This window comes from Citrus clementina, unplaced genomic scaffold (assembly GCF_000493195.1).
Source record: "Citrus clementina cultivar Clemenules unplaced genomic scaffold, Citrus_clementina_v1.0 scaffold_1, whole genome shotgun sequence".
Classification (NCBI taxonomy): domain Eukaryota; kingdom Viridiplantae; phylum Streptophyta; class Magnoliopsida; order Sapindales; family Rutaceae; genus Citrus; species Citrus x clementina.
In genome coordinates this window covers 6,603,082-6,664,029 of record NW_006263303.1, presented here as the reverse complement: position 1 = coordinate 6,664,029, position 60,948 = coordinate 6,603,082, and the positions used below count along the sequence as shown (strand labels likewise).

At 33.2% G+C, this 60,948-nt stretch overlaps 7 protein-coding genes across 14 annotated transcripts in view; 5 read left to right on the top strand and 2 right to left on the bottom strand.

Moving 5' to 3' along the window:
* Positions 1-6,551: 6,551 nt before the first annotated feature.
* On the top strand, positions 6,552-8,143 carry LOC18055968 (peroxiredoxin-2). The gene is made up of 3 exons (XM_006451138.2): positions 6,552-6,794; positions 6,942-7,021; positions 7,709-8,143. The coding sequence occupies exons 1-3, from the start codon at positions 6,640-6,642 to the stop codon at positions 7,960-7,962; spliced, it is 489 nt and encodes a 162-aa protein (XP_006451201.1). The 5' UTR covers positions 6,552-6,639; the 3' UTR covers positions 7,963-8,143.
* A 6,514-nt stretch (positions 8,144-14,657) lies between these two features.
* On the top strand, positions 14,658-17,088 carry LOC18055967 (rac-like GTP-binding protein ARAC7). Its single transcript, XM_006451136.2, has 8 exons — positions 14,658-15,033; positions 15,251-15,338; positions 15,477-15,586; positions 15,871-15,934; positions 16,050-16,114; positions 16,217-16,282; positions 16,426-16,535; positions 16,736-17,088. The coding sequence occupies exons 1-8, from the start codon at positions 14,935-14,937 to the stop codon at positions 16,767-16,769; spliced, it is 636 nt and encodes a 211-aa protein (XP_006451199.1). The 5' UTR covers positions 14,658-14,934; the 3' UTR covers positions 16,770-17,088.
* Positions 17,089-17,935: 847 nt separating this feature from the next.
* LOC18055966 (cyclin-dependent kinase F-1) lies at positions 17,936-20,082 on the top strand. Its single transcript, XM_006451135.2, has 2 exons — positions 17,936-18,602; positions 19,043-20,082. The coding sequence occupies exons 1-2, from the start codon at positions 18,102-18,104 to the stop codon at positions 19,973-19,975; spliced, it is 1,434 nt and encodes a 477-aa protein (XP_006451198.1). The 5' UTR covers positions 17,936-18,101; the 3' UTR covers positions 19,976-20,082.
* Positions 20,083-30,070: 9,988 nt separating this feature from the next.
* On the bottom strand, positions 30,071-36,074 carry LOC18055965 (probable plastidic glucose transporter 2). Of its 5 annotated transcripts, XM_024177523.1 has the most exons (15): positions 35,916-36,074; positions 35,726-35,820; positions 34,832-35,011; positions 34,227-34,338; positions 34,041-34,108; positions 33,724-33,856; positions 33,204-33,303; positions 32,958-33,070; positions 32,770-32,863; positions 32,540-32,693; positions 32,236-32,379; positions 32,082-32,155; positions 31,491-31,579; positions 30,924-31,038; positions 30,071-30,768 (listed from the first exon to the last, which is right to left on the bottom strand). In XM_024177523.1, the coding sequence occupies exons 3-15, from the start codon at positions 34,941-34,943 to the stop codon at positions 30,586-30,588; spliced, it is 1,491 nt and encodes a 496-aa protein (XP_024033291.1). In that variant the 5' UTR covers positions 34,944-35,011; positions 35,726-35,820; positions 35,916-36,074; the 3' UTR covers positions 30,071-30,585. The 5 variants fall into 5 exon arrangements, with proteins under 5 accessions (XP_024033291.1, XP_024033290.1, XP_024033292.1 ...); XM_024177522.1 differs by having other exon boundaries at positions 35,726-36,074; XM_024177524.1 differs by having other exon boundaries at positions 34,832-34,972; positions 35,726-36,074.
* A 5,614-nt stretch (positions 36,075-41,688) lies between these two features.
* Positions 41,689-46,346, top strand: LOC18055964 (transcription initiation factor TFIID subunit 15). Of its 4 annotated transcripts, none has more exons than XM_024177447.1 (5): positions 41,776-41,913; positions 41,949-42,150; positions 44,774-45,068; positions 45,376-45,426; positions 45,526-46,346. In XM_024177447.1, the coding sequence occupies exons 2-5, from the start codon at positions 41,958-41,960 to the stop codon at positions 46,121-46,123; spliced, it is 1,137 nt and encodes a 378-aa protein (XP_024033215.1). In that variant the 5' UTR covers positions 41,776-41,913; positions 41,949-41,957; the 3' UTR covers positions 46,124-46,346. The 4 variants fall into 4 exon arrangements, 3 of the variants coding, with proteins under 3 accessions (XP_006451191.1, XP_024033215.1, XP_024033216.1); XM_024177448.1 differs by lacking the exon at positions 41,776-41,913 and adding an exon at positions 42,932-44,438 and having other exon boundaries at positions 42,067-42,150; XM_006451128.2 differs by lacking the exon at positions 45,376-45,426 and having other exon boundaries at positions 41,689-42,150.
* A 1,232-nt stretch (positions 46,347-47,578) lies between these two features.
* On the top strand, positions 47,579-54,146 carry LOC18055963 (protein tesmin/TSO1-like CXC 5). Its single transcript, XM_006451127.2, has 8 exons — positions 47,579-48,264; positions 49,315-49,422; positions 50,298-50,475; positions 50,917-51,276; positions 51,439-51,539; positions 51,629-51,723; positions 52,335-52,754; positions 53,259-54,146. Exons 1-8 carry the CDS (start codon positions 47,999-48,001, stop codon positions 53,534-53,536), a joined length of 1,806 nt encoding a protein of 601 aa, XP_006451190.1. The 5' UTR covers positions 47,579-47,998; the 3' UTR covers positions 53,537-54,146.
* A 1,057-nt stretch (positions 54,147-55,203) lies between these two features.
* Positions 55,204-60,948, bottom strand: part of LOC18055962 (peroxisomal fatty acid beta-oxidation multifunctional protein AIM1) — an 8,263-nt gene continuing 2,518 nt past the window's right edge. The window contains exons 8-18 of the mRNA XM_006451125.2: positions 60,775-60,948; positions 60,376-60,462; positions 59,390-59,564; positions 58,895-59,016; positions 58,453-58,616; positions 57,431-57,685; positions 57,133-57,254; positions 56,716-56,837; positions 56,396-56,544; positions 55,840-55,978; positions 55,204-55,564 (exon numbers count right to left, since the gene is read on the bottom strand). The exon at positions 60,775-60,948 is cut by the window's right edge and continues 129 nt beyond it. Coding sequence (XP_006451188.1) covers positions 55,520-55,564; positions 55,840-55,978; positions 56,396-56,544; positions 56,716-56,837; positions 57,133-57,254; positions 57,431-57,685; positions 58,453-58,616; positions 58,895-59,016; positions 59,390-59,564; positions 60,376-60,462; positions 60,775-60,948 — 1,554 coding nt within the window. The 3' untranslated portion in view covers positions 55,204-55,519. The remainder of the gene's footprint in view (positions 55,565-55,839; positions 55,979-56,395; positions 56,545-56,715; positions 56,838-57,132; positions 57,255-57,430; positions 57,686-58,452; positions 58,617-58,894; positions 59,017-59,389; positions 59,565-60,375; positions 60,463-60,774) is intronic.

Below are 60,948 nucleotides of genomic sequence, written 5' to 3'. Positions count from 1 at the left end.
TCGCCCAAACTTTATGAAATTATAGAATGGCCCAAAAACATTTAAATAGTGTCAAATAGGTCCAAATCCGAAATTTAAAATACTATCAAAGATTTTAAAAATACTTTCATTTTAGTCCAAAATGCTTTAATTCCATAACATCATTTTCTTATAATAAAAGCACAATTCATAAATCTTGACTCAATAAATACATGTGGTTTGTTATCATCAAAATAAATATTTATAGCCATATAGGCTAACACTCATAAGAGTTTCACTCATGAGTTTTGATTTTAAAAAAAAAACTCTCAAAATTCTTTCCTTTGTTCACTTTCTTGGATTGCTAATTTTTTAGAATGATTTCCAATGCTATAAACAAGCCTATTTATGGGCTAAGAGAACAATTCATAGTCACACTGTTTATAATAAAAGCACAATTCATAAATCTTGACTCAATAAATACATGTGGTTTGTTATCATCAAAATAAATATTTATAGCCATATAGGCTAACACTCATAAGAGTTTCACTCATGAGTTTTGATTTTAAAAAAAAAACTCTCAAAATTCTTTCCTTTGTTCACTTTCTTGGATTGCTAATTTTTTATAATGATTTCCAATGCTATAAACAAGCCTATTTATGGGCTAAGAGAACAATTCATAGTCACACTGTTTCCTTCACTTGTCGAGCACCATACTCAAGACAATAGCCTAATCTCTCCACCCAAAAGGATATTAAATTCTTTGTCGTGGATTCCTCATCATTTCCCAATAAGTGACCTAACTTCTAGCCTAATTTTCCCACCCGAAATCAATATTAAACTCTTTGTTGGATGTCAAGTCATTCCCGACAATAGATAATGAATTGCTTAATCAACACTAGATGCTCATATTATAGCATGAACACATTCAACTTGATAATTATTCAGTTTATCATCACTCCCAATAGTGTGGATAATTGCATGGTACTATATTTTAGAAAAGAAAAATGCCATTTGACCTAATCCATACACAAAGTTGATAGAAATAGAGGTAAACAATATGTTCTACCTTCATTTCTATCAACTTTATGTTATTATTAGGGTTGGTATTCCTTGAGTCTCGATTGAGATTCAGAATCCCGACCAGTTCGAGACAGGATTTGGGATAAAATTTTATATTGATTTACTATTTAAGTTGGGATTCAAGATATTTAAAAATGTTAATGGATTCTAAATGTTCTGAAATCTCGATTTTAAAAAATGTATGACAAGTCTAGGGATGGCAAAAACCGGGTCCGGGTTCGGGTCCGGGTTTGGCCTTCCCGACTCTAGACCCGGACACTAAAATGTTGTACCGAACCCGAATTTAAACCCGGTTTTTATGACACTGGGTCCGGTACGGGTTAAACCCGGAATAATCCGGGTTTCCAGATTGCGGGTTTTCAACCCGGATCACATACAAATAAAAAAAAAATCAAATTCACTTCACAAATTTACAAATCCAGATTCTACCCAAATCAAATACAAAGCAATAAACCATTTTAAATTTACATATTTTAAATTTCAAAGTAATAAACCATAGATCTATGATATAACATTCACAAAATACAAATCCATATCTCCAATTCATGTCACAGCCACGATTCAGGGATTTAGTTCACAAACTTCAACAATCGCCGTCTGGTAAAGCAACGAACAGCGGCTGTTGATGATATGATGATGATGAACATGTCACAGCTGCGAACGTTATTCGCAAAAGGCGGATGAACGACAGCCAAAATCAAGATCGTGATGGACAAATGGCTGCCAAACAGAGGCTGATGATGATGATGAACGGGAACACAGCGTTGCGAAGTGATGACAAGTAATGATGATGATTTGATGAAGAGAAGAACTGAAGAGAGACGAAAAGGATGATTTCATTAAGAGAAGATAAAAGATGAAGAGATAGGAGAAGAATGAATTGGGCGGCTGAGAAGTGAAAGTGTGAACTAGGGCATTGACTTTATCTCCCCTTTTTATATTTAAAAAATAATTTAAATATAATGCTAAAATAAGGACATCCGGGTCCGGGTTCCGCATATGCGGGTTTATGCGAACCCAGAACCGGACCCAAAGACGTCCGGGTTGGCAAAATCGCATCTGGATCTGGATTTATTTTTAATCCGGTACGGGTTCAACCCGTACCGGATTATCCGGGTTCGTCTGAGTCCGGGTTAAATTGCCATCTCTAGACAAGTCGATTCAATAAGTTACATGCATCTAACAAGTCGATCACATATGTATAACAAGTCGTTTTAATAAATAATATATATAATATGTCGGTCATAATTGTATGACATATCAGTTATAGATGTATAATAAAACTTTTTCTACCGAATTTGTAGTATATGTCAGAAAACTCATGTCATTCAAAACAATTCGAGATTCCAATCAAAATTCACAATCTCAATTGGGACATGATTAAGAAATATTTTTGTTCCGATTAATTATTAGATAGAATGAAAAATCTCGATCCGTCTCATTTTGTTGCCTACCGAGTTAGTATTTAGACCTAAGTATTGTTAAGGTAGTACATTTTGCAGAGCATGAGAAAGTAGAACTCAAGTGTTGCTTTCTCAAGTCAACACAAGTCAAACTATCATAAGCTATTAAGCAATGTAATAGCTCAGCTACCAGCTCAACATAGTTGGTTAAAGAAGTCTGTTATAGCACATGTAGTATGTACATAACAAATGATTAGCTAGATTTACAATTAGTTAGTTACAAGTTGTTATTGATTAATGAGTATAAATACAAGTGATGTAATTGATTCAATTGTGAATGAAAGTTCTAGAAATAAGAAAAATATTTTCTCTGAGATTTCTCTCAAGCCAAACATTCCTTTTCTTATTTTCTTTGGGTATCAGTGCTCTCTCGTGATTAAACAGTGTAGCTAAGTGGGCCCAAGTCAAACCTATTAGCCATTTAGCATATCGTATTCGCCAAATTGAAAAAACTCTTTGACCAAAAAAAATTGGGGCAGATGCAATGATTGTACCTGCGAGGATGTAATTTTTAGACACCCAGGTTGGGGGTTTTTAATCCGGGTTTTTACACCTGAATTTTGAACTTTTTTAAATATTATATATGTATATATATAATATTTAAATTTAATACTTTTTTAAATATCATAATTTTTAAATTTATTTCAATGAAATTGGACATGAAAATATAAAGTTTAAATGTTTAAAACTTTACATATATGTAATAGATGAGTCAAATAAATATAAATATTTAAAATAATATATATATTATATTTTTTTTAATAAAATCCGATTTGCATGTTTATTAAGCGATACTCAGGACCGACCTGGCTTCATACCCGACCCACATTACTCGGGTCTGGTCTGGGTTCAAATCAGGTGGGTAATTTTGCTACCTCTAATTGCATGGTACTATATTTTCAAAAAGGAAAATACCATTTGACCCAACTGATGACATAAGGTGATAGACATAGAGGTAAATAATTTTTTTTAATAAAAAATGGAGAAAACGATGTGTTTTACCTTCGTTTCAATTAACCTTATATTGTGATTAGGGTTGGTAGAATTCCTCAAGTCTCGATCAAGACTTAGGGTCTGTTTGGTATTGTTTTTTAATCTATATTTTCTGAGAATAAAAACAAAAATGAAAATGGTGTTTTGCAATTACTGTATTTCGAATTTAAATATGCGTTTGGTATCATTTTCTGTATCCTATATTTTAAAACTGAAAACAGTAATATGCGTTTGGTAGACACAGTTGAAAATGATAAAAACAGAGAATATGCGTTTGGTAATGTTTTTTTCAAAAACAATTTTTACTAATCATTTACATTATATTTATAGTCATAAAATAATTATTTAGCTAATACACACAAATGCAACAAAATAATTTAACCAAATTTAATATAAAAAAATTACATGATAATAAAGTTTAAGAATTAACATTAATTAAAAAGAAGTTTGACATTGTCATTGTTTTTACACTATATAATTAAGATATATATTACAACACATGATTTAAATAAAATAATTATAAAAAAACTACATGATACAAATTATGCATTACATATGTAATCATGCCACATAAAAGCTGCAATTCCATCTCTGCATTTCGTGAAATAGATTAATTGCTTTGTGAGCTTTGCCATGATTTGCAAGCCCTCCAATCATGGTACTCCATGAAACAACATCTCTTTTTACCATCTGATCAAACAGCTGACTTGCTTGATTGATGCAACCACATTTTATGTACATTTCGATGAGAGCATTGCAAATAACAGTCCTCCGCAACAAGTGATTTTTATCACAATACATATGAATCCATTCCCCTAGCTCAAGAGATCCTAGTTGTGCACAAGCTGGCAAAACAGATACGATACTTATCTCATCAGGTTCAATACCCCACCATTTGCATTTGCCGAAATACATCCAGTGCTTCAGCATAGCTCCCTATATGTGTATACCCCGAAATCATTTCAGTCCATGGGACAATAGTCGTATAAGGCATCTTATCAAATAGCATTCTTGCTTTCTTCATTTGACCCAATCTAGCATACCCAGAAATAAGATTATTCCAAGCAACTATATCTCTATCAGTCATTTCCTCGAACACTTTGTGTGCCTCAATTAGCTCATCACATTTTCCATACAAATCTAGAAGTGCATTCTCTGTTATGGAATGCGACTTCAGCCCAAATTTACACACATGGGCATGAATTTGCTTTCCCACAGAAGGACACAACAGCCCCGCACATGATTTAATCGCAAACGGTAATGTAAATTTATCAGGCAAAATTAGGCTTCCAGCTCGTGGGTTATATAATTAAGATATATAAAACAAACAAGAAAACACCCATTTTAATCCAATAAAGATTCCTCTCATACTCTTATGTCTATTTTCTTCATAAAAAAATAGCGGAAATATCAAAGATCTCTAGCATAAAGGGTAGATTTTCCAGGACAATTTAAGACCCACAAATTCATCAAGTGATTTATACAAAATTATTACTTTTGGAATTAATATATCAATATAAATTTATTCATTATAAAAATTTCGTATGAGAGAAAGCTTCTTGATTATGATTTGGCATTATGAAAAGAGATTTTGGGAGTTTATGCAAAAATGAATTTAATTCTACTCTGCAATCAAATTGCCAGTTACAATTTGATTATTTTCTCGTACATTTCTTTTTCTTCCTTTTCGCACAAATCTGTGAAGGATTTTTTTTTTAATTTAGGTTGCATTATCAAACTTGGAAATAGAATTATTATTTTTTGAACACAAATTGAGATTTCACAATCTCTAAAATAAATGAGTAAAAATTTCAGCTCATAAATAAACAATTTGTCACTACATATGAACAACCTCAGAAATTTCCAGAATTAAAAATCACTCAAATCATCTCTCAAAAATTTCAGCTTATAAACAAAATAAATATCGGCAAGTGACAACGAAGTAGCAGTAGACGAAGATCCGAGAGAGCAAAGATCCGAGAGAGCAAGTGCATATCCGAGAGAGCAAAGACGAAGTAGCAGCAGCTGGACGGAGTCGGAGTAGCAGCAGCTGGACGGAGTCGGAGCAGCAACGGTTACGGCGGAGAAAGAGCAACGGCAGTGGCTAGCACACCAAGAGCGACCAAGAGAGAGATTTGCTGCAACTGGATTGAGAAAATTGAGGGGAAAAAGGGAGCTGCAGTGAACTGGATTGAGAGTGAGGGCTGCAGTGAAGAGAAAAGTGAGGGCTGCAGGGTCACGATTTCTTTGTTGTTTTTTAATTCATTTTTAGGTTTAGTTTGTAAAATTTGGAGAACATGTTTAACTTGTTTTCAGTTGTATAATTATAATAATGAATCCAAATTTTGTATTTTGTAATTTGTTTTGTGAAAAAAATCCACCAAACATGTTTTATGTGTGTATTATAAAAATAAAAACGAAAACATGACTTATAAAACAGTACCAAACAGGCCCTTAGAATCTTGGCCAATTCGAAATAGGATTTGGGGTAAAATTTTATTTTGATTCATTATTTGTGTTGGGATTCGTGATATTTTAAAATGTTGATTAAGATTTCGAATATTTTGAAATTTCAAATTTTAAAAATGTATGACAAGTAGTTTAACAAATTATATATATCTAATAAATTAATTATATATGTATGACATATCGGTTATAATGGTATGATAAGTTGTCCTTTTACCAAATCTATATCATATGTCAAAAAACTCATGTTATTTAGAACAATTTAGGATCCCGATCAAAATTCTGAATCCCAATCGAAACAGGATGAAAAAATGTTTTTGTTCTGATTAATTATTAGATAAGATGTCGATCCATCTCATTCTGTTGCCAGCGTAAGTATTTAGACGAAGTATCAGTGCTCTCCCGTGATTAAACGGTGTAGCCAAGTGGGCCCATGTCAAACCTATTGGCCATTTGGCATATTTGTATTCGCTGAATTGACAAAACTCTTTGACCCAAAAAGACTGGGGCGGACGCCAAGCTTGTCTTAAATCCATTTAATAAGAATATCGCATCCACTAAATGCTATAAATATCCTCCTTCGCAGGCCAATGCTTTGCCTCAAATGCAAAAAGCTCTCGCCCTACGGTGGTAATCGTGTATTTAATCACAGGCGCGGATCAGATTCTATCTCTAAATGGCTCCTATCGCAGTCGGTGACCCCTTGCCGGACGGTACTCTCGCTTACTTCGACGAACAAGATCAGTTGCAGCAAGTGTCCGTACACTCGCTCGCTGCCGGTAAAAAGGTCATCCTCTTTGGCGTCCCCGGTGCTTTCACTCCTACTTGCAGGTAATATTATTTCACTCTCTTATGCTCTTCGATCACCGGCTATTCCTATTCCCGGTGGTCGCTCTCGTTCTTTTTGTAGGTTCAGTTTTTTTAAATTTTTTTTTCGGTTTTGTCGATTGTCTTAACCCGGAAATGCCCCTCCTGTAGCTTGAAGCATGTGCCTGGATTCATCGAGAAGGCTGATGAGTTGAATTCAAAAGGCGTCGATGAAATTCTCTGCATAAGCGGTACATTGCTTACTTTTATTATTCTAATAAATTATGTTGCGTTTTCTTTGACATATCTTCTGTCGTGGATCTTTAATAACTCGTGTTAAAGATGATCTTAAATCAAAAAGAAGAAAAATTGAGAATTGACATGTTTAATCAACTTAAATGGCTCCTTCTTGAAATTTTATGCTCAAGACTTGGAATTGTGGTCTTTAATTCAGAGACTTATTTTGGGTTTTTTTAATCAAATTAGATTTATAAATTGAGGATCTATCAATATTGAAAATGAGAATTTGAAGATTGTGTTTCATTGATGAACTTATTGAGTGTATAGGTTTATTTCATTCAAGTCAGCTCTGTTGTGGCACAAAATTATAGCACGAAATAGAGGTGGTGGCTTGTAATTTCAGTCATCAACTGCAGTTCGGATGACCATTGAATCTCATGACTTTGTTTAAATGCCTGTGAAACTGATTTTGCATAATTACTGCCTACATTTCTTTCATTCTGATGCAAGCTCTAATTTTTTTTCCCCCTCCCAATCGCTTTGCAGTTAATGACCCCACTTGTGTTGAACATGACTTGTCTAAACTCCCGCAAAAACTAACTTTGCATATTTTGTGGATCAATTTCTTACAGTCTAACCTAAGCATTCCTTCTTTTTTCTTTTTTTTGCCCCCGGGGGCTCTTGTAATCAATTTGCAGTTAATGACCCATTTGTGATGAAGGCATGGGCCAAAACATTTCCTGAGAACAAGAGCATGAAGTTCCTGGCTGATGGCTCAGCAAAATACACCCATGCTTTGGGGCTTGAGCTTGACCTCAGTGAGAAAGGACTTGGCACCCGGTCAAGGAGGTTTGCTCTCTTGGTTGATGACCTCAAGGTGAAGGCCGCAAATGTTGAATCTGGTGGAGATTTCACAGTCTCCAGTGCTGATGACATCCTCAAGGCTCTTTAAATTTGCAGTTCCATCCCAGCTGCTTAGTGTTGGTTGAGTTATTACTTCCTTTTGCTGTGCTATGCTTAGGATGAATATAAACCAGTGGATCTCGAATATTGTTATGTATGACGCGAGAAGTCTTTTGTTTAAACTGTTGTTCATCTTTATCGGAATAAAGGGTGTGTTTTTGTGTATTTTATTCTATTTTGCGGAAAGGCGAGCTGCCATCGGTGGTGTTTGAAGGCAATTGCAATATTGCATCACAGGCTCACAGCCATCGGTGGTGTTTGAAGGCAATTGCAATATTGCATCACAGGCTGTTACGTAGGACTGTGAGGTTTTATTGGCAAATGATTATTATACTAATATGATATACGCATGGCTTGTAGTTTGAAATAAATCCCCTGGGCACTGGGTTTGCTATAATTTTCACCCAAAGTGAGAAAACATTCCTTTCCCTTTGGACACAGCTATTAGTACGGCAAAGTCACCGTTATTATTGGTATGAGACTTTTTACTGCTCTGGAATTTTCATGCGTGCATAATTCTTTTGTCTTTTTATTTTTTTGGTAATTTTTATGTTTTTGCAAAAGCATGGTCAATGTCCTGTAAATTTATAGGCTAATTTTAGAAATTAATAATTTAAAATATGTATTTTTTTTCAGATATGAGAATTAAAAAAATCTATTAGGTGTCGTGTCGATGCGAGTTTGGTTAAACTCTTATGGTGTGTTTACTTTAGAGTTTAAGAAATATGAATAAAGTAATAAGAATAAAATTCATGTTTACTTAATAAAATATAATTTAGAAATGGGAATAAAATGTGTAGGTTTCACACAATTTAAAAATAAGGAATAAGAATCTCATTCCCAGGGGGGGTTGGAAATGGAGATTCTCATTCTCTCAACTAATTTTTGTATCCTTCTAATTTTTTTATATTTTTTAAATTACCCTCATTCAAATCACAATTAATTTTATTATTTTAAATATCGTTATTATTATTATTAATTTTTTTTAATTAATATTATTTTTATAATAATATTTATACATATATCTAGTTAATAAAACTTATATTATTTAATACTATGGGTATTTTGATAATTGATTCTCATTCTCATTTCTTATTTCCATTTATTTTGCTAAGTAAACACATCAATGACATTTCAACACATTCTCATTTCTATTTATTTTTACTAAGTAAATATTAGAATCTCATTCTCATTTCATGAAATAAACGCACCATTAATAGACGAATTTCCTTTAAAAAAAACCACAGTTTGAATAGTGCCAATTTGATAATTTAATTTTTTTTTTTTTTGGGTGTGGGGGTAGTAGCGGCAAACCCATACCCGACCATCGACCCTATCCATTGCCATCCTAATCACAACTGAGACAAGTGATTGAGATTGTGATTTGCAATCCTTCTATCAAATAAAGTGGTAATTATAAAATAATCGTTTTATCATTTGGTCTTGAATTTGGATTTAAGTTACATGGGTTGGAGAAATAAAGCCTAATAAAAGAAAAAAAAAAGTTGATTATCTCTAATCTCCTCATAAAACCATTTTCTTCAGTTAGTTTTTTTTTAATATAAAAAAAGTCTTTTTTTAAATGCACTCTTTTTTAATTTAATTTTTTATTGTTAAAATTCAAAATAATAATCTATTATTTTTTTTCTTTTACAATCTTGTTGTTACTTTACACATAAATTAAAAAATTTTACAGATGATCAAATATTTTAATGTCAATCATTATGATAAATTACACATATATTAAATTATAATTTGAAAGCAATCTCAGTATAAGAATTCTTGATTGGTAAGAAATAGGAAATGAATAATAAATTATTCTAAAGTTTTGTAATTTATTTTGAAGAGCTAAAAGTGACATGTAGAAAATAAAAAGAAAAGAAAATGGATTGATTATAAATGAAATAATTTGTTGAAAATGTGATGTTCTCGAGAAAATATGCGAAAACATCTTGTCATCTTGGGACCCTAATGCATGCCTACTGCATTGATGTTGTGTTTACTTCTCAAATTGAGGAATTGGAATCTAGAATCGAAATCATTGACAACGTTTACTTATATTCAATATCTCTATGGGGTAAAGAAGAACCAAAACCGATTAAAAACAAATTTCATTTAGTTGTTTTATTAACAATGAATAATAATAAAAGGGCTTCTTTTTTTGCGAAGAAGACTCATCGAATTGCTAGTACTGTAACAAATATGCCCTTTATTACTATTTTTCCTTTTGGCGCTGCCAAGACTTTTTGTTATCCTCACGAATCAGACAATACTATATTATTTGTTATACCATAATTTGGGAATGAAGAATGGGAGACTCATTCCAAGGGGAAGGTGGGAATGAGTCTCCCATTTCCGGGATTGACTATTTTGCCCTCCCCAAAAATTAAAAATACCCATATTGTCATTATTTATGATTAATTAATATATTATTATAATTAATTAATTAATATATTATAATTAATTAATGAATTAATATACTACTATAATAATTATATTAATAATTATTATAATTAGTTCATATATTATTATTAAGTAATTAATTAATATAATTGTTACTATTAATTAATATATTAATATATTATTAACAATAATTATTAATAATTATAATTTTTGATAAATAATCAAAATAATTAGTATACTTTTATTATAATTAATTAATATAACTATTACTATTAATTAATATATTAGTATATTATTAAAAATAATATATTAATAATTATAGTTTTTGAATAAATAATCACAATAATTAATATATTTTATTATAATAACTAATATAATTAATTAGTATATTATTATAATTAATTAATTAAAAATTTACAATTAATTAATATATTAATATGTTATTGACAATAATTAATAATAATAATTTTTGAATAAATAATCACTATAATTAAAATATAAAATAATAATTATGGCAATAATTGATTATGTACTTTTTAGTAATTTGTTACAACCTAACCAATTCCGATTCCGATTCCAAAATAAAATAAACACATTAATGAGATTATATCTCATTTTAATTCCAATTCCTGTAGGTTAAATAAATAACTTATTATGATTCTCATTCCCCATTCCCATTCTAGTTAATTCCAATTTCAATCCATTCCGATTACTGACAAATAAACACAACATGAGTGTTTTGTTGCTGACTTTGTAGAGCAACAATTTATATTCCGAATAAAAACTCCGGCTAAACCCCACCAAGACACAACCAATAATAATAATTTAATTATTATTATTATTATGATGATGATGATGATGATGATGATGATAAAAGTAAAAGAAAAAAATTACACTTGGCTAGAGTTTATTAGTGATTTAATTTCAGGGCGAACATCATTTTTCGGTTGCAAGCCCTCGCAAAGCTCAGCAGTTTTTGCGTAGGGCTAATAAATTAAAGACATGCGTCAATCATATTTTATCTTTTTAATTTTTAATTTTTTAATATATTAATGTATTGCAATCATAATTTTTACTAGTATTTACAATAAAAAATCTATGGGGACCATCATTAATAATTTTATTATGATACAAATTAAATTTTTACTCACAATTAACACTAAAGGGATATCTATTCTATCCTATTAATGAGAAGACATTTTACTCCTACTAATTTAATTAGAGGGAAATCGAATCCCAACAATAACTAAGACATGAGTACATAGGCCAAAGTCCATTGGTTAATTTCTATTATTTAATCATACATCTATTAAGACTTGACCTGTATTAATAAAGCTATCACAGCACAAATGAGATTTTATATCTATTTGAAAAACGTGACTTGGAATGCACGACTATTTTAGATTTTTTTTTAAAAAAAATCCCATTTGCATCAATCATAATTATTATCCAAACATCTCCAGTGTGGTTTTCATGCACTTCTTTTTTTTAGTTGATCATCAAAATTTAAAATTAGAAAAAAAAATAGGGAGCTAAAAGATTAAGACTCTTCCTTCTCTTTTAAAAAAATAAAAATCATAAAAATCCAAAAAAAATTATAGATAAGAAATCTGAATTTCGAGGGCAAGGACTATTGTTCCAATTAATTTTCATTTTATTTTCGTTAAAAAATGAAAGTAAAATGAGAAAAAGTGCAAGCTGATCATTGTGGACGATTTTCGATAGTGCAATACATTAATTTCCTTCCTCATTTATATGAAATATTGAAACTTATTGTTAAATTTAGGTGTCCATAATAAGCTGACTATATGTAATATGAGAAATAAATTTAATATTGTATAACTTATCAAGGATTCATATGAGATAGTTTAGTGTTTTATTTGAATTGATGACATAAGGTCTAGGTAATTCAAATAACTTCAAAAAGGTTATTTTAATTAAAACACAACAATTTTATCATAGATATACTACATGAGTGAATAGAAATAAGTACAGTAGAAATCATAATAACCTGGTGACGATCCGTTCGTGAAGAGTCCTAACATTTTGTGTTTAAAGATTGAAAGAAATTGGATGGGATCTGTCCTTAAAGAATATGTTGTGATATGTTTTTAAAGATTCGCGTGACCCGATTGCTTGATTCGTGTTAGATTTATTTCTACATCAACCAATAAGAGTACGGTTTTAGTTGATAAAATAAAGTTGCATTATTGATTTAGAAAATCACCACTTGTATATAATTATATATTAACCCTTAATAACAACACATTTCAAACTGAACATGGCTACCGTGCTTCGAACAAATGATAAATTATTATGCTGCTGTTAGTCCACCGACAGTACTAGTTTTATTATTTATTTATTTTTAATTTACCATAGCTTGCAAGTTCATCTTTGGACTTTGGACAAGAGTGATCACATCTTGTTACTACTTACTAGACAATGCTGAAATAGATCCAATTGTCTCTTGCTTGCCCGTCCATGCAACTGGTTAATATTTTTTAATTGTCAATCATAATTTCTTTTTCTATCATTAATAGTGTAAGTTTAATTAGCTTTGATCACGGGGTCTCCGAGGCATGCTCTTGGTGGAGGGTCGGATCTTAGATGATTCCTAGCCTGTATGACACAATTTTCAACTCCTTTAAGCTAATTAATCGCATTTGTGTTTTCACCTAATTTATAATAAAATTATTCTCAGCACCAATAAAGTGATGGCTCCATTGATAATGGAGTCTCCCTTAAATGATTTGATTGGGTTTGCTCTCCAGTTCGAGTCGCATGGAAGTCGCATTTGTTGGGAGAACTTGTGCCTTCCGGTTCGAGCAGGGAGTGGGAACTTCTAATCTGAGTTGTGATACAAGTTTAAAGGTGTCTTCTACAATTGAAACCCTCCCCAAAATATCTCGTGGTTAAGAAAAAAAAAATTATTCTCAGGCCAACTTACAAACTATATATACTGAACGAAATTATTTCCAAATTCCAATGTATGTGAGGGTTTAAGAGTTTTCCATGTGTTAATGGAAAACTACTCTATTAAGTATTATATTGTTCTTATCGTAAGCTTCATAACTTATTAACCAACGAGGGGGGAAAAAAAAGGGAGAGGATTCTTATTCATATATCAATTATTAGCAACAACGACTTATAATTTGATATTTATCCTGCTACCGCCAATTGTTGGTGTTTAAACTGTTAAGCATTAACAACTTCTCTAAACAATTATATATGCACAATACAACATAGGAGATAAAACAGCTGAAAATTTTGAGATTTGTGCCAAACTAAATGAAGTGAGAAAGGAGAAGCATTGGTCGGCAATTCAGAGAAAAGGACAAAGGAGTCAATGACCCATTTTCATAGGGCGTAGCACGTGTATGAATAGAAGCATTGATTTTGATAGAGGTATGATATATTTAATGCTCGAGTAAATATGCAACGGTCGCATTTAATCTGGTTCAAAATAAAATAAAATAAAATAAAAATCCATTCCCATTTCGTTTTGTTACACGACTAGCAAGACTTTGTTAAACAACTGCTGCCTATTTGGTCTCTAGCTGTTGTTTTGATTTGAGATGGTATTACCGAGAAAATTTATCACAATGAGCCACGGCGAGCATGAGTTATCTGTTCTTCCTTCAATATCAACGTGTTATTATTTTTAATTACATTACGAGTATTTTTTAGATTGAGATTATACAATTGTAATTTAAAAAATATAATATTAAAATATTTGATAATATTAATTGTTGTAGTTCGAAAGATGTGTTGATTTGATTTTTTATTTATATAATAAAAAAATTATTAGTCTTTAATAATTTTATTAAAATTATTATTTATAATTATTAATTTTTATTTTTTAATTATAATTTTTTTACAATAACTATAATTTAAAAATTACAATATCCTAATTTTAAACAGAACACATTACTTATTGATATTTATAATCTTAGAACAAACTGAATCTATTCGGGAAAAAAAAAAAGTTAACAAAATAATGAAAATAAGTGAAGGAATAAAATTTATTGCAAAGAGTAGTAGTTGAAAGCTTCTAATGGTAGGCAGATAGTAGCCACTGCAAGCAATAAATAATGTCAATTACAGAGCTGGAAACCAGCAATAAAGAGGGCCAAACCAAACGGCCAAATCAATACGTGCCGTTTGAGACTAGAGGGGCCCAATGCTTGCAATTCAAAAAATAGAATTTTTCCGTTATATTTTTGAAATTTATCGAGAGGGACGAAAAAAGTGCAGTGACTGTGAGAGAGGGAGACCCTTTTGACTGTAGACAACTAAATAACTGTCAATATTTTAATGTTACTTTGTATTCTTGAAACTGCAAGCGCAGGACAAGAGGCCACATTTTTTCCACTTTTATATCATCCCAAGACTCAAAAGCTTTGAGCAATTGCAGGCACAGTTCTCTTTCCTTCTTTCCTTCTTTCCTTCTTTCCTTCTTTCTTCTTCTTTGAGGGCGGGTCTTTAACTTTTTTCTGTTTGAAGCATCTTTGGTTTCTTTCTTTAGCTGGCCTTTTTAATTGCTGTAGCTAAAGGGAGGATGAGTGCATCAAAGTTCATTAAATGTGTTACAGTTGGAGATGGAGCTGTTGGGAAGACATGTATGCTCATTTGTTACACAAGTAACAAGTTCCCCACTGTAAGTCTTTAAATACCCATCTATAAAAAAAAAAAAAAAAATTCCCTTTTCTTGGCCATAAAATTTTTCTCGTGTTCCGATTTTTGAATTTTTTATGTTATTTATCTATATGGGGTTTTATAATATTGTAGATGCTGACAGGGGTTTAGATGAAGCCCTGAACTTGGGATCTCTCTGACTCATATTGTTGTTGTTTTTTTTTTTTTTTGTTTCCCAGGATTACATACCCACAGTGTTTGATAATTTCAGTGCCAATGTTGCTGTTGATGGTAGTATTGTGAACCTGGGCTTATGGGATACTGCAGGTATCCGTCTTATTCTTGTTACAAGATAATGTTAGTTTTAGGTTTTATTGCTGAGAGTTTCCTAAGTAGGTGTAATTGTTTTTTTTTTTTTGGTCTAACTAACTGTTAATCTGGTAATATGCTTGCTTTGATTTAAAGGGCAGGAAGATTATAGCAGGTTGAGGCCACTGAGTTACAGAGGTGCAGACATTTTTGTACTGGCTTTCTCATTAATTAGTAGGGCAAGTTATGAAAACGTTCTTAAGAAGGTAATGATTTTCAATTAATATTAATGTCTTTTCCCCTGCTCAGCCCTTTATCTCTTTTTCTACTTTTATTATGTCTCTTTGGTTGTGGCTACTTTTAAATCATGTTTCACGAAAGTTGGTCTTTTTAAATTAATTAAAGCCTGTGTGTGTGTTGCTTTACACTTTAGTCCCATGAATTTACGTTTCTTTGGATAGCTTTTTCGTCAGAAGTAATATTTATGTATTATGAATTCCATTTATCATTTACTAATTTCTTCCTTTTTTTTCCCTTAATTTCTTCTCAGTGGATGCCTGAACTTCGACGATTCGCACCCAATGTACCGATTGTTCTTGTTGGAACAAAGCTAGGTAGGCAAGATTTTTGAGAAATTTGCAATATGATGATGCAAATAGAATTCCCCTGTAGAGACAAGTAAATGTTATGATTAAATCTCAAGCGCATTAACCCTTTTATCTATATCAGATCTTCGTGAAGACAGAGGGTATCTAGCTGATCATGTGGGATCTAATGTCATAACAACTGCCCAGGTATGTGAATCACTCTTATTTGCTCTCTCTTTACATTTTGTTTTCTTGGAAAGCATTTAGTTTGTTGTGAGAAAGTAGCTCAATCAGCATATAATAAAACAGGGAGAGGAGCTGAGAAAACAAATTGGTGCGGCTGCATACATTGAATGCAGCTCTAAGACTCAGCAGGTAAAGTACTTGGTGAACTGCAAGTTTGATCATTTGATGTTGATTTCATCTCATTGAACTTGGTAAGCTGGAACCCATTTCATTTTCATTTACGTGTTGAAAAGTACCGCTTATGTGCTTTATTTTATTTTTTAAATAATCAGAATGTCAAAGCTGTTTTTGACACTGCAATCAAAGTTGTTCTTCAACCTCCAAGGAGGAAGGAGATGATGGCAAGGAAGAAAAGGCACAGACGATCCAGTTGCTCAATTGCGTAAGTACTTCACCTTCGCCCAGTCTAATCGGGACAACAATCATTCACCTTTCATGTTCTCAGATAATAATAAAATTTGAACTGTTTCGCTTGAGTATAACCATGTGCATTACATGGCTTTGTGTTAGTTTTGTTGAATATTTTTCAGGTGCATCGACCTTACCTGACTTTTTCTGCTTATTTTCATGTTTTGCCGACAGAAGGAGTATCGTGTGTGGAGGTTGTGCAGCTTAATAATGGTGAAAGCTGGACAGACGGACAGTAATGAAGCACTTTTCCCAAACCTTGCTGTTTTGTGAATGTTTTCTGAAAGCCCTTTTGTGTGCAGTGTAGCTGCAGCTATATAGTTTGAACTAAAGCGAAAATAGTTACATGTTTGTATCCTACAGACTGACTTGGACAAGAATGGAGGGAATTGTTCATTCTCTCCAGCGCTTTTTGGAAGTAAATTATGTTGTAATTTGGGGTTTCTTCTGATGTTACAATTATTTTGATGTTAATATTTTGTGATGTGGATGGAGATTCATAAAGTTAAAGGTTCTTTCTACCATTAGATTGGGGGTGTCAATTTTTTAATCTCCTTGAACAACTACTTTTTATAATAGTATGGTTCTACAAAAATTCCTAAGTTCAATTATTTTTTTTTTAAAAAAAAACAATTTTAAATTTTTATTTTGCAAAGAGTTAAATTCAAACAATTGAAATTGTAAGGAAAAAAAAATCTTTAGTGTTATGAACTTTGAGTTTTTTCAGTTGATTAATTGTTTATTTATATCTTCATTGCACCCTAAATAATTCAAAAAAACAAATATTACATCATGCATTTAGCGAAATGGTTAATTTAATATATTTTCCCAAATTGGGATCAGAGAATTTGATTATTTAATTATAATTATTAATTTATTTAATATTTATTATCAACATTTTACTATATTGTAAGTTGTACCGTAGAGACAGAAGAATTATACTCGAATGGTACCCTTTTTCTTTTCGTGAGGAATTTGAAAAGTAAAGGCAGCTGATCCTGGATCTACCATTAGATTATTATTATTTTTTTTGGCATCCAAAAGTGCATTCATAAGTATCATCTAAAATCTGGGCCGCGGCCAATCGGTCCAATTGTTATCAAGCCATCAAATGGACAGTCTTGTATTCTTGCTTGCTAATATGTTTGTTAACGGTCAAGTTAAGTATATGATGTTAAACAATTTGGTCCAAAATAAGAATTGTTCAAGTGTTTCTTTCTAGTTCTGCATACTCTAATTTTCTTTCTTATTGAAATAAAAGGGTTTTATTTTTGAGTTTCAATAATTAATAATAAAATTCTCTCTAATAGTATATTAAAAAAAATTAAATAAACCAACCTACTCAGCTACTCTCATTTTTTTAGGACAATAAAAACGTACAACAATTAATTCGAGAACGAGGGCGTTATGGTAATTTCACTTTCCTCCTCTTCTTCCTCAGATAACTGATCCCTGCAGTTAAATAACTGAAAGAACGATAAAAAAAAAACCAAACACAACACAATACAAATCGACAAAACAAAACAAAAACAACATATAAATGGAGCAACCGTTGCCCAAGAGCTGGAGCATCCATACCCGACCCGAGATCATTGCCAAATACGAAATCCTCGAGTGCGTGGGCTCCGGCGCGTACTCCGACGTGTACAAGGGCCGGCGATTATCGGACAACCTGATCGTCGCGCTGAAGGAGGTCCACGACTACCAATCGGCGTTCCGAGAAATCGAGGCGCTGCAGATCCTACAGAACTCGCCGAACGTGGTGGTTTTGCACGAGTACTTTTGGCGGGAGGACGAGGACGCCGTGCTGGTGCTGGAGTTTCTCAAGACCGATTTGGCGACGGTGATTGCGGAGTCCAAGAAGAAGAGAGAGGGCGGGGGCGATCGTGGAATCAGCGTCGGTGAGATTAAGAGATGGATGGTCCAGATTTTGTGTGGAGTGGACGCCTGTCACAGGAATACGATCGTTCATCGGGATTTGAAGCCTGGGAATTTGTTGATCGGCGATGATGGGGTTCTCAAGTTGGCCGATTTTGGCCAGGTAATTTGCTTCAAAATTCTTTTTTTTTTTAATTTAATGCCTCAATTATTTTATGCCATTGAGAAAACGACATGCATTATGATAGACACCAATGTTTGTGAATTTATAGTTTATAATATGTATGCTTATGACAATTGTGGAACCTTGATTTAGTTGAAACCAATCATCTGACAGATACAGGTCTGATTTTTATTAAGGATTAATCATTCCTCTCTAAATTTGAAGAATCTGAGTCCTTTCGCTGCAAGTTTGTGGTTTAATTACTACTCATCTTGTGGCGGCCAATTGTTTTGGAGTGAATCTCAGAAACGATGACGTATATAACACACAATCATGTGTCATTTTCTCCGTATCATTTGTGCTTTCTATAAGCATTTAGAGTAGTTTATGCTGTTTTCTGAATGAATGTGAATTGTTCTTCTGTTTGATTTTGTTTACAGGCAAGGATACTCCTGGGTAATGAATTCAATGCTCCTGATGGTAATTCTCAGCCTTGTGAATCCAATGCTCCATATCAAGATAACATGTCTGAAGCTCCACAAGTTGATCTTGAGGTAGAAGATGCATCCCCAGAAGGAGATGTTAATCAAGAGCAGGGTATAATGAGTAGAGAAGATTATTTTAGGGCATTAGACGAACTAAAGGCTAAGAACTCCATAGATGAGACTGATAAGGATACGAATGTTCATGATGGAGATACGTCATGTTTTGCAACATGCACAACCAGCGATGTAGAAGATGATCTTTTCAAGGGTACCTATTCTTATGACGCAGAGGACGGTGGAGATGGTAGACAAGGTGCCCTCACTTCCTGTGTTGGAACTCGCTGGTTCAGGGCCCCTGAACTACTTTATGGATCCACATCCTATGGACTTGAGGTTGATCTGTGGTCATTAGGCTGCATATTTGCAGAACTTCTAACCCTGCAACCCCTTTTTCCTGGGAGTTCTGATATTGACCAGCTTGCTAGAATTATTAGTGTTCTGGGCAATTTAAACGAAGAGGTCTGGCCGGGCTGTGCTGAACTTCCTGATTACAGAACGATTTCATTTAACAAGGTAGAGAACCCAGCTGGTCTGGAGTCCTGCCTGCCTAGCCGGTCCATTGATGAAATCTCTCTCGTCAAGAAACTTATTTGTTATGATCCAGCTGCCAGAGCCACTGCCATGGAACTGCTCCAGGACAAGTATTTCAATGAAGAGCCCCTTCCAGTCCCAGCATCTGAGCTGCATGTTCCATTGACAAAGAGTAATCATGATGAGGATTCTCACGGAGGATGGTACGATGACATGGGTTCAGATTCTGATTTTGATGAATTTGGCCCCTTAAAAGCCACAAAAACCAATGCTGGTTTTTCTGTAAGGTTCTTTTGATCTTGGCAAGTGTTGAGGTACTGTGAAAGTGCGAAGAAATTTTCCTTTCTATTTGTTTGAGTAATTATTGAAGATTATAATCGGCTTTAAGCTAATTGTATCTTAGATTTATAATGTATTGCACCTCGTGTTTTGCTTATTGAATACAACAGTTTTTATGCAAAACATCCTTACTCATTGTAAACTGAAGGATAATAATAATATATTGTATCACATGTTTGTATGCCAGCAGCCGTGCTGACATGCTAATTTAGTTGTTGTCAAATCATTTTTCATGGTGATCAGCTAATGCTTGTTGAGCCTGTAAGATGAAATAAAATGTGAATTAAACCAGAACAAGGAGGGTTTATCACCGCTGATGTGATTCAGATTCATAAAGGTAAAGAAACCCAAATGTTAGTAGTGCTAACGAACTGTTTGGCACACAGGTGTTGGTGGTATGGACCCCGTCAAGAAGCTATTTCCTATACCCATTTGCCTGGACCCAGAAATTGTTCTGCCGTCAATCTCTCTCCCTTAATCAGTTATCAAGTCATGTTCTGTGTCCAAGTGGTGTAAATCAACTCGTGTGGAAAAACAGTCCAAGCTAAAAACATGTCGACAGTGTCACGTTATTTGTTCAGTTGAACCTCAAGGCCATATTTAACTAATGGGGTAAATTTTGGATTATCCACATTACGAATTGATTGCCCTTAAATCACCTTTTTATTTTGAAAACCTTTAACTTATCTTTATTTTTGTTGAAAAGATAAGGAAACAGATTGGGGATGGGTTGATGAACTTTTTTTTTGGGTCTTCTTAACAAAAATGGGAGTAAATTGAGATTTTCAAAGAGGGAGTGATTTGAAGATAGTCAATTGACGAGAGAGATAATTTGAAATTAACCCTTAATACTGAGATGGGGAGATGTCTGCCGTGGTCAAAGTTTTAGTTTTGTATAGAACTGGCAAAATGGGTTATGACACGATTACATGACACAGATGCAGCATGACTTTTCTGTATTCGTGTTAACAAATATTGATATGATTAATAAATGGGTTGATACGACACGACACGATTATTTACTGTGTCGAACTACCTCAACATGATTACACATTTATGATATAAATATCAAATAATATATGGCAATATTATTTAAAAATAATAATTTATATATATTTAACACAAAATTAATTATCAAATAATATATGGTAAATAATCAATAAAACCAAAACTGATGTCATACTACCTCTGTTTTCTCTTTCCTCTTCTTTGGTATCAGAGTTCTTATTTTAAATATTTTTTATGAGTAGTTATAAACAGACTTCGTTTACTTCATGATATATTTTCCATCATTGCTAAATTTGAACAAAATCTTGAAAACTTTTATAAAAGTATATTTGTTGTTTTAGAAAAAGATTCTGATACTTGGATAGAAAATAACCCTTACGTAGATATTTTAGAAAGTGCTTTAGAAATTGTAGAAACTGAAGTAACAAGAATTAGTGGTGAATAGTTACATTTAGACATGTTATTAGAAGAAATATTAGGAAATATTAAGTTTCCAGTAGATTACACATCTCATTTACCTCCTAAAATAGAAAGAAAAATAAATATTAAACATTACGCTTTTACAATTTTGCCCATATTTAATTTTAGAAGGTATAATTTACAATATTATAATATTAACAAGCAAATGAAATTATTAGACAAATACGAGAATCTAGCATTAAAAATTAGAAATAAATTACAATATTTAGCAAATTAGTTTATGGATTTCCAGAAATTAGAATATTTAGATTTAGAAATTAGCCATCATAGAAAAAAAATTAAATTTAACAGAGAGAATAAAAATTAGTTGTAATATTGAACATTTAGAAAATCAATTTAAACATATTCCACATACTAGCAATAGTCAATAAAATTTCATAGTAGACTTACTAATCAACTTAGGACAACACTTAGGAGTCAATATTGAAAAGCTAGAAGAGCTAATACTAGGACTAGGAAAATTCTTCGAAACTATGAATATTAATACATTAAGAAGAAATTTAGATTATATTAAAGAATTATTAGCATATTTTAATAGTCAGGTTAAAAGATTCCCTAGCAAGAAAGAAATAATAGAATTAATTCAATTATTAGACATAAAAACACATAATCCATTAGAATTAGAAATTAAAAATCTTGTAGAAAGTTTAAAAGTAGAAATAGAAAATATTAAATTTACACAACGAGATTTACAAATACAATTAGATGCAATAAAAATAATAGTTAGTGAATGACTTTAGATAAATTATTAATAGAACATTTAGCAGACCTAAAGCGTGAAATCTCACATCTAAACCCAATATGTTATAACTATAAAGAATTTAGTCAAAAAAGTAATACTATCCAACAAGCCCAAGCCAATAGTATTATTAAATTTTTAGTTAAAATCAGTAATAAGTTAGACGACCTAGACAATAGACTCAACAAATTACAAAATAATTTTCAAACCTTTAGAAAAAATAAAGAATCTGTATCAAACTTAGAACTTAGTAACTCGTTAGACAATTTAGATAGAGAATTAGACATATTGACCAATGGACTAGAAAAGTTAAATTTAAGTGGACCAATTCTAGCATGTAAAACAATAGACATTAAATATATTTTAGGACTTAAAGTAATATTAAAAAGCAATTGACTTAGTAAGAAATAGTAGAATAGATGTAAATATGGCAAAAAGACTTAGAAGGCCACTTTCATTTTTTAGTAAAGGTAAAGAAACTATAGAAAGAACTGAAGATATAATAGATGAACAAGATCCAGATAAATTATTAGAAAGAGGATTTGAACAAATTAAAAAGAAAAGATTATATAAATCTATACATGCATATGATAGACTATAAACAAGGTGGCATTGACAGGTAAATCTTTCTAAAGGAACTGCTATACATAAGGGGATCTTCCTTAGGGCAATTTACATTACTGAGTCTCCTATATGATAGTTAAACCATTAATTTTTACTTTTGATATAGCTAGGTCAATTAAAAATTTTATAATATATATTTGCTTGTCTGCAACTATTTTTGCAGTTTTTTGTCTAATTTTTTGAATTAGATGTGTTGGAAGTGGATATTCTCTCTTTGGAAAAAGAGAAAATTTTCATTTCTCAAGTTCATCTCATTCTTTTCTTATTATTGTTTGTTTATTATATCTACCATGATGTTGAGTGTCTAATGTATGACTTTTATTTTGAAGCGTGAGCTGTCTAATTAATTCTGCATTAGCACTTTCTAATGCAAATATTATCTGTGTACATGCATTTACTTCATTGTCTGAATGATATCTAGTTTCATTAAGCTTTCTAACTGTGCGTGTCATGATCTCACAATGATTACAAAATTGTATTGATGATGATGCATTGTCTAAAGTATTATTTAACTGTCTATTTGATGATGTTGATGCACTGTTTAAAGGATTAATTAAATGGCTAACATGATAATTTGGTCCTATTCTCTATCTAGCAAATTCTATAGCTTTATGAAATTTATAAAAGCCTCTATAGTATGGATTAGGATAATTGATTATTAAATCAACTATATCTCTCCACTGACTATAAATACCCGATTGTATGCCTCTAACTAGTACGAAAAATTCAAAGTGATTATTGTCTACGTGTTTATTAATCTGTATAAAATAATGTATAAGTGCATTGACTACTTTTAATTTATCTTGTGGATTACTAACACACCACAAACTGTCTAAAATGCATTGTTGACTGTCTAATAACTGAAATTTACTTTTAAAGTTTAAATTTATTGATGATGTGAACTGTCTAAGTTTAATTGGACTGAAATTCATATGTCACTTCATTCCTACAAAATAATTATTGATTAATTAGTTTTGAAAGAATATCAACTAAAGTATTATCTTTACCTACTATATGTTCAAATTTCACTTTGTATCCTCTACCAATTATTACTTCTAAAAAGTATGTTCATTTTTTACTAATAAAAGAATTTTTCTTTTCAAAATTTTTCTTTTGTACTTTTTTATAAAATTCTATAATATTATTACAGTCTGCTCTTATTGTAAATGTGTCATTTTGTATATACAAATGAAATGAATTTAAAGATTTTATTATTCCTAAAATTTCTAATTCTGTACTTGATTTTCTACATTCTATCTCTATAAATTTACCACTAGTGTACATTACTATTTCCTCTTTATCTTTCGAACTATTTTTATTGGGGTTTTGGATTAATATTCCTGCCTATTCTAAGCTACTAGCATTTGTTTGTATAATTTTATAGTATATGTCTATTGGTAATGCTAATAGTTTGAGATTTCTAACTATTCCTTTAAGTTTTTGAATTAATTTTATGTCTTCACTATTAAAATGTTTTTGTCCATTTTTACTTAATTTATTATATAAAGGTTGTATTAATGTACTAAGATTTGGTATAAATTTTCTATTGTAATTTAATAATCCTAAGAATTTTTGTAACTCTTTAGTATCTTCTATTTTATCCGGAACTTCTAATATTTTACTAACAATATGCGGATGTAATTCTATTGTTCCTCTGTCTATTGTTAATCCTAGAAAATCTATTTTTTGTTTTAATAATTCAATGCTCTTTTTAGAGATGACTATACTATTATTTTTAAAGCAGTATAAAATCTTATGTAAATGGGTAATATGCATAAATTTATTCTGGCTAAAAACTAAATTATCATCTATATAGACTATACCAAATTTTTAAAAAGGTTTTAATATTCTATCCATTCTAACTTGAAAAACTCGTGGGGCGTTTTTTAGTCCAAGTGACATTACTAACTACTCAAAATGTCATTATGAACAATTAAAAGTTGTCTATTGAACAGATTCTTCGTAGAGTCGTATTTGCCAAAATCGACTTTTACAATCAAATTTAGAAAAATATTTAGCATTCTGTATACAATTTACTAATTCATCTTTATTAGGTATTTTATAACTGTTATCTAAAGTATTATCATTTAATCTTTTATAATTTATTACCATTATACTCTTTCCTTGTTTTTGCTCACTATGAATATTTACAATGAATGCGGGACTTCTATGTCTACTGGAACTATTTCTAGTTACTTTTAATTCTAATAATTCATTTACATGCATTTTAAATTATTTTCTATCTTCTAGACTATAAGGTAAATCTTGTGTTTTTATTGTTATGTCTGAATTAATGATTTATAATTTATATACTTCCTTGTTATCCTTTCTGATTGGATTATTTCCTATTATTTCTAATTTTTCTAATTCTTCTACCTTTTTCCTAATTTCTTCAAGTCATTTTTCACACTCTACGCATTCTACTTGTTTTTCTATATTTACTACATCATCTAAGTACTTGTCTATTTCTTCTTCATCTAACATTTCTACTTCACGTACATCAATTTCTACTTCTAGTCTACTATTGCTGTCTATTTCTTTTGTATTTTCTATTTTTTCTTCTTCTAATAAAGAATCAAAGAATTCTATATCTAAATCTTTTTCTACAACTAAAAGTTTTCTTTTCGTATGGTAAAATGTGTGTTTCATATTTAGATTGAATAAATGTTGATTTTTTAAAGCAATTTACTCCATTTGGAGTTATTAATATACTACCGTTATTTCCTAATATAAAATTTAATCCTAGAATAAATTTATATCCTACTTTTTTATTAGAAATAAACGTTTGTGGTAAAATATGCATTTCACCATTTTTCTTATGGGCATTTTATTTATACATTCTGTAATCTGCATTAGTTCACCATTAAATTATCTAATATTTATTGGATTTCTAAGTTTATTCCTATTCTCCTTAGGCACTAAGCTATTAATCTATCATGTATAATACATTTATTTGCACTTGTGTCTATCATTATTTTAGTATAAACCCTTTTTTTAAATAATAATTCTACATCTTTATTTATTAGTTCACTACTTGCTCTATTTATTTCTATTGTTTCATCGTCTTGTTGTTTATTTTTACAATTATTACAAAAGAATTTTCCTGTGTTTGTGTCTCTGTATCCTAATTCAAAATTTTTATTACATTATGTACAATTTTTATCAAAAAAATGATGTGTAAGTTTCTAGAACATTAAATTCTACATCTTATTGTAATTATGAATTTGATTCTAAACTTGAATTGCTACTAATGTCTGATTCACTACTACCGACTATACATATACTATCACTATAAGATAATTTATCTATATTAACAAATTCTTCCATGTTTAGAATTTGTTCTTCTAAATTATAGCTGTCTACTTCTAATTGATTGACTTTGTTATTCTCAGGGCAATGTGGTTTAATATGTCCTTTTCCACACAAAAAACATTTACAAGTTTTATTTCTTTTATATACTCGTTTTCCCTTTTTAAATGCATTTTTATGAAGTGTTATAACTTTTTTATATCACATTAACTTATTTATGACCTATTTTAAGAATAATATTGACATATTTATTATTTTTAATTAATTTTTTACTTTTTTATATTAAATAGGTTAAATAAGTTAATACAATTAATGCGATTAATAAATACATCGTAAACAAGTTTTGATTTTTCAATACGATTAATAAATAAATCGTATGTATTTACTTAAATTTGATATGACATGAATAAAATACGTGGCAAATACGAAATGATTACACGATTTGATGACCCCGAGTTTTGTTCATGTTGGATCCACATGTGCCCTTGCAACCTCTTTTGCTTTAACTTGTATTTTATAGTTATAATATTCACCCTCTTCAAATTCACTTTTAAGTTAATATAATTTTTTATTTTCCTTATTCTTTGCCGAAACAAGACAGACATGAAATTTGACAATTGACATGTTGTAAAGTAAATAAAATTTTGCTTAATGAACCGCATTTTATTAAAAATACATTAATTTTTTTTTTCCTTTTGAATTTTTAGTTGAAGTTTATAAAATATATCACTTTTTTATTAACACCATTAGAAGATTTAAAAGAATCTCTCACAAAATAATTTTTGTTTTACTCCTAATTTTGGATTGATGAGAACAACTACAACTCTAAGTTCCTCATAATTAGTTTTATGTTGTTATTTTTTGATTGATGGATAAAAAGTTATAATGTTTCAAGTTTCCTATAACTGATATTATGGTTATTTTGAATATATTTTAAATAACTATTTCTTTTAGTTTGTTATTATTATAAAAAATATGTTATTTAAAATGGATTATATAAGCATGAATTCTTGATTTATGTTGTAAATAACCTACTAATTAGTTAAAACACTTATTTTGACAGTTTTATATCTTTAAATTAACAAGTTTAACGAATTTATATAACTAGTTTTGTAACCATTATTGGTCCTAGCAACTCTGACACAACTCAAAAAGTATTATTACTCCCAAGTATAAGAGTGTCTAGTTATAATATAACCCAGTGAGTCCGAGGTTAAACCACGGGAATTTAAAATCTAGTAGTCAATTTATTAAGCAAAGAAAATTAAATGTGGGAAAAGAAATTAATAAGAATCAATATAAAAATATGTTAAGGTTACAAGATTAACTCTCAGTATTCAAACTATAATTTTAATACTCTCTCATTTTTTATATTTTGCATCACTTTTACTAGTTAATTATTATGTCATTTAATTCTTAACTAACTATGTGTGTAGACAAATATGCAATCAAGTACCTAATGTGACACAACTATATTAAAGTGTCGACATTATGTTAAAATACCATATAAATATAAGGAAATCTATATTAACATGACATAAAAATAATCAGAAAAGAATAAAATAAACTTAAAATTCACTTCAGAAAGTAATTAATTTAATAATTTGAAACATTGAGCTTCACCTTTCAGTTCAACTTAGTAAAATTAGCCACTCATATTGAAAGAAAACAAAACACTCTTTTTATTTAACAAACTTTTGAAATATATTACAACAAAATTGATAAACTAGAAAACAAGAAAAGAGAAGAAAGAAAGAAAATTCGTTAGCTACTCCCTCCTTCTCTCCTTAGCTGCTCTCCTTCTTGCTTTTCCTTGCCTTTTATAGATGAGGAACACATCTTCTTCTTTTGATTTATTATTATTTATTTTATTTTATTTTTTATACTATATGCACATAAAGAAGTGTGATGGTCAAGTGGTAAAATAGCCACTTAACCATCACGAGCATTATCAACTAGGGATGGCAATGGGGAGGGGAGGGGACCGATTTCCCCGTACCCATCCCCGATATTTTGCGTATGTCCCCGTCCCCGTCAGAATTACTTGAGAGAATCCACATCCCCTCCCCGAATAATAACAGGGGATCCTCGAGGGTCCCCGATCTCCGAATAACTAATACATTTTTTTTTCGATTTTGAGTTAATCATATTAAAATAAAAAATTTAAATAAAAGTAAAGTTCGAAATATATCTTACATTAATATCTATTACAAAAGTCACATACATTAAATTAGTAAGTAACGCAACGTGCAAGGGATACAAACTTCTTTTACAAACTATCATGAACAAATTAATAGTCTAATACAAAATTATTACAAATAAAATCGAATTTAGATTCAAAATTAATTTTTTCAATGGTGGCGTGGGCACTTTATAAATGTGGACTATTCCCTTTACAACACAATAGTTAAATCAGAGCAAATCAAAAGCAAATATTAGATTAGATTAGATTAGATATTAAAATTGTGATTCATTGTGGGCAATTATAACATCTAAAAATAAATAAATAAATAGATTTAAGTTTAAAATATTTAAAGAATATTAAAATTAAAAAAATGTTTGGCTATTAGAATCTACTCGGTCTTTTTAATGTCCTAAATAAAAATTTAGGACTTTAATTAGTTAATTAGGCCTAAAAGTTTAATAATATAAATATTTTGATATTTTTTATTTTTATCAATATTTATAATTTTATAATTTAAATTTTATTATTTATTTACTAGTAATTTTAAAAAATTAAAATGGGAAAATGGGTAGGGGATGGGGATTCCACCTCATCCCCGTCCCCTCCCCTAATAAGAAATTGGGTATGAAATTATCCTCATTCCCTCCCCGAATGGGGAAAATCCCCGAGGGTACCCGTCCCCGTGGGGATTTTTGCCATCCCTATTATCAACTCATTTTTTAAAAATTTATTTATTGATTATATCTCCTCAATAATACATTTCAAATAACTCTATCAATTCTTTTTTGTTTCTCGCTCCCAGTTCCAACTCCTTTTTATTCTTGAAATATATTTACAAATTAATTTAACATAAAAATATATTTTGAGAGTGTTAAGATAATTTAATAATAATGAGCGCATTAATCGATACTGTAAATGAAAAACTGATAATTTTATTCTTATTAAATGTACACTTTTTAGTGTCAATTAAACTCCAAAATAAAATATATTTCTTTGTTATTTAATTAAGATTAGATAAAAAAATTTTACATTCAAGGATAAAATTATCTTTTTATCAATATTCTGTTAATCCTCTGAAGGTGTCAATGAAAAAAAATAAAAAACTAATACACTCTATAGATAGCTACAACCAACAAAAAAAGATATATTTTTAACAAAGTACAAAATATCAGTTAACCGGTGGATAATTACCCAACTTTAATCAAAATCTTTTGATTTAGAAAATAAAATTAGGCACATAATCACATGCTCTTTTATGTAAATATTTGAAACTCTTCACTGGAACCGTGAACCATGCACAGATGAATTAGCGATTTACTGATCTACAATTCTATATATATTATTACCATTAGCCACCGTATCGTGCCCTCTTCTCAAAACAGTTCTAGATATTCACACGCCATTAATTTCTTTGCCACTCGACATCGTCAACTCACTGGCATTTGTCCTAAAATTCAATTACCACTTACCATCCCCTAAAATTCAATTTCTAGTTACCATCCCCAACGGTTATAAGCTTCTTGTTGGGAACTGTTGTGAAGTAAAGTTTAGTATGTCATTAAATTAATTTCACCCTTTGTGAATTATATATCCTCAAACCACCCATTTATCACCCATTTACTTTTGAGAGTTTTAATTTACTCCCATTTTCATTAAGGAAATAAATAAATAAATAAGAATAACTCAAGATTTCTAAAAATAAGAGAAATGATTTGAAAACAATCCATTCATGAGGGTTAATCCAAAATTTACCCTATGTGATTAACAGATTATTTTAAGCATTGCATTTGAGTTGCCAGCTTTCTCCACCGCAGGTCACCGGCAACTATTTATAAGCCAAAAGTGATTTGAGACCAACACTAGATCTTTAAGCAAGCAACTCAACATCATATAGGAACAATATGCATTTCATACACCAGTTATGAATATTAAGGGCAGTACATATTTAAGACTATATGTAATCACAAATCAAAGCTTCAAAAAGGCCAGGCCTGCCCGTGCTGAAATTTGACCAGTGAAATAAAGGCTAGATCACACTCCACTAGAACTCATATGCAGCATTTACCCGATCATATTTGTAGATATGCAAGGGTTTTCCAATCGACAATTCTAACATTCTGGTATCTCATCTTGCTTCAGCCGCACGAATACCTTTTATCAGATAAGCAACACTTGCTTACATCTGTTATACTGAAGTTTCTTTAAACAGGAAAATAACTTCCATTATTCCTGCGGAAGAAGAGCTATCTCAATTTCTTGGAGTGATTTTCCTTTGGTTTCCACAACATTTCTTTTTACAAAAGCCACTGCCATTAAGCAAAAGGTTCCAAATATAGAATACAAGAGCTGTGGCCCTAGTTGCTCCAACAGTCGCAAAAACAGCAGGCCCACAAAGAAATTTATCACCTGAAGAAGGCCATATATTCAAGAATCAAAATGGAGTCATCCCATTTCATTACATTGTCAAAGCTTTCAGAACTTTCAAATATAGTTTCTAATTTCATCTCCAAAATGAGGTGCAAGCAAACACTACAAAACAAAAGATGTGAAAGAAAAATTACCCAGTGTACTGACATACACACTGCCATTGCTTTTGCTCTAATTCGACTGGGGAAGATTTCAGGAAGGAGAAGACTTGGGACTGGACCAGCTCCTAGAGCAAATGTTAATACAAACCTGCATAAATTTTACAATTAGGGTCCAGTTTCAAGAAACACAAGAAAATTTCTTCATGCTAACAGTCTTAAAAGTCTGTTTCAGTGGGTTAGCTGGAAACATACCAAGACCATTTCATTACCAAACACAAGAAAATTTCTCCATGCTAACAGTGTTAAAAGTCTGTTTCAGTGGGTTAGCAGGAAACATACCAAGACCATTTCATTACTAAACGTAAGATACACAACTACAAAATGCAAGTTACAAATGAATGTGACACAAGCTAACTTTTTTCCTTTTTTCGGTAGCATCTCATAAGTGTCAGCCAAACTCCTCCCCAACCGGATTTGAACCTCAAGCCTCTTGTACCACCTCAAGAGGTGTTACCCAGTTGATTGCAACATCGAGCATTTTTTGTATGGCCGCGGACAGTAAATGCATATTTATGATTTATCAATTATAATGACACTCACATTAGCATACCACCAACAGAGAGGTACAGAGATGCAGAGCCTGGTATATAAGAACTTGATGCAGCAACTTGGATAGCCATTGACACTGCCTGCGTAGATCAAATCCATCGCGTAAGAGTAGCAATTATTAAACCATAGGCTCCATTAACTAATTCAAATATAATCAGGAAAGAAATAATCATACTGCTGTGTGCAGAGGCTTGCTTGAAAAAATAGGGACAGGGGTAGGTTTCATAACAATAATGAATAGAAAAAGATAAATGTGCATGAATGGCCAGCTTGTTTCCAAAACATTATGTTACTTCTGGTTCTGGGTGATTATACTATCCGTTCTCATTTGCCACAAATCACTAATGTGCTCCGCTTCCTGTTTACTCACTAAATAAAAAATCAACAATGCACTGGGAAACCAAACAAGCCCCTATTGCATCAGCTAAGTGAAAAATGTCTAGTCTATGTACCAACACGGTACAACAAACCACCTCCTTTTGATATTCTTTAAATGAAAGGTATACAGCTCTTTTATCATTATCATTATGCCACTAACACAAGAAAGGCTTCCAAGATTAATGAAATGGAAGAACAAATTACCATGCTGAAGAAACTCCACTGGAGGAGTGCCTTCCTTCCTAGTTTATCCATCAATACCATTGCGACAACAGATCCTGGAAACAAACAAAATTAAGCATCATAAAAATGCACTAATGCAGTGTATGCAAAAACATATTAAGGAACATACATATACCTAATAAATTTGCAATTCCAACGAAGACATTTGCAAGGCCCGATGATAGTCCCGCACTTTTAAATACAGATGAAGAGAAATAAAATATAGCATTTATACCAGATAGCTGTTGTAAAGCAAAGAGGGTTGATCCAATAAAAACAACTGCAAAAGGAACATGTGAATAACAAATCCCCAAAAGAAAAATGAAAGAAAGAGAAAGAGCGATGGTTCTGCAGCAGCAGCAGCAGCTGTAGATGCTGAATCAGAAAAGAATAGAATTACTCCAAAAGCTCTAAAATGTATACCAGAGCATGATATCTACCTCTAAAATGGCGGCCATAAAGCAATTCTTCAAACTTCACAATATCTCCGTCGTCCCCTCTGTCTAACTTGGACAACTCTGCCAAGGAAGATTTGACATGTGATCCACCTAAAAGCTTCTCAAATTCAGCTTCAGCTTCAGCAGTTCTTCCTTTCTAATCAAAGCCATGAGATGTGTTAGCAGCTGCGTTCAACACCGGCAATAACTAGAGAGAGAGAGTCAGTACAAACCTTGTACAGCCAATGTGGACTCTCAGCACAAAAGACCATAGCAAGACAAAGTATAGCAGCAGGAACTATAGATACCCAAAAACAAATGCGCCACCTGGTCACATAAGTTAAAAGAAAAACGGAATCTGTAAATATGGAAAACAATTTATGAACCAAGGGTTCTATGAGCTGCAATGCACATATCTTACCAGCCAGCAATTTCTTTGACAGGGATTCCTATCAAAAGAGATCCCATAAGTCCAAGACAAGTTGCAATCTGGATGAAAGCTCCATAGGTACCCCTCACAAAAGGGGGAGAAACCTGCTCAAGTTGACGATGCAAAATCATTTTCTCTATTAAAAATAAAAAATTAAAAAACAAATCTCCTGCATTCATCATACAAAAGAAAATTTGTGCCATAATCATTGTGGCATATGATTTATAATCAATATACCTCAGTAACATAAAGAGCTGCAACAGTGGGACCAAGACCCATTCCAGTCCCAACTACGAACCTCCCCAAAAGCATGCCTATAAGGTTTCTAGTTGTTGCACTGAGAATTCAAACCTTCGCTTTCAGTTTCTTTACAGATATATAAGAATTAAATAACAGAAGAAGGGAATGAGAAGGGATAGGTGTATTAAGTAGTATCAAAAACTATTTCTTATACTCAAAATAAAAATGTATGCAAAGAAACAAAATAATAATGTTATGCACTAAAAACAGCAATATGATAGATGTCCATGTGTAACTACTAAACATTGAATAACTCCTGGTGATTTAAACTTTTAAGTCCTACTTAACTATTTTAGTTAGTGATATAAAACCACAGAAGCAAAATGGTTTGCATGTAATCTGCAAATTCTGCAGTCAAAGGAGTCCACAAGACCATTTAAGCTAAAGCTCTTAACTCGTACAGATTCAGAAAGAAATGAAATGCTGCAAAATTTGCCATATCATGCAAAAACATCACCTTATTGAAGCACCAATGATCATAGGCAAAGCACACAACTGAAAAGCCCTACGACGGCCAACCCCATCAGCTATCCAGCCACTAAGTGTGGATCCAATGAAGGCCCCACCCAGACACATACTTACTACCAAACCTGTGATTGGCATTGCACAAGAAAAAAATATAATATTAGAGGTGTGAATGTCTAGCATCACCATCAGATAGTAGCTGTAAATAGCCTCTCTTTCCTCCGCCCCCACCCCGCCCAACCCCAGCAAACAAACAAAAATTAACAAGAAACAAAATAAGATCCTAGTGAGAAGAATCCAATATCTAACCTTCTGCTAAGGTGTTCCCATTGAACCCAAGATCCAGAGATATGCTTTCAAGTGGTTCATTAACTACTCTGTATAAAATAGCAAAATGAAAATAATAATTTTAATGGCTCCTCAAACTATAACAGAAACACCTGATAAAAAAACAAGACAACAACAAAAGAAATAAGTTTAAGAGAGCACACAAACCCTAGATGGTAGCCAAACAAGAATGAAGATAAGGTTGCCACTAGTACATGTGGGAAAGACAACTTCCATGAAGGATTTGTATTCTCGACTTCCGTGCCGTTCTGTACAAGAGCTAAAAGAAATACAAGCACTAAGCTCAGAGATCTCTCAAATAGCTTGGTAACTGTTCAAAATCCAAAAAATAAATATACTGCCCATTCAAAAAGTTCCTACTTATTCATGATATTTTACCATGACCATCGTATCACTGGACAACCTTCACCTTGACTTAATGTTTTCTATTTCAATCTCCTTTGATCAGATAAAACTATTTCAATGAGTAGACAAGGGTCAAGGAGGACAAAAAAGCTCAGAGACAATGCATCTAATGTAACAGAAACGGAAATATGCATCAAATCCAAAGATTCTGACATAGCCTGTTTTCTTACACAAATGATTAATTAAGAATCTCAATCATTTAGGCAGGGCATTTTTTAAAAAAGGAAAAAAAAAAAAAGCTGAAAGTGACTTTGATAACCACAATGCACATCACTGATGTTAAATCAGTCAATTATAAAGCCAGCCATTGGTCGGCGCCGACACATAAGATTTTAAGGAAAAGTTACCTCTGTCAATAACAGCATTACCTGTGGTTTCTTCTACGTCAAAAGTACTTGAACGATCTCTTGATGACGTTCGCTTATACATCATAGATGCTTCCCGTTGGCGTCCCCACATGCCAACCTGCAGCCACCTTAGCTCTAATCCTAATGACCAAATTCAGAGACTTCACTACTCGGACTCAACTGTCATATCACATACATGCCAATTAATAACCAAGCCACATCAACTTCATATTTCCTTCAGTACAAGACTTCAACTACCATAGTTTTGCCTTATCATTTGCAAAACAAATTACCAAAGTTTTCCTGATAAATAGGTTTTATTGGGAAAAATTAACATAATTCCATATCAACTAATCTAAAAATCACCAAAAGTTAAATTCTGCTTCCGTTCTTTCTACCATTTTATCTTTTCTTTCTCTTATCTTTTTCATAATTCTCAAGACAAAAAATATATTCGTATCTTGTTATGTTCTATTCTTTCAATTTTTGCCAGCTATACAGGAGAAAGCAGCGTTAGATATCACCTTATAATAACAACAATTACATGAACAATAGATTGCACATCAAAATAACCGATAAACTAATGGACTACATATTTATGAATTAATTAAACAGTCGCAGTAGTTTCAGATAACAATATACAACACTCGTTATCAAATAAAAGAAAGAAATCAAACTTTCTGAGGAAAAAAAAAAATCTCCTAACAGAATAATAGCTCAGCATAAACAAACTTGCTTGTCCTAAATCTCTCCACAGCAAAAACATCAAATCTAAACAAATGAAGTAGTAATTATTAAAAAAATAACTAAAATTAAACAACATTGAACAAAGCCTGTATTAGATCAGACATGAAGCCAATTAACAGTAATACAAGCTTAAATAACTTCAATTACCTTGATTTAGCTTCGATTATCGAAAAATTAAGCAACGATCCGAAACACGTAATAGTTGGGCGAATTCAGTGACACTTACGCTGAGAAAAGCGAAACTTCAAGAAAAGATTTTATAGCTTATCAATATATATATATATATATATATATATATTGAAGAGTAAAGAGGGAGGTGAGGCTAGAGAAGCTTTACACTATCGTGCGCGGGGGAGTGTAGGTTAAGAAAAGGAGGTGTAGAAGTCTTCTAAATGCGCAATGGAAACAAACACTGGAACCAATCGCTTTTTCTACACACTGCTAACTTTGGGAGGCAGAAACTAAGAAAGAGACAAGCTGACAGCTATTGGAGTAATTAAATTTCATTAATTATTGAGTTAGTATAGTGACAATAATGCCTCGGTTGTACGAGATTTTGGTGGTTCTGATCTGCTGTTATTGATAGGTCAGGCCTACGTACTGTGCCTTCTGCAGGTGTCACTACAGCGACGGTACAACGAGGGGTGTTTTAGTCATCGCGTGATGCATCAAGGGCAAGTAAGTGGGTGGCTGTGCTTGTGACAAGTGGCGAAACGTAGAAACTTCTGACGCGTTGAAGAGTGCAGAGAGGCCGAAATGTAATTTTAATTCTTTGCGTAGACGGACTTCTCCCCGCGGTCGACACGAAGATTGAAGTTTGAACTTTGACGTGTGTTTTTCCAGTTTCCAGTCAACATGCCTAAAAACTTTTGGATCTTTACTTTTTTCTTTATAAAATGACACTTCGACTTTTATAAAACTATATATTTTAGAAATTTAACTACAAATCAAAATGATGTTTTTAAAAATAATATATTTTATATAAAAATATTTTTGTATATGTTTCGGCAAATTTTTCGTCGACTTGTCCTGTAACTCCTAATTAAGATGGCAGCAGGAGAATGAAAACATTAAGAGAGAATTTAATTATTTTGGAGAAGGTGATGTAGAACCTTGGATCGAATTGGTGTTGCAAAGATTGTGTATTTTAGAGATCTCGGAGAAATTATGGGACAATTTGAAATTGCAGCGGCCAATGAAATAAGTTGTTTTTGGCTTTTTGCTGTACAAATAAAATAAGCAATTGATTAAAAAAAAGTAATGATATTCGACCTTATATCCTACCAGCCCTAATTTTTAAGTTAATCCCATTAAAATTTTTAAAATAATTTTATCTCTCAACATATCTCACCTAATTCTAAATTTACCCTCATTATAATTTTTATATTTTTTTTAAGCATCCACTATATAAAACTTATAAAATCTATTTTAAAAAAAACTCTCATAATCACTATAATCTCTCTTTTTCTTTTTAAAGATTTCATCCATCGATACCATAACTATTAAAGAAGATTTGGCACCTCTTTACCATCCTCTATTTAGCATTATAAATTAATTTCTTACATGATTACGAAATTAGAGTGTACAATATTTGATAAGAGATAATAATTTAAAAAGCCAAAAATAAATTTGAGTTTAAGAAATTAGATATTAATAGAAATTATCATGTGGGTGCACTTAAAAACTATTTATCCTTATGAAATGACAAAATAGATATTACAATAAAAATGATTAGTGGGGGCTGGTGAGATATAATGAGGAGGTTAAATATCACAACTCTTAAAAAAAGTAATTTAGTTTGGTTAAGTGTACTGTTACAGTTGCTGTGAGTTTGAAAAGTTGAATACATGTATTTGATGAATTTTATTAAGAAATGGGGTATTTTATTATATAATAACAAAAATAGACATAAGTTTAAATTGCCTTTTATTTTTTAGAGTATGTTTAATAAATTGTGTAGACATGTTTTTTTTTGTCTACATGAGTGAGACAAAATGTGCTCGGATGCTTACAAATTGTCACTTGTATGCAGAGTCTTTTTGACACTCTTGTGATAGAATCTTTTTGACAGGAGTCTAGGGCCTCTATACTTCCTAAACAAGTGTCTCTCATTCACTATCTACATGAGTGAGACAAAATGTGCTCGGATGCTTACAAATTGTCACTTGTATGCAGAGTCTTTTTGACACTCTTGTGATTCCCACTTTGTACAAAATCTCTTTTTTTTTCTTTGATAAGGAAAATACTTCCATTAATTCACATTAGTGAAAACATTTGATCTTTACTAGTATAGAGTCTAGCCACATAACAAGATTATTGTGTCTTAAAGCTAATTTAGTTAAGGAGTGATAGAGGTATTATATAATTTGGGGATGTGCTGACATTTTAACTATTGAAAATCCTTATTGTAACTTTGAATTTATGAAATTATCCACAAGATCTCTTATTTGCTACCATGTCTACTGTTTACTAAGCTTGCAACATCTTGACAGTCAGTTTCTAAGGTTTCAGATTGAAAATCTACATTTTTAGCCACTTGTAAATCCTATTCGACAGCTTCAACTTCTGCATATTTAACATCTCTACCAAGTTGAGTTTGTTGAATTGCTGCAGCTATGATTTTGCTATCTGAACCTTAATTACAATTCCCAAGCCTGCCATATTCTTATCACAACTAATGGTTGCTTCTATATGAACCTTAACAACAATGTGCAAGGGGAAATTCTCTTTTCATGAATCTTGGATAACTTCTTCTTTGCGAAACTTTGTCCAAATTTCTTAACTCTTTTAAAGGCTTCCATTACTACTCTGCATTTGTAACACTTTTCACATAGTAGAAAACTTTTCTTATCAAAAATCCACATCATAATACACAAAACCAACAAAAAAAATTAACAATTGTAGACTTGTAGATCTGGGTAGAAAAACAACAACATACTACTCGAGATCTGAAGATCTAAGTGAAAAAACAAACCAACACAAATTTGAAAATCTAAGTGGAAGAACAAACCACTGTAAATCTGAGGATTTGAGTGGAGAAATAAGCAAAGAAAATTAAAAAAAAGATTTCATTGGAAAAACAGCTCTAGAAGATGCTTTTAGATGTTTATAAATAAGAAGAGAGAGAATAGGGTTTTGTGCAAAGTCTCCTCTACATCTTCTAGTGGGTGTCTTTCGTACTTATGATTAGCTAATATGAAGGGTTCTTTACCTAAGTTAGACCTAAAAGTCCATCCTTTTTTCAATTTCGCCCTTGACTATTTTGGTGGCAATCTTTGTCCGTCTAGCAAACATCTATTTGGTGATCATCCATATGGTAAGCATATCCATATGACGATCATTCGTTATTGAAGGAGCTCCGTCCTTTAAGTTAAGACTTTTTATTTGAACTGTGATTGCTTCCCATTGGTTCAATCAAAATTCACCTCTAACAACATCCTTTTAGTCTTCTTTAAAGACAAATGAGGTGAAAGAGAGATATGTGAAACCATCCAAAGAATAAGATAATTTTTTATTTTATGCTCGTTAGCCCATATTGTGCTTCTTAATTGGTTAAACTAAATCTATCCACCAACAATATCATTCTATCAAATTAAAAGCAAATACTGAAGTTAATATCATCTTAAAACTAAATATATGAAATAAAATAATATAAACATTATGAGATAAAATTTAATTATTATGTAGATTATACTTTTGTTAACTAGGAAAACTTCTTTGTTATAAAAAAATAAGTCAAATAAATAGAGTAAGAACGTACTTATTAGTCAATTGCTATTTGAGATGCGTTTAAATCTCTTCTTAGAATTATCTGAGGATTGGGTCCAAATATTTTTGTCTTATTAAATTATTTTAAAAATTGACAAATTTTATTATAATGTGTGATTTGTAAATTGGTCATTATAATTTCAACCCAAAATTAATTGTTTTTATATGACTCAATTTATTGTTTATCAAATAATTATAAATTGTGGGAGATTAAAGCTAATTTTGGTGTTTGGTAAATTTTTTTTTAAATCACTTTTGACAAAATCACCTCATCCTGCAGGCTATAGCTGATTTTGAAAAACTGCTTATTCCCAACTTTTCAAAATCAGTTGTAGCCTGTAGGATGAGGTGATTTTTTAAATTACTTTTGACAAAATCACCTCAACCTCATCTTACAGGCTAAAACTGATTTTGAAAAGTAGGGAATAAACAGTTTTTCAGAATCTGATTTTAAAAATCAATTTTATATTTAACACAATCCTGCATATATCCTTATATATTTTACATAAGAGTTATGTTATTTACCCCGGGTCAAATCTCGGGTCAAACCCCGAAACTAATGCAAACGACATCGTTTCATGCTTTTCTTTTTTTGTTTTCATCAGCATCAAAACAACGCCGTGTGCTGAGCTTCTCATCTCTTTATCATTTATTTCACACAAGTCTTGAAAACTGAAATCGATTCAGCATTCACTGAGGATACCGATTCCGTGCAATACATCCTAACACATATCAGATTGATATATTCTACAACTTGAGAGGAAAATCTGCTTTAAGAACATAACTTGGTAGTGCCTTGCCTGGAAGATAACGTCTAGTCAACAACCAAAGATACCAGGACAACCAAATGAAATGGACTGAAATTAACCCAAGAACCATCAACTAATCGGAATCTTGGATTGATTGAATTCACCAAGTACTTTCCGGTCACTTAAGCCAACAAGAAATTGGGCTAAGTCTTCAAGAAATAGAGCCGCTTGAATGAACACTCAAGGCACCAACAATTTCAACAATCACACACTTTCTCAACCTATTAGCATCCACAAACACACTCATCGTATCATCCATCTCCTCTTTTATTGCCTCCACAATAACCCCTTTGAGTCCCTCATCACTCTGTCCCTCAAAAGCCATCCAATCCTCTACTATCCTCACTTTGCACCTTCTTGATTCTACCAATCAACGCCCACACCATCAGCCTCAACCCACCTTCAATTTGCTCAATCTGTGACATAAAATTCTTGGACAAATTACTCCACGTCATGAAAGAGGGATTTCAAGACTATTGCGCCAAGACCGGAAGAGAAGCTCGGGTAGGTTTTTCTGGGTGGCCGCGTTGTCTAATGCGTCGTAATAGGAAAGAAAATGGCTGAGGAGGAGGTCAATGTGAGAGTAGAGAAGGGTTTGCGAAGAAGATGAAGAAAGAGACTTGTGATGAGAGGGAGGGATTAGGGTTTTTTTTTGCAGAGAAGCAAGGATCTTGGCATCTTTGAAGAAGATGATGATTTCAGCTTGATGTGAGCAAGCTCACATGAAAAAGAGACAAGGAAGGGAAACGATGAAGTAAAGGGAAAAGGATGAAGGGAAGGGGAAATATTTGACAAGTAAAACGAACCGTTTTTGATTTTGTTGTGAAACGACGCGTTTTCATTTTAATCAAAACGGTGAGTTTCAATTCGAGACTTGAGTTAGGGCTCGATTCGGGAAAAATAGCCTTTTCCTTTACATAAACTAGTCAATTAAAAAAAAATCTAAGATAATTATTATTTTAATTTATTTTTTCCTTCACACTCTTTACCCTAATCCTTCTTATTCCTATATTTTGAATTCCATCAAAATTTCTTTCTAATATGCAGGTATCTTTGCTATAAAATCACCACTTATGTTGGTATGTGCTTCATTACTTTATTATTTAATTTATAAATATTCAATAAAATTTAATGTGAACTTCATCAATATACATTTTTTTATGGTTTTCAAAGGACCATCTCATTAATTAAACTTTGATTATATAAAATTAGTGTTATTTGATGGAAGAAGTGATTATTATTATTTTATTATTATGAACTGATATGAGATAAAAAATTAATAAAGTAAAAATATTATTTTTAAAGTTATGAACTCTCTCTATATATAATTAAAATATTAAAGATACACATTTATACATTGAAGTAAATTTCACTTGATGTTATGTTTATTTTCGTCATTGATATTCTAATAATTATTTAATAATAATATTTACTAAACACATAATTAATTTTTTTACAATTAATTATTTTTACAATACAACTAACTATTTTAGACATTATAATATTATCAATCTGGCTCTAATTTTGGGTCAGCAAGGAGTGACTCACCAGCTGCCTTGTAAATGATAAATTTATTACATGATTTTTAGACAACTCTCGTAAAAATCAAATAATACCATGTCCTATTCTGTAATTTGACCCGTCAAAATGTACCGGTAAGCTCTAGGGTTTTCGTAATGTGCCCCTCCGTATGCAATTGAAATCTCGGCAATAGACACGCCCTCTTCGAGCTGGTTGGGACAGGAGAGAGAGAGAGAGAGAGAGAGAGAGAGAGAGAGAGAGGAGAGAGAGAATCCGAATACATGGGTTCGAGAGATAAGGACCAAACGGCATCGCATCATCAGCCGCTGCTTAGCAGCCTGGTCGTACGTCCCTCCGTCAGCGACGGAGCTGGTGACGGTGGCCGTGGTGGCGCTGGCAGCGACTACGAACCCGGTGAAGTTCGCCGTGAGCCGCCTTCCTACTATCGGTCGGATCGGTATCCCGACGATCCTGGTTCGTTTTTTCTTTATGTGTCATATAAATTATTATCTTCGTTTCTGCTCACTGTTTAATTTTATCTAACTTACAATCGCGAAGGTTAATTTTCTAATTTTGTATCTCAAAGTTCTGATGATTATCGGAAAGAATGTGATCTAGATTTATAGATCTGATTCGCAGGCGCTGCGTTTTAAGTTTTTTATTTCGGGAATAATTACTGTTTCTGATTTACTATTTCACTTATGATTGGTTAAGATTATGAAAATAGCTACATATATCATTTATGTGCCAAAATTGTCGTTATGAAATTTGCAGCAATTTTTATGATCTTTCAGGTATTAGGAAGCCTTCTCTAAGCCCTTTTTTTTTTACCTTCCTAAATCCAGCCTTCTTGTTATACAAGGTTAGAAGGTTTGTGCTGCAAGCCAAACTTTTTAGGGTTCTTTTTGTAAGTATTTGTCATTCCATTGAGCAGAAGTTCCGCTGCCTTGCTAGTGTAATATAAAATCAACTAGTTGTTACAATCGTAAATGTTATTTGAAATTTGAAACAGTGGCATCCATAACCCAGGTTTTCTCCAATTCAGGCATTTGAATTGTTAATGAACCATTATTATGATTCTTTCTCAGAATGCTAGCAAGTGACTTGTATAGCCAATTAAGTATGATATTATCCTATGAGTTCTGCTAGTTGTTCAACCTGTTTTCTGTTGCTTATGTTGAATAACAAGCATTTGGATCTACTGCCCCTTATGGAGTGTCAAACCGTGAATAAATTTTGCTGTTGTCTGTTACAGCTTTGAATGTTGCCTGCAAGAACTTGGGTCTTGATGAAGGCATGTTGGTGTCAGTGCAGTTTGGGATCAGGGTCTGGATGAAATTGTTTTTTTTATTTGGGTTAATATGTTTGTGGGGGTATTCTGACAACGAATATTGTGCATGCTGTGTGAATCCATGGAATGCGGCATCCTAAACGTGTTCTTCTATCTCACTTTGGTGCAAAGCCGTTGCTTTGTGAATGGGTTATTATAGTGGGAAAAATGAATTTGACTTTCTCTTAAATGAATAAGAGGTTTTTGATGGGAAAGATGTAGATTTCCAGTTTAGGAGGAATTTTCTCTCAAGGATTCTGATACGGATACATGGCATGGTCTATAAAACTGCTGGAATTCGCTCCTTTAGTTAGCACGGTTTTGATCGTCTTTTGGGTAATCCTTGTTATACTGAGGTTTCAGTGCAATATATTGGAAAATTTGGTGTGGTTGAATTCTGACGGGCATGTCTTTACTAAGTTGACAATTCGTCATGAAGGATTATAAATGCTGGTGGACGGTGGCACTATGTCTTTCAGATCGCCGTGGTTCATTGTGTAATGGAACATGATTACATCTCCTGCGGTAACCGATAAAGTTTTAGCTCCCTCCTTGCCAATATGTGGATTGGAATTGCTTTTTACAATATTAAATGGTTTGATTGGGGTGCCCACATTTTTTGTTCTTTTCTCTTTCTTTTTTTCATTTGTAATTGTCAATAAGGTTGACTTTGATTGCTTTAGAGATAGTAATTTGGAATTCTGTGTTTTGGAGTGTGGTCGATTCCAAAACTGAGGGATTTCTGTTAATATGTTGTAAATTGTTTTGTAATCCATGTTTCATGGGTGAAGAGTTGGTACAGAGTGTTGCTGGAGATCTCTTGAGCTCTCGGGTCATTGTTTTATGTGGGTTATTATTCTTCTCTTTATTTGATTGTATCTTAAGCTGTAGAAGATTTTATTGATGGCAAAGCGTGATCAGCACACTCCAACAACCTCTCTCCACGCATTTGTTGAGCAATTATGTGCTTGGTTGGGTCGGAATATGTGATTGCTTTAAGTGATGTTTTATCCGGTGTCTGGTTTGTAACAAAATGCCTCGTGGCTACTCAAAACAAGTGGATGATTTGAATTATTTGGGTAGTGGGTCTACTTTCGGTGCTTCTTTGCAGTTGATCCTCTTTTTCGTGTTTCTCCTTATTTGAAGGTGTGGCTCAGCTGAAGGTTTTGGAATAAATAGTAATGGGGTTTTGGTTTCTATGTTGGTTGTTATTCACTATAAATATGTTCATCTTTTTAGCTGCAGTACTCATATATGGATAAGTTCACTTCCTAATTACTAGCTCCCTGTACTAAATTTGGTTGCTCCAGATCCATGGTTTGGGTTCAGAGGAATTTAGGTTAGATTATATCATTAAACGCAAATGGTTCACAAGATAGATGGATTGGCACTTGAATGTAGGAAATATGGATTCTTGGGTACTGCATGCATGGTAAGTACAAGTAACCACCGTTGACTTGCTCGTCACAAAATTTATGTTCAATGGTAAGGTGGACTAGGGGTCGAGAAGTAATAACGGCAATATGATGTCAACTTTTGGCTATATTCATTGGTCGTCTTTACATTTTGTTGCTATCAATAATGAGAAAATGCTCAGCATGAGGGTAAACTGCACTTTTCAAACTAATTGGATTGGGTTGTCGACAGTTTCTTGGGTTTGCTGATCTTCAATCATCATAAATACATATGCGTCCACTTGTTATTCTTTTTTGGGGTTTGCTTATCCATAAAGTTTCACGGGCTCCTTTTTTTTTTTGCCCCCTCCAGGATATAGAACTCGTGCAGGTTCTGCATCTCCTGTGCGGCGTAGGGATGCAGATCATCGCCATGGATCCAGTTTTGATCATGCTGGTGGTACTTCACGCAGCCGTGAAGTTGGTAGCAGGAGGGACACTGGTAGATATAGAGAGCCTTCTCCCCCTTATGTTCGAGGAAGGGGTGTTGTTGGCAGACCACCTGGTAGAGCTTTTGATGGACCTGGATTTGGTCCGGGGCCTGGGGTGGGTAGAAATAATCCAAATGTTCGACCAAGGGAAGGAGACTGGATCTGCCCAGATCCTTTGTAAGTTCATTAATTAATTATCGTACTTTAATATTTCTTTTTCTTTTCCATTTTTTATTAAATCGTTAAATATTTACGCACTCTTTCAGTTATATAGCTTGTTCATAATCTTGGTTTTCTTTGGTTTTTTTATTTGTGGTTCTTTATAACAAAGAAATGATAATCATTATTGATGGACTTCTGAAGTAGAGAACCACTATGTCGTCACTACATAGGTTTTGAAATTTTGTCGTAAGACTCTGGATTTAATTTTTCTCCCACCAGTTATGGTTAACCCTGTTTTCCGATTACCTTGTTTACCTTGTAGCACGGGAAAGAATTCATTTTGCTGTATATATTTAGCAAAGCTTCAATTTAGGTGATCATCATCATCATCATCTTTGTAAGTTTATGCAACTTCGAAGCATCTAAGCTCGTTCATTCTTTCAGCACTCACGTTATCTTTTTGATTTCCCAGGTGTGCCAACTTGAACTTTGCTAGGCGTGAGTACTGTAACAACTGTAAGAGGTTCCGCTACGCCCCTGGTGGTAGTCCGAGGAGGGGCTACCCTGGTCCTCCACCTCCACCTCCTCCCCCTCGGCGATTCCCTGGGCCTCCTATAGCTATTTCCCCTGGCAGGACTGTGAATGGCTATAGGTCCCCTCCTCGGGGTTGGGCCAGGGATGGACCTAGAGATTTTGGGCCTGGTGTTCTGCCACCTCCTCGACATGAAGGCCGGTTTTCTGATCACATGCGGAGAGATAGGCTGGAATACCCAGAAGATGACTACAGGGGGAGGAACAAGCCAATTCCACCCATGGATTGGGGCCATAGAGACCGTGGAAGAGATAACTTCTTCAATGAAAGGAAAGGGTACGAAAGGCGGCTACCCTCACCTCCGGTTCCACCGCTTCCTCCTCATGGTGGGCGATGGTCACGTGATGTGCGAGAGAGGAGCAGATCTCCTATTAGGGCTGCTCCACCTCCTAAAGACTACCGTCGTGATATGTATGGTGATCGGGGTCGTGACAATCGGAGAGGCATGGGACGAAATCGAATTGGGGACGCATATTAGAAGTTTGTGGAATGTGGAACTCGCTTGTGCAATCTTAGTGTATGAAAAGATTTCTGCGGTTTATGTACGGGGAAAATTTTTACGGAACAGGTTAGGATTTTAGTGCTTGGTTTTTTATTCTAAGCCGCCATGGTAATTTTGTCAGACTATTAACGTCTATAAATATTTTGAAAGTCGTTGTTGACTAGAAGGAAATCAATTATTAGTTATTAGTGGTCTGTTAGTGCTTTTTCTGTTCAGGCAGAGATTAGCTTCAGAAATCAGTTTCCACTGTGGAGGCAGATTCCTAAAGCACCAATTGGAGCATCATTGTGCATGCCAAGTTGACCAAAGGTCAATTTTTATTAATTTTCTATTCGAGATATCAAATTCAAACAAAGATAAAAATAAAAAATAAAAAATAAAAATAAAACCCTCATATATTAATTCGGTTTTCAACTAAATCATCAACTTTTACGTAAGATTAAAATGGTAAACAAAAACGAAAGTAAACAAAAGTTTCCTCTCTTTTTTGTGTTTTGGTAAAGTATTTAATTCAAGTGATTTTATTTTTAATGACATTATTGATGAATTACTAAAGAACAACTTCAATTATTTATACATTAATTTGATAAACGAAGAAGAGAAGTTTTATTGAAATACTTAGAACATTATTAAAACAATATGAATAAAACATGTCCTTAATTATTTAGCAATTATTATGTGCATAAATTATTAGAGTTTATTGTAATAAAATCTTGAGGTATCTATTTTCAAAAATATTATTTTAACCCTTTTATCTAATTATTTTCCAAACAGTGTGGTAATAAATAATATTTGATAATAAACAACAAAAAAGACGAGAATATCCCAGGAAATGGGCAAAATATCACAAGAGTTCACATAGCTACTGCAGGTTTATTTTCGGTGTTTAACCAGATTCTAATTAAAATTCATCGTGAAATCTGAACTGTCCATTCCTCCTCGTACTAGCAACGAACTCCCCTATCAAATCCATCGTCACATCGGAAAAACAGAACTTTAACCTAGTTGTATTGCATTGCACCTCAAAGTCAACAACTTCACACTCTTTAGCGCCATTTTTTATTTTATTTTTAACTTTTTAACGGAGTAGAAGACTAGATTCTTTTGAAAAAACGCCCTCGTTTTTCTACTCCTCCTCTGAAATACTTCCCCACCAATCAGATTCCTCTAAATTTATACACCCACTATGTATCCGCCACGTGTCCGTTAAATGAAACAACCCTCCTTACTTCCTGTGAATTACACAACACCTGATTATCTCCCAACCTTTGGGTAACATTCATGTGCCCCTTAATCCGACGGCTGCCTACTCACCACAATTCATTCCTATGAATTCTAACCGCGAGATCACTTCTTTCAATATCCACCGTCCGATAAAACAAGGAGGACAATCTCACCCCTCAATAAACACAAAAATTGAAATTTCAAAACATCAACGAAGAGAGGGAGGAGAGACAGAAGAACATAAAACAAACCAAGTCCCTTTTGCTCTTCTTCCTTCCTTTTTTTTTTTTTTTCTTTTAATTTTATTTTTTTTACAGTTCTTTCAATCAACAGCGCCAAAATTATACAGTCTCGTTTCTCGACAGCGTCTTGCTCTCTTTCTATTTGTGAATCGAAGTTGTTTCGAATGTTTTAAGAAATCATCCGTGTGAATCTTGAGCTGAGAAATCACGTTATCTGTTACAATCTGATGTTAAAACGGCGTCGGATTGGTTTCTGGATCTGGAATTTCGTTGATTCGAGTTGATTTTATGAAATTTGTGCGATTATTGAAGAGTAATTGGAGGATAGAGTTTGAAAAGATTTTTTTTTTTATTTTTTAAAAATAATTTGTGTTTTTGAAAATTGATGGGGGAAGGTGAGGGAGGCGAATTCCCTCCAAAGAAGTCGCAATCGGAGAGCGGCGGGGATATTCCGGCGAAGAAGCTGGCGAGGCAGCTCGATTTCACCGGCGGTTTTGTTGGTAGTGTGATTTTGCCGGAGCATCCGCAGTCACAGGCCGTGACGGCTAACAGTCATCCGCCACCGCAGCCGCAGCCGAAGCCAGTTGTGCCACCTGTACCGCCGCCGCCGCCGCTGCCGGGGCAGGCGACTCAACCACCAGTGAGGGTTCCGTAAGTTCTTGTGAATTGAATTTCTTCAATTTTTTTAGAATGGAAATTGGTAATTGGAGTATGAACTTCATTGAATCCTGTCTGCAATATTCATTTAAAGATCGGTGCTTTCGTTTGGCAAGTCTTGATTTTCCATGTGTATAGTGATTTTTTCTGGATTCTGATCAGCTATTCATTTGTTCTTATTTCTCTTGCTCAATTTTGGCTGCTTTGCGTTCGAGTGTTTCTAGTTTAATTGTACTTTCTTATTACACAAATTTTGTTATCTAGCAATTAAAGTATTTTAAAGTTTTTTGGGTGGACTAATATTGAAATTGATAGTGGATTTAAGTTCATCTACTCTTTAATTTTGAAATCTTGTAAATTTTAGCATTTTCAATGTGAGAAGTGATGCAGGCTTACCAATGATCTTTTATGAAGCTAATAATATTAATAGCTTCTTTGAGAATTTTGATCTCACTAAAATTCATTTCTCTCTTAATGAAGTCGAGTTCTCTCTCTCTCTCTCTCTTTCTCTCTCTAACTCTTTCTTTTCTTGTGAGGGAAACAGAAAGTTTACTAGTGAGTGCAAGTACCAATTTTGCTTGTCATAGATGTTTCCAGAAAAGGCACTTCAGGTTTTTGATTCCGCAGCTTGTTAGTTTGATCATAGTTACACTTTATTTTTTATTTTAAAAATATGTATGTTCTCGTGAAACATTCACTATTCACTAAGGGATTTAGCTACAGTGTAATCCTGTCCTTGATCCCTCAACCCCAGAAAGTGGGTATTATTACCATTCTACTTGGAGTGGGTTTAGCTTCTCTTCTGCTTTCAATTGGTGCTGATTAATTTTCCTGTACATGGTACCCTATGGTTATGAGTGCTTTGATTTTGTCAATTGTTTGATGCACTTAGTAAAGGTACTGCATCATGGATTTGAAATTTATTGAAGCAGATATTGCATATAATCCACATTTACGGTGTAAATATAGTATTGTTGGCAAACTTCAACCAAATGTTGATACTTTTTACCTTGATATATTTTTTACTATAATTTTTTTCTTCAGAAAACCAGAATCCCCAAAATCAAGATCAAGGTCCAATGTTGAAGTAAAAGAAAATACTCCGAAGAAGCAAAAGCAGTGTAACTGTAAACACTCACGTTGTTTGAAACTGTGAGTATATCATCTCTATATTCACTCTTTAATAGTTGAGCATCATTGATGGGTTGATATATATGTATTTTGAAGTCAGAATAAGATTCTATTCATACTGTTTAATTGGAGCTGTGCTCCCATACTCCCACTCTGTTAATATTTTGAAATAGTGGGTTGCCGTTACTATTTCATCATGAACTTGAACAACCAACAAAAGAATGTTCTGTTATTCACCCTTTCTTCCTTCTATCTTTGAATTAAATGTTCATATGAAGCTCTGGATGTGTAATTGAAGGGATAACTTATATTTGATAGAAGGAGGGGATAAGCTAACTTATTAGCTAATAGTCTACTGCCATATAAAAACTGTGGTTGCTTGCAAAGTTTGGAAAAAGGTAATAAATTGAAGCACTATTTTCTCCAGCCCTATCCTACTTTTCCATCTTTGCGGACTTGTGTGCATGCATTATTGAACTTGTTCATTTGTAGTGCCCCTTAGGATAGGGCTTTTGTAATACTTTAATAGATAATACTGTAATATAAGCTGGTTGGCTTAGCATGAAATGCTCAGGTTTGAGAGGAATGACTGTATTCTTTGGAATTTGTTTTCTGTTATTCCTAAAATAATACACCATAACAATATTTCAATCAACACTACCTCATTGTTTGGTAACATAGGTTGTGGTTTGGGTTTCAGTTGTCTATATTGCAATTGTGGTCATCTTTTGGGAAATACTACCCTTAAACTTTTATTTTTGCCACCATATACAGGGATCCATCTTTAACAATGTCAGTTGTCTCAGAATAGCTCATGTATGGATGACAGTGCAATTTATTTGCTGCTATTCAATATTTACTGATATTTGAGTTAATCTTTTGCTATGTCTTATCAGGTATTGTGAGTGTTTTGCATCAGGAATTTATTGTGATGGTTGCAATTGTGTAAACTGTCACAACAATGTTGAAAATGAAGCGGCCAGGCGAGAGGCTGTTGAAGCAACTTTAGAGCGTAATCCAAATGCATTCAGGCCAAAGATTGCTAGCAGCCCACATGGAACACGTGATAATAAGGTATGCAGATCATTTTTTTTTTTAAACTTCTATTAAGCAAAATGTTGCTTATAACTCAGATGTAGCTTTCCTGAGATCCCGTGTAGTTTGTCCATAATGATTGAGCAAACTATATAATTTGTTGTCTTAGCTAATGGGATCAAGTGGAGAAGTCATATTTCTCAAGGGCTTTGTTGAATATGTATGGCCATATTGTGGTGCAGTTTAGGCTGGGAACTCTTTTTGATGACATACTTTTGTTCAAACAAAAGAATATCTGTTGTATTTTTAAGCACAAAATTCATATTCTTTATTTGAGAAATATTTAATCAGAACATTTTTCATTAAATGTTGAGATGAATGTATTGTTTGGATTGCGTTCAGCTTTTTGCATTATATGCTGTCACCGTGCTCTTATCTGGCTACTGTTGACAATTTAATTGACTTTTCAAATGATTGTAGGAGGAGACAGGGGAAGTTTTGATGTTGGGGAAGCACAACAAAGGATGCCACTGCAAGAAATCAGGGTGCCTTAAAAAGTACTGTGAATGCTTCCAAGCAAATATTCTATGCTCTGAAAACTGCAGATGCATGGACTGCAAGAACTTTGAAGGAAGTGAAGAGAGACAGGCTCTCTTTCATGGAGATCATGCCAATAACATGGCATACATTCAGCAGGCAGCAAATGCTGCAATAACTGGGGCTATTGGTTCTTCTGGCTATGCGTCTCCACCTGTATCTAAGAAGAGAAAAGGTCAGGAGCTCTTCTTCGGGTCAACAGCCAAGGATCCATCAATTCACAGGCTTGGACATTTTCAACAGGTAAGCTTGATGTCATTGTACTTTATTTCAATCTTTTTTGGTGAATGTTCCTATTGCAAGTACACTCTGTATAGGAAGTTTTTTTTTTACTGCAACTTCCAATTGGTTTAAGTGGTAATGTTCTCTCATCATTATAAGTGCATGTTTTCCTTGTTTTATCAGGGAAACCATATCAGAACTTCTCCATCCTCCACCTTATCTTCAATTCCTGTTGCTCGTGCTAGTAGCACTGCAGCAGTGGGTTCTTCAAAATTCACATATAGGTATATATGGTCATCCTTTTGCATAATATTAGCAATGTTGTTGTTTAGAGTACTTGTTTAGAGTACTAACTTGTATATTATGGTTGAAGGTCTCTCCTAGCAGACATTATCCAACCGCAAGATTTAAAGGAGCTTTGCTCAGTTTTAGTGGTACTATCATCAGAAGCTGCAAAATCGGTTGCAGGTAAATATTTCTACAAGTTTTTGAAGTCACCATCTATGGACCAAAAGTCATTATATGTTTAATGCTACAGAATTACAGAAAGTTTAGTTGTATTTACTTGTTTTAGAATCTCTCTCTCTCTCTCTGAATTTAAGATTCTATACCTGTTGAAGTATTTTGGCGTTGGTTGTCCGCTTACAGACCACTTCGTTACGTTAATTTGTTTACTGAGATTCATTATTGATCAACTAGATGATTATTGCTACTGATATTTGTTTGCATTTCGTTTGGCCATCTATACTATTCCCAGTTATGCTGACGATTTAAATTGCTGCATGAAAATCAATTTGGCTCCATTTTCGTCAAATTCAGCCATCTCGATCAGTTTCATAATGGAATTAATGTCATTTCATATCTTTTTTACATCAAAACCATTACCATTCTATTGTTTTCCTGAGTGATAGATGTAATGGATATCATAGGTAGTTTGATAATGCTAGTTACGGAAATCTAGCTCGTATGTGCATTTTGCTTCTGGTGGAAAGATTTTTAAGTGAGCCTGCCACTAGTAGGAAAATTTTAACTGCTCATTATTTGACCTAATGCACCTTTTTTGAAATATTTTCTTCTAGTTCAAAGAAATACAACAGAAAAGCAGGCTGAAGATCGTGCTGGAACTTCTGTTGCTTCATCAGCTCAAGGCAGGTTACAGAGCCACAAAGAGCCAGATGTTGATAGAACTGTGACTGATGATTGTTCAAGTGCAAACCAGGCTGATAAAGTTGGTCCTGATGATTCTGGTTCAGATGGTTCTGATGGGCAAAAAGCAAGGCCGATGTCTCCTGGAACTCTGGCATTAATGTGTGATGAACAAGATACAATCTTCATGGCAGCTTCTTCGCCTAACAGGTTAACTGGCCATGGCTGTAACACATCTTCACAATTGCCATATGGTCAAGGCATGACAGAGGTCTATGCAGAGCAAGAAAGGATTGTTTTGACAAAGTTTCGAGATTGTCTTAATAGGCTCATCACCTTTGGGGAAATAAAGGGCAAGTTTCTCACTTTCTTTTTTCATTATTTTAATAAAGGATTTCTCTACCTTGTGATTTCAAAAAATCCATTTCAAGAGTTTTCAAACCTGAGTAAACATCTTGAGAGACAATAAAAGAATTCAATGTACTATTTTAATAATTTCACGACAATCATTTATTGGCACTTCATGATCTTCTAGTTGGATTAAGTATTGACAACTGATAAGGGAGGTGCTTTTCTCATGTTATGTTAATACATGTCTTGACAACTGAAAAGTTTGTATCGGCAGTTTCAGCCTGCTTTTATTTGCACATTCTACTTGGTAATTTGGTCACATGATTTTCTGCACCTGCTCAATTGTATGATTCCAAGCTTTCTGATTGTGAAGATGCTGCAGTTGATTCATTATGAAGTGGAGTAGAGTTCAAATGTTTTACTCTCTTGTCCTTAGTTATTCTTTGTATGCTTTATCACGTTTCAGTTGTTGGGATCTAATAATGCTTTTTTATTCCCAATTACAGAAACGAAGTATTCATCATTAGCCAGAACTGAGGTAGGGAGTCAAAAGGATGCACTCAGCAATGGCACTGCAAGCAGCAGAACAGGAACAGGGAATCAACCGGCAACTGTCAGCAACGGTGTTTCAAAAGCTTATGGTCCATCTGCACTTGCTGCACCTGCAGCCAAGATGTCTCAGATGGTTACTGCAACAGTTCCCATCTCTAATAATGATCTTAGACACAATCCAGCCCTGCCAGGAGAGGGGGATGTTAAATTAAAAACTGAAAACAAGATGTAAAAAGGTAATAACACAGCTGATTGCCCTGAGGTATGCCACTCTTTTTCTGTAATGCTACACCATTGATCATTCCTGCTCATCTTCGATACAATCTCCGGATAGCATCAGGCCTCATTGTTGGAACTGACCTTGATCTGATTTATCCCTTACATTATTACTATATTGTAATTCCAATTTTCACTTCAACCACCATTCAAGCCCATTTGTTGTAAATTGTTGAGCCTTAGAATATCACGAGGTATATTATTACACTACTAGGTGCCAGTTATCACCATAGATATTGCTAGAGACAGCAGTTTCCTGATCTGTTAAAACATTTTTTTTCTTTTGGTTTGGAAATAAAAAAGAGGAGCCACTGCTTAATTTCTCAGGGAACATGTAACTTATTCCCATTGACGTGTAATTGCATAGTTTTAGTTTACATTATAATCCAGATTTCATATATGAGGATGAAATGTCTTTGTATCGAGATGCAACTAGCAGGTAATGCATTTTTTAGCAGGGTTGACTCGTGTTGTGTCGTGTCAATATACTTGTGGTTGATATTTATGTTGTCAATCAAATTGAATGCTTTTGTTTCTTCTGGTATTTCATGGTTATGACTTGATGATATTTTATCTTCTTTATTTCTGGAATTCATGTACGGAAAGAGGGATGATGATTTACGTAACTCCATTGCGAAGAAAAAAGGCAAATAATGTGTAAATTCTGTAGCCAGCCCACAATCAACTTGGATTGACTTTGGTGAAGATGATGATATCTTTATGCTGCTAGTGCTATAGGATAAGGACTCAAAAGTGTTGGTATTCTTTTGGATATATCATTACAGACATACGAGACGATGACGATGACGATGACGATGACGATGACGATGACGATGATAATGACTCTGGGTGAATTCATTCTCGAACCTCCATTTCTGCTTGCTTTTGGTGAAGACAACTATTCTGGGTTTGTAGTAAAATCAAGATTTGATGTGTCCACACTAGCAGTTTTCATCAAAGAGTAAATTAAAAAGAAAATTTGGTAAATTAAAACTTATTAAGTTTTTTTTGAGAAGTAAAACTTATTAAGTTGGCTCAGCTTACAATCATTTTAACTGAGCAATTTTTTAGATATACTTTATTCTATTAGTTAAAATTTTGTTATCAGCTTTAATCGATGCAATTGTAGAGATTTAAAGTAAAATAACAAAGATAACATTTAAATTAACATTCATCTACCATTGAATTGAATAGATCTAATGAATACGAATTTAAGTCGAAGAAAATCAAAAGTTATTTATTCTAACTTCTTTAACTAGTAAACCGTTATTTTTTAATATGGTAAAATTAAGTACTTGAAAAACGGTAATAACTTTAGATTTCCAAGTCTAAAATCCAAAGGAGAAAAACGAGGAATATCTTTTCTTTCTTGTACGACAAATTTGATAACAGATCTCTTTCTAATCGATAATTTAATTTAGTATCATAGCACCATAGCTTAATTTTCATGTAAATAACTTTTTTGAAAAAGTAATTCATTAATAGCAAAACAACTGATTACAAACAAGAAATTACAACTTATGGGCATTCCTCCATCCGGACCACCAATTCAGCAGTGCAAATAGCTAATTTTTAACTTCCAATGCTGGTGGAGCCCGGCTTGTCAACTACTAGAACATAAACTATTTAGTAACGATAGCCATACAAAATTTATTTGCAAGTGGTGAATTTATAAAGTTATTATTACAATTCAATTCAATGCTGAACTAGACAATACTAAATACTAATCCAGTTCAATCCTAATCTGATTCAATTCAATCTGACACCAAATCGTATCCTAAGCACTCCGGGTGAATAAAAGACATCTGGATTCGATGACAGAAAGAATGCAATGCATTTCACTTATTTTTATTCCTTCCACGACTTTCCCTGGTCTAACTAGGAAGCGTATCTTCATCAACTTTATTGAATCAAAGCATATATAATATATAATTATTGCCTAGAGGCGCGCCCTTGATGTTGAAGAAGATGACACCGGTGCACTCTGCATAACAATAAAAAGAATAGTAATATTGTTATTTCACAAGAGAAAAGAATTTACTCGCATTTGAAACAAATATGACTATCTGCTGAAGCTATATTTCCTCGGACAAAATAAATTGATGCCTTTGGAGACCAACAATTATCAATTGTGTGTTAATGTTAAGAATCTGAATGGAAGTTGCAGATCAACGTAGCGAGCTCAATTCAGGATGAGATTTGAGTAAAAACTTCAACAAATGAAAATATATTGGAAAAACGATGGAATATGATTCTTACCAACGGAATGCCTTTTGTTGCTCTTTCTTCCAAGAACCTAGATGGTTTGAAAAAGTTACCATACAGTTGTGACCATTTCTTTAGACTTGTATACACATAGTTTGCCCCAACTACGTCGGCCCAAAAGACGATGCCACCACTGCAAAGAAGTAATACATGCAGTGAGATTCCAGAAGTAATAACTTATTGTCAAAGAAGAAGATCGCAGGTTGCACGAGAAATCACAGCCTTGATATCACACCACCTCCAAACCAGTTTTGAAAATGTTACTAAGCTGGACAATACAACGATGAACCATCCAGAATTACATCTAGGTCTATAAACAATAAAGAAATTATCTAATCTGTTTCCACATCACAAAGAGGAAGGACAAAGTAAGATAGGTATTGTGCTTGCAAAACACATTTAGGTTATTGTGCATGCAACAAGTAAGAACCACACCTTATATGCAAACTACCAGGTAGTTCTGCAAATTCTAGAGCAATAAAATAAAAATAAGAAGTCCTTGTATTGATCACAGGTTAGAACTAAAGATAATTAGTGATACGGTGCTGACCGGTAAGATGGGAAACTCATTCCAAGAACTGATGCAACGTCAAGGTCTGAGGCTCGAACTACTATTCCTTCTTCCAAAACACGACATGATTCATTCACCACTGGAAAGAGTATCATCTCCACAATTTCTTTTTCAGTGACAGATATAGGCTGCCAGATTAAAACAAACAATAATACATCAGCGGTTCTTCAACTGAAACTACTTGTTATTTCATCAGTATGGAAAGTTTAAGGTGCAGGAGAGGGCTAATAAAATCAAATAGAGCAATCAGCACTATTAGATGCCACTAGCATGTCAATTTTTGTATCAGAGATGACTACCTTTCCCCCAGGCATAATATTGCTTAGTCGTCTACATTCCTCAATAATTGGTAACACAGAAGGATCTGGTTTTGGCTTGCTTCCCTTTTCATATGTATATAATCCTTTTCCATTGGCTTTACCTAAAACAACAAAAATGCAAACAATTTCAGATGACAAATGGACAAGGATGGAGCTAGCGTTGGGCAAGGGCAGCTGCCCCTGCTTGATTAAAAAATCCTCTAAATTGCATGCATTATTGAAGCCCTGCCCCATGAACTTAATTGAAATGTCCCATGAGTTGAAGTTGTGATCACTTATATTCAAATCATTGTTAAGTTGCCCCCAGTGAACTAAATTTCTGGCTATGTCCATGCAAAAGGACACATCATTGGCAGAATAAAGAAAATACAAAGAGAAAGGAAAATCCTTTATTACCATTTCGTCCACTTTTCAACAAAAGATCAACCAAAGGAGACTGGAATGAACGGTCAGGGAATGCCTTGTCAAATTCTTTTGAAGTTGCAGCAGCGACTCCGTAGCCTGCTAAGTCCAGAAGCCTGAAGTATATCCATGGAGAATCACGATTTATCATTGGACCATATAGTTAACTCCAGCACCCACCCTCCCTATTTATTTTGTTTGGCAAAACAATCCCAAAGTGGGAAAAACAAAACTATGGAAGATACACTGTACAAATTTAAAAAATATTGAAATGGTAAGGGAAGAAATTTACTGGAAAGGGCCGATGGGGAGGCCAAAACTTCTGATTGCACTGTCAATTCTGAACACATCCACACCTAAACTAACCAGCAAGCGAGCACTTTGTGAATATGGGAAGAACGCTCGATTGACTGCAAAGCCAGTGCAGTTACCCACCACAACAGGAACTTTCTTTATGATTTTCCCGACTGTCATGAGATCAAGAATTACTTGTGCAGAAGTTCTCTCTGTCCGAACAATCTCCAAAAGTGGCATCACATGAGCAGGACTGTTCATTGAAGAGCCACGTCAAAGAAAGCATACAGAAAAGCCATTCCCATTTTAGACTGATATAAAATATAGTGTACTTGTAATCAACAAATCTAATAATAACAAAGATAGAGCTCGTCACTTACGAGCTTTAAAAAAAAGGATGAGGATCTTTCAACTTAAATGAATAACAAACTACTCTAATCATCATCTGAAACTGTAAGCCATAAATTTAATAATTTATAATAACATCTAATTTGACTATCCCAGCTCAATATCAGCATTTTGACTTTTGAGAGTCTTGCTATATTATTTACTGGTCTCCAAAGAACCAAAAAGGATGGGAAAGAAAGCAAACGATAAAAAAATTAAAAAAAAAATCACGTTCAATATGCATTCTTTGAAAGCAATCACATTGAGGGAAAAGGGATTCTGCATTAATTAGATTCTAATTGATACATACTTGAAAATCCCTCCATCAGATGAGCTCAACATTAAACTACACCAGGAAAATTTTCAATGAAGCATCAACCATAGACTTTTAATCTTTTGGACAGAAGATGAATAGGGAGGGAAGTGTGTTGGGAATCAGTTTTCCAGAAAATGATCTGTCAAGTCCTATGTGATTTTCGGAACACTCCATCTCAAATGAAAATTTCTGGTTCTAGCTCCATGTTTATGGTTTTAATTGACTTAAAAGACATATAAAGACTACAAGAATCCTTAGGACAGTCACAAAGAGAGTATTGGTGCAGAAAGGAGAAAGAGGAAAATGACTTAAATGACCTGAAAAAATGTGCCCCTATAATTCGATCCTGAGAGCTGGTCTTTTCTCCAACTATGTTCAGGTCAATAGTAGAAGTGTTTGTTGCCAAAATGCAGTGAGGAGGGCAAGCTTTCTCTAGTTCGCTGAATATTTTTTGTTTCAGAGGAACACTTTCAATGACTGCCTGTAAAGAGAAAAAAATATGTTAGACTTTTTTAACACGAGGAACTAGGCATATATTTGATGCATATCATTCATTTATAAGATTTTTCAAATTCAGACGAACCTAAATGACTTAAATAGAAGTTAAGAATATATATGGGCATGCACAACAGCCATAAATAATGTCAGAATGAAGATAGACTAATGTATCCCAATTTGCATACAGGAACTGCAACAATCAAGAGTGGGAAACAGAGTTCCAAATTTCACTAAGACGACAAGGATATTAAGACATCACACCTCTATGACCATGTCAACATCTTTAAATTCTGAGTAGTCCAGCACTCCTTTAAGCATTTTGAGGGCATTGTTTGCTTTATCCTGTGTCAATTTTCCTCTTGTTACCAAGCCTCGAACATTTGCTGTCACAAATATAAAAGGAAATGAGTTATCCTAAACCACCCTCAAGTGAGGAAAAAGATGGCTACTGACTCGGCATACAATGATTGTGCTAGTAGAACAATTAACAAACTTACATACTTTACTATTAAGAACAGAGACAAAATTGACACAATTAGTACATCAAGCTAATATACCTATTCTCATTGCTCTTAATTGCATAATCATATTATAACAGCATATGTTAACTTCCTTCACGACCACAGCCAAAATAGCCATACATAGCCAATATGATTGATTCAAGTAAAGGCATAATGTTACTAAAAAAGAAATCCTATGTCAAACTATCCAGTGAACGCAATTCAAAAAAAAAAATGCATTGAATGACGTAACCACCTTCTATTGTTTTTATCCCTTTCAGAAGATATTCAGAATTAACTTCCTTGAGAACAACATAAATATTGTTCAGAATATGCGCAGTTGCTATGCCAGAACCCATCAGACCGCCTCCAATAACAGCAACTTTTCTTACACCCCTTGGTTTGAGACCAATATCAGTTACATTAGGTACCTGTAAAGCTCAAAATTACTATATTATTACAGAGATTAAAGTGTATTACGCTTTAAATTGTGTATAAATATATAAATATACACACATGCGCGCACACACACATATATAAGTCAATCCTACCTGAGCAAACTTCTTTCCTCACAAAACTAGAAACATATGTTGATAAATTAGTTTCCAAGGTATGCAATATAAATTGAAAATGATCAGTGAAGGGGCATTGAAAAGCTACTAAAATTTTGCTAAAAGAAAATTTTAGCTTAAATGCAGCAAAACCTCGTCGACTAACAGAAAGAAAGATTCAATTATATTAAATTAAAACAAACAATGGCAAAGATTGTTCTAGAGATAGCATAAAATGAAAAAGAAAAACGCAATATAGCAATTCACGACCTCCAAAGAAAGAACCCTGACTCCTACAATACTCTTCTAATGCTTTCCGTGCAAACAAACTAAGAATGACAAAAGGTATGAAGTGTCAAGAAGGTGAGTCCAATCAGATAACAAGCAAGCATCATGCCTCAAACTTTTACACAGACCAGAGTTTGATTAGAGCTAGACAGATCCATCAAATTTATAATCCTAAATCAACTTTGTGTTATAGCATGTAAATTCAAACTATATAAGGAAATGTACAAAAATCCATGAAAACCATAAACTGACTAACAATCTTGCCCACTACTGGAATGTTGAAGCTAAAATTTCAGATAGGATTTTGTTGTCTGAAATTATCATCCACTAAATTCCAGTACAACTCCTGGACTAATCAGAATTATCATCCACGATATTTAGGGTCTTTGAATCTGTACTTTACCTTTGATGTTGCACGTTGTGCGAAAAAGACATGAACAAGACCTCTGGAAGTGTCTAACATGACTAACTCCTTGAAAACTTTGGCCTCCTGAAATAACATTTTCAGTATAGGCACATATATCAGAACAAATTGTAGTCAATGTATTTTCTAAAACAACCTAGAAATCATTTATATAAACCCAAGCCTGCTAATGGATACATACAGGTCAAACTCAGGAGCTCTCAACAAAAGCAGACACTACATATGAAAACAATATTGGCAACAAACAAACTTCTCACCCCCCAACCCCAAGAGAGAACTTAAAACTGCTAGCATTAGAAGAAAATATAAGATTCAATCCTGGAAAGAATATAATATGTGCATGTTAACAACCTAAATCAGTTCTACAACAAAGAATACCTTCAAAACGCCACTATATCCTCCATGAACGATACCCTCCTCAATCACATCAAGGCATGCTTGATGCTGAGGCATATTTGGGGCAGTCTTCTTGGCTTGTAGTCTAGCAAGTTTCAACACCTCTCTTGCTTCAGAAAGAGAACCAAGTTTGTCTGTCCTGTGAAGGGAACGTAT

Bases quoted from the DNA above. Each gene is read 5' to 3' on its own strand.
- LOC18055966 (XM_006451135.2), top strand. From the start codon at position 18,102: ATGGAGCAACCGTTGCCCAAGAGCTGGAGCATCCATACCCGACCCGAG. The intron at 18,603-19,042 runs GTAATTTGCTTC...TTTTGTTTACAG, and splicing joins AGTTGGCCGATTTTGGCCAG to GCAAGGATACTCCTGGGTAA.
- LOC18055965 (XM_024177522.1), bottom strand. From the start codon at position 34,943: ATGTGGGGACGCCAACGGGAAGCATCTATGATGTATAAGCGAACGTCA. The intron at 33,857-34,040 runs GTTAGATATTGG...TGCCAATCACAG, and splicing joins TGGGAACACCTTAGCAGAAG to GTTTGGTAGTAAGTATGTGT. The intron at 30,769-30,923 runs GTAATTTTTCTT...GGCCTTCTTCAG, and splicing joins TGTGTATGTCAGTACACTGG to GTGATAAATTTCTTTGTGGG.
- LOC18055964 (XM_024177447.1), top strand. From the start codon at position 41,958: ATGGGTTCGAGAGATAAGGACCAAACGGCATCGCATCATCAGCCGCTG. The intron at 42,151-44,773 runs GTTCGTTTTTTC...TGCCCCCTCCAG, and splicing joins TCGGTATCCCGACGATCCTG to GATATAGAACTCGTGCAGGT. The intron at 45,427-45,525 runs GTGATCATCATC...TTGATTTCCCAG, and splicing joins TTAGCAAAGCTTCAATTTAG to GTGTGCCAACTTGAACTTTG.
- LOC18055968 (XM_006451138.2), top strand. From the start codon at position 6,640: ATGGCTCCTATCGCAGTCGGTGACCCCTTGCCGGACGGTACTCTCGCT. The intron at 6,795-6,941 runs GTAATATTATTT...CCCCTCCTGTAG, and splicing joins GCTTTCACTCCTACTTGCAG to CTTGAAGCATGTGCCTGGAT. The intron at 7,022-7,708 runs GTACATTGCTTA...ATCAATTTGCAG, and splicing joins TGAAATTCTCTGCATAAGCG to TTAATGACCCATTTGTGATG.
- LOC18055967 (XM_006451136.2), top strand. From the start codon at position 14,935: ATGAGTGCATCAAAGTTCATTAAATGTGTTACAGTTGGAGATGGAGCT. The intron at 15,935-16,049 runs GTAGGCAAGATT...TATCTATATCAG, and splicing joins TCTTGTTGGAACAAAGCTAG to ATCTTCGTGAAGACAGAGGG. The intron at 16,283-16,425 runs GTAAAGTACTTG...TTAAATAATCAG, and splicing joins GCAGCTCTAAGACTCAGCAG to AATGTCAAAGCTGTTTTTGA.
- LOC18055963 (XM_006451127.2), top strand. From the start codon at position 47,999: ATGGGGGAAGGTGAGGGAGGCGAATTCCCTCCAAAGAAGTCGCAATCG. The intron at 51,277-51,438 runs GTAAGCTTGATG...TTGTTTTATCAG, and splicing joins GGCTTGGACATTTTCAACAG to GGAAACCATATCAGAACTTC. The intron at 51,540-51,628 runs GTATATATGGTC...TTATGGTTGAAG, and splicing joins TCTTCAAAATTCACATATAG to GTCTCTCCTAGCAGACATTA.